Source organism: Myotis daubentonii, chromosome 21 (genome assembly GCF_963259705.1).
Source record: "Myotis daubentonii chromosome 21, mMyoDau2.1, whole genome shotgun sequence".
NCBI lineage: Eukaryota > Metazoa > Chordata > Mammalia > Chiroptera > Vespertilionidae > Myotis > Myotis daubentonii.
The window spans coordinates 13,159,949-13,232,037 of record NC_081860.1 but is presented as its reverse complement, the minus strand read 5'-3'; positions in this window follow the sequence as shown (position 1 = coordinate 13,232,037).

Here is a 72,089-nt window from a genome sequence, read left to right as displayed (position 1 = left end):
CACACACACACACACACACACACACACACACACACACACTTTCTCACAGAATTGAGCTCAGAGAGGGGAGTAAGCTTGGAAACCTTACTAAGCAATGAGAGAGAGAGGAGGAATAACTCATGGAGAATTAGAAGGCGGCCTCCATGCATCTTTCTATTGATTGACTCCTCCATTCAGCAGACTTCGCCCACTCAGCACCTACCCAACCGTCTTTTGAAAACACTCAACAGTTGGCTTCTAGAAAATGGTGCACTCGCTTCAGCTGGAGTGTGATGAGACTGTGTTAATCTGACACCCCGCCCTCCCTTAGCAGATGGGCAGCTACCTCTGCGGTAGGCCAACTGGACGCTCTTTCCTTGGAACTTGAGCTGTGACTAGAGGGGCAGGGGGATAGAACGTGTCTCAGGGCATTCATTCTATTTCTGAATGGAACCATCACGAGTTCTATCTCCGTCACAAAAATGCAGCTGAAATTTTCACTTCAGGCTTCTATTCCAAGAGGAATTTTTTTTTCTTTGTATCACTTAATGAAATTGCCTTTATTTCTTCATTTTTGATTGAGTTTATTGGGGTGTCATTGATTGATAAAGTTATATAGGTTTCAGTTGTACAACTTTACGATTTATCATCTGTATATATTGTATTCTGTGCCCACCACCCAAAGTCAAATCTTCCACCACGTCCTGGCTGGTTTGGCTCAGTTAATTGAGCGTTGTCCTGTGGACTGAAGGGTCCTGGGTTCGATTTCAGTCAAGGGCAAATGCCTGGGTTGCTGGCTTGATCCCTGGTAGGGGATGTGCAAGAGGCCTATCAATGATTCTCTCTCATCATTGATGTTTCTCTCTCTCTCTCCCTCTCCCTTCCTCTCTGAAATCAAGAAAAACATATTTTAAAAAAATCTGCCACCATATATTTGACCCCTTTGCCCTGTGTTAGTCCCTTCCCCCTCTTCCCTATGGTAACCGCCATATTGTTGCTTGTGTCTATGAATTTTTCTTTGTTTTTTCTTTTTGTTCATTGGTTGCTTTTAGTTGTACAGCCCACATATAAGCGGAATCGTATGCTTCTTGACTTTTTCTGTCTGACTTCTTTCGCTTAGCTTGCTATTCGCAAGATCCATCCATGTTGTCGCGGTGGCAGTATTTCATCCGTTCTTATGGCTGAGGAGGGTTCCATCGTATACATGTACCACACCTTCCTTATCCATCATCAGCCTCCAGCCGCGGAAGAGCCCCGAGAAGACCAAGGGCCGGCAGGATTCAGGATCCAGAGCAGGTTCTGGTGCGACTGGGGAGCTGCAGAGAGAGCTCCATGCAGCAGTCCAAGCCCCTGCGCCATGTGCTGTGTCTGAGCGTATTTCTCGGCGTCCCGCCCTCCATCCTCAAGGCCCTCGCCTTCTTCCCAGGTCCCGTCATGCGGCCTTGCTTATGGAAAAATCGTTCCCTTCATTAGCTTTATTCAACCGGGGGCTCTGGGACAGAACGTCCTTTGTTTCATGAGGAATTCAGTAGAGAGAGTGCAAGAGCATTTACATTTTAGAAGGGCCTGGAACACCGGTTTTACTAATTCTGTCCTGTGCGGGTAATGAACGCACTTGGGCCGCCGTAGACCGCGTTTCATCAAGAGTCCTATTGTCGCCCTGGCCGGCTTGGCTCAGTGGATAGAGCATCAGCCTGCAGACTGAAGGGTCCCAGGTTCGATTCCCGGTCAGGGGCACATGCCTGGGTTGTGGGCTCGATCCCCAGTAGTGGGTGTGCAAGGAGGCAGCCGATTAATGATTCTCTCTCATCATTGATGTCTCTATCTCCTTCTCCCTTCCTCTCTGAAATCAATAAAGAAATATATATGTATATATATTTTAAAAAAGAGTCCTATTGTCGCTGTCACCATCTTTGTACAATAATCTGGAGTGTGAAGGAGCGAGAGAAGGGGATTGTGGTGAGCAGGGCCCGGGCTTTGCCTCCAGATAACCAGGCTGTACCCCAGGCTGGCCGTACTTGCCGGGGGACCTCAGGCACTTCACCCAGGTTGTATCTCCGGCTCTGAGCCTCTGCATTCCGATGGGATGCTGCAGGAACCCGTGGTCAGCCGCAAAGAGCACAAGGATCTAAGGTGCTATGGCAAGTTTCCCCATCTTTTTTAAAACCAAAAAATTCCTTTAGATTCGTTCCCATAGTGTCAAGACACCACACAAGCCTGTCAGATCTCATCCAGGAAACAATAGAAAGAATAGAAATCAATAGAAAGAAAGAAAGAAAGAAAGGAAGGAAGGAAGGAAGGAAGGAAGGAAGGAAGGAAGGAAGGAAGGAAGGAAGGAAAAAAGAACAAAAAAAAAAAGAAAGAAAGAAAAAAGAAAGAAAATGAGAGAACTTCTGTAAGCGGTCTTCCCTAAGTCAACATTCCTAGTTTCCTGAACGTGGCTTCATCTTACATTTTTTAATTTATTATTATTATTTTTTTTTGTGAGTGGCCACTATGGTCATTTTCTCCCGAACTTATCATGATGTATCAATTGCTATTTTTAATATATTTGTATTGATTTCAGAGAGGAAGGGAGAGGGGAAGAGAGAGACAAAAACATCAATGATGAGAGAGAATCATGGATCGGCTGCCTCCTGCACACCCCCTACTAGGGATCGAGCCCCCAACCCGGGCATGTGCCCTGACCAGGAATCAAACCGTGACCTCCTGACTCAAAGGTCAACACTCAACCACTGGGCCACACCAGCTGGGCTCTCAGTTGCTGGTTTTAAGTGGAAGGACATAAACACAGTAATATTCCCTATATCTCTGGAGGCTGCACTTCCTGAAACGCAAAATCGCTTCGGCAGAGGGGGGGACAACTGAGAGGACAAGGTCTGCCCTCTCCCCCTTCGGCCGTCTTGCTGTATCTCCATCCCAAACACAGGCTTGTGTGCGGATCTCAGTGTCAGGCCTCCTTCGCGTCTGTAAAACAGAATCTGACTCGATTCAAAGATCTTTCTGCAAAGAGGGAGAACTACTCCCTCCTGTTAATACTTCTCCTGTCTAATCCTTGCAGCCAGGTTGCCAGATTTCTGGCTAGGCTCATTAATTTACTTAATTATTAGATTTTAGAAATAATTGAACCCCCGATTTCAGAAGCCTCGGGGCACAGCTCAATAAAAACTCGCCTTAAAATATCAACGAGCAGCTGCAATAATAACAAAACATAAACTCTATCTGCATAAAACCGCGGGCTTTGCCCACTGCTTCGTCTGGACAGACCTGCCGTAAAATTAGTCGGCCTTCCCCTAGGCCTGGCACGCATGGGTTTAAGAGCCCTATTTGCCTTTGGCATGTGCTGCCTCTAGTGCGTTCAAGAAAAAATTGAGCCCTAGCTGGTTTGGCTCAGTGGCTAGAGCATTGGCCTGCGGACTGAAGGGTCCCAGGTTCGATTCTGGTCAAGGGCACATGCCTGGGTTGCGGGCTCGACCCCCCAGTAGGGGTCTTGCAGGAGGCAGTCAATCCATGATTCTCTCTCCTCATTGATGTTTCTCTCTCTCTCTCTCTCCCTCTCCCTTCCTCTCTGAAGTCAAGAAAAATATATTTTAAAATATTAAACAGATGTATCTTTAAAAAAAAAAGAAATTGAGGACTTGGTGGGTCTGTTTAGACACAGTGCCATTGGAGGTGAGGTCTGGCCGCATCACAGCTTTTGAGTAGGTCCTGCTATTCATCTGGGCAACACAGTCCCCCAATGTTAAGATAAAGTTATTGGCATCGATGACCTCAATGTTTCTTTCCAGCTCAAACATCCTTTGAGTTTCTGAGAAAAAGGAGGCCATGAGGGACTAACAACACCAGCCACACACAGATCTTAGGTCGGACTCACTGCATCCCGGTATGCGATTTGCTATCCGAACTTGAGCATCAGGCCTCCATTCGCCGTTCATATTCGTCTAGAATCCCAGGGCCCCGGGTGATTCGTGGGAGTTTATAAAGCAGCGAGAGGATGTGATCCCTGCCGCGGACGTGCCTACAGGAGAACTTTCGTTTGGCCGGGCCCTCAATTATAATAACAGACTCCCTTTCCACACGCAGACACTTCTCCCAGAAATAATTCGCTGCAGACACAAAGCAATTAGGTGGTTGCAACCTCGTAACATGCGGCTGTTGGTTAATTGCCTCCTGGTCACATGGCGATGTTTGCATCGGCCGCCTTACCACCTGCAAAAGTTTAGCTCGCAAAAAAAAAAAAAAAAAAAAAAAAATAGCAATGAGATTTCGAAAAATATGGCCTGGCAAGTGTAGACGACCTAGTCGGCGTGACCCGAATTTTCTATGGGCGTTCTTAGCAGCACCGAAAACGTTCCCACACGTGGAAATATGAAATGGTGAGCTCTGGGCTGCAGCCCCTTGTGGAGGGAATAATGAGTACCAGGGCCTTCGAGAAACACCGGGCGTCCTGTTTTCTGTCCGACCCTGTTTGGCTCTGTGCTCTCACCGCCGTGCCTCAACCTGAGTGTGTTGCTTTGTCTTTTCTTTTGAGACTTATTTTTAAAAATATATATATTTTATTGATTTTTTACAGAAAGGAAGAGAGAGGAATAGAGAGCTAGAAACATCGATGAGAGAGAAACATTGATCAGCTGCCTCCTGCACAACCCCTACTGGGGATGTGCCTGCAACCAAGGTACATGCCCTTGATTGGAATCGAACCTGGGACCCTCCAGTCCGCAGGCCGACGCTCTATCCACTGAGCCAAACCAGCTAGGGCCCTCGTTCTCCCTTTAAAACTCCTCTGACCCCGGTGCAAGTCAAATCTGAGTTCATTTCACACTGGACCCGTTTCCTATTGCAACAATATAGTCCTGTTTTCAGTTGGTCTCCATCACTTTCGTGTCTGGCTTTGTCTGTCTCTCTTCGGCCATACCTCCCTCCTTCAAGGCCAAAGGGCACATGGTACCCAGAAGGCTGAACCGGTCCCCAGAGAGATGCCCTGGCCAAGAGTCCTTCGGACGGGCATCGTCTCACCCGTGTCTGGTTTTCCAGTTGCTAGCCGCACCTCTGGAATCCGTAAGGACCCAGGATGAGAGTGCCCACATCAGGAAGGAAATCCCCAATTGTTTCCAGAGATTTCCACCGAAGGAGGAAGCTGCCTCTTTGCAAACCACGGGGTCTTCCCAGCCTCTTCCCTGTCGCCTTCCCCTGAGCGGCCGCCTGATCGTGGACTCACCCCCCTTGTCTTATTGTTTAAACTGCTGAGGTGGCCGTTCTCGACACCTTTCTGCTCAGCAGATCTTTGGCGGCTGGCCGTCCACTTTGCCGGACCCGATAGATAACATCAGATTACAGCTTTGCGGCCTTGAGAATGGAGATGCTTATCAGAAACCTGGGCAGCTTTTGTGGGGGCTCCATACATGAACAAGCTAATTTCAAAGGCGGGAGAGGAGGGGGGGGAGGAGGAGGAGGAAGAGAAGGAGCATGAGGAGGAAGAGGAGGAGGAGCAGGAGGAGGAAGAGGAAGAAGAGGAGGAGGAGGGGAGAATAGAGGAGGAGGGGAGAATAGAGGAGGAGGGGAGAATAGAGGAGGAGGCAAAGGGATGAGGAGCAGGAGAGGAAAGAGAATGGAGGAGTAGGAAAAGGCAGGGGAAAGAGAAAGGAAGACAAAAGAAAAGGAAAAAAAAGCTTGACTTTATGGTCGGATCACCCTACTCAGCGAGCCTGGGCTTGCTTTTCATTTTTATCTTTTGGAATTTGGGAAGCTGTCCGTGGCTTCTCCACCTAGACCCATTGTTTTGGTATTCAGGAAGCGATGTGCGGGCGGGAGGGAGGAGGGGAAGGAAAGGGAAAAGGAAAGGCCGAAGAAAGCGCTTTGAATATCAGAGAATGCCAGTATGGGCCGGCCAGATGCAGAGGGAATAGATGAAAACCCAGCTCGGAGCAAGATGCCACAGCTGGCGTGGAAAGTGAGTGCAGGAGAGGTTACCTGGGCAGCTGTCCTGAAACCCCAACCCCCCCACCCCCAACCAGTCCTGTTAACCCTTCACTGACCAGAGCACACGCTCTTTGGCACTCGGCGAATGCTGCTTTCAAACGTCAGCATCCACAAAACACGCTCATTTCTTTCCTAATCTCCAGGTCTCAGGGTCCTCCAAACATATTATGCAATAGATCTCATTAGAAGGACTCCTGAGGGTTACAATTCACAGGTCACTTTTATTTTATTTTATTTATTAATTTCAGAGTGGAAGGAAGAGAGAGAGAGAAACATCAATGATGAGAGAATCGCTGATCGGCTGCCTCCTGCACGCCCCCTACTGGGGATTGAGCCCATAACCCGGGCACGTGCCCTGACCGGGAATCGAACCGTGACCTCCTGGTTCCTAGGTCGATGCTCAACCACTGAGCCACGCCGGCCGGGGCCAATTCACACATCTCTGGGAGAGGATGAAAAGAAGGGTTGAAACATGTAGGTGCACAGTGTTACAGAAGAAGGAATGACCCTGAGAACTGGTTCGCTCAGTAACTGTTTCTTAAAAGGATGACGGCAGAAACATCTTTGCCCAAAGAGAAGTGAGCGCTGTGTGGAGCAGGAGAATCCAGCTGGGCTTTTAGAAAAGGTGGGGTCTAATATCTATTTCTTCTTTTTCCAGCTACGATAACTTTGCGACTTATTATTCACAGAAGGGAAATCACTCAGGCATCATCAAAGCAGTACGTGAAGGTTGATAACATGAGAGTTGAATTCTAGCTCAGGGTAGGTGCCCCCGTGGATGTGGCTCAGTTGGTTGAGTGTCATCCAGTGCACCGAGAGGTCCCCCCTCGGATTGTCTGGCACGACACATGCCCAGGTTTGGGGCTTGATCCCCAGTAGGGGGCCTGCGGAAGGCAGCCAATCGATGTTTCTCTCTCCCTCTCCCTTCATCTCTTCCTATCATCAATTTAAAAAAAAAAAAAGGCAGCCCTAGCTAATTTGGCTCAGTGGATAGATCATCAGCCTGTGGACCAAAGGGTCCTGGGTTCGATTCTGGTCAAGGGCATGTACCTTGGTTGCAGGCTCCTCCCTGTCCAGGCCCTGGTTGGGGTTCGTGCAGGAGGCAACCAATCGATGTGTTTCTCTCACATCGATGTTTCTCTCTGTCTCTCCCTCTGTCTTCCACTCTCCCTAAAAATCAATGGAAAAATATCCTCGGGTGAGGTTGAACAACAAAAAGCAATCAGTAAGTGGTTATATTATGGAGATCATGAATTTTCTCTTTCGGATTAAATAAAAATATCTACTTGGTAACTTGCAGCTTAGGATAAAATTACAGTGACAGCAAAAACCTTCTATATCTGAGACAATTAAGATGGAAGCAAGGAGCATTCTAGAAGTGCCTTTAATGATGTCCCAGATGGCTCTGAGAGAGGACAGGGATGTGTGTAAAGACTTTGAAAAGAATTGCTCCACAGAAACATAAAAGTAGGGAAATATTTCTAAATCAATGCTATGTGTATGTAATACCTTTCATATGTCCTACTATTCCTAATTCACTAAATGCAACGTAGTAAGTAGAGAGTTGACTCTTTTATGGCATATAAATGTTAACATATTCAAGGTAATCTATACCGCATGAAAAAGCTTTTTATTGCAAAAAAATACAGAAATCTGTAATGATTTTAGGACATAATAGAATTATGTTGTTAATAAATTAAAAATGATAGTACATCTAACCGAAGTTGAAAGGCAAAAGGCAGAAGTAGATAGAACAATATGTAAAGGTTTTAATTATGTTAACTAGAATCATGGAAAGATAAACAGAAAATAGGACACCTGAAATCCTCCTCTATCATAATGGGAATCCAATAGATAAATTTCAAGTTGATAAATAAAGATATAGAAGGAAGTATAGCATATCTACACTAATAAAAGGGAAAGATACAAATTGACCATACCTTCATGATTCCCACCAGCCAATCAGGCGTGTGTATGCAAATTAACCCAACAAAGATGGTGTGTTAATTTGCATACACAGGCGCAGAGCAGCAGGGGCAGGGCGTTCCGCACTGTCCCAGCCACTCCAGGCCTCTGGGCAGTGTGGAAAGGCAGAAAGGTGGCTCTGGCCGGAGTGAAGACAGTGCCAGCAGCCAGGGGAAGGAAGGCCCATTCTTGCACGAATCTTCATGCACCAGGCCTCTAGTTATTTAATAATTTAGATACAAAAACCTCTAGAGCTTTAACAAAAATCGGTGGATGGGAGAATATACTGGGGGACTTGTGAAATTAGTCTTGAGTGTTTTCCATTAAAATTAAGACAGTTGAAACTTCCTAGATTATATTCAAACACTAGGGCATATTTGCAGCCCTCACTGTAAGTCTGAGAATGAGGTGTTACTGACATCCTCAGTTTACAGGGAGGAAATGGGGACTGAGAGAAATTTAATGACGGCCTCGGTGTAGCAGTGATAGAAATCAAGCTTTTACAACCAGGATTTCCAAATGCCATTCGCTTTGGGATTCCCCAAATAGGGGTGGATACAAAACATTATTCCAAAATGTTTCAGATCTCCTTTCATTACGTGTAGAAGGTAATGAAATCCAGGCATTGGCAAACCTTTTCCATAAAAGGCCAGGTAGTAAATATGTTTGACTTCGCCTGCCATGTGGTCCCTGTCATAGTCACTCAACCCCGCTGCCATTGTGCAAATGTTGCCATTGACAGTGTGCAAATGGGTGGCTGTGGCCGAATGCATCCTGTGGGTTACAGTGTGCCAACCCTCAGACCAACATATTAACTCTCTCTCTTTCCACTTTCACTTCTGCGGACAGGGATAGGAATATGTATTCACTGAACCTAATCCACAGCCTTCCTCCCACCCTGGACATTAATCTATAATAATAAAAGCATAATATGCTAATTAGACCAGACAGCCAAACGACCTTCCGGACGACCTTCTGGACAAAGCCGGGCCTAGGCAAGCCGCTGCGGCTGCGAGGGCTGAACCTCTAGCATGAATTTCGTGCACCGGCCCTCTCCTGTATACATATAAGCATGCAGGTAGCCCATTAGTATGTCTGATTCCTTCTCCATAACTTGGCTCTGCTCCCTGTAAACTCTGACAATTACAGAGCATTTTTATTGGGGTGGAGCGGTTCTATTGATGTGTTACTAATTTCATCAGAAAAATAATCTTAGTGAAAAAACTAAGTCAGCCCTGACCGGTTTGGCTCAGTGGATAGAGCGTCGGCCTGCGGACTGAAGGGTCCCAGGTTCAATTCCAGTCAAGGGCATGTACCTTGGTTGCGGGCACATCCCCAGTAGGGAGTGTGCAGGAGGCAGCTGATCGATGTTTCTCTCTCATCGATGTTTCTAACTCTCTATCCCTCTCCCTTCCTCTCTGTAAAAAAATAAATAAAATACATTTTTTTTTAAAAAGACAAGACAAGACTAAGTCACTGTTTTCAATGGTCAACCCTCAGTTACACAGACATGGCAAAATTTCATTAGCCTAGGGGCTTGTTGAGTTTGGGTTTTTTTTATAGAAAATATTCTTTTTTAATTTTACTATTTTATTTTTTGTTCATTCTCACCTGAGGATATTTTTTTTCCCCATTGATTATTAGAGAGAGTGGAAGGGAGGGGAAGAGACAGAGAGAAACATCGATGTGAGAGAGACACATTGATTGGTTGCCTCCTGCACATGCCCCCCACCAGGGCCAAGCCTGCAACCCAGTTACGTGCCCTTGACCGGAATCGAACCTGGGACCCTTCAGTCTGCGGGCCAATGCTCTATCCATTGAGCCAAATGACCAGGGCACTGGTTGCGGTACTTAGTGAATATCCTGGAAGGTGGAGATGTCCAAGTTGTATTTATAGGACGTACGTGGGCACAGGCGCTGACAGAGCACCGGGAAGGGGCTGCCTTGTGATTGGCCGATGCAGCCGTGATTCATTTGAGATGACAGAACTGGGACATGTGGAAAACCCAGTGGATTCTATAACGAGCTGCTTGAAATACCATCAAAGCAACGGAGGAAAGGACGTCTAGGATGTGTCAATCAGTGGCCTAAGAACTGAAGAGCAGCCGCTTCAGGGCGCTTCTCGCAGAAGAGTTGGCTCTGTTTTTCCATAGTTTGTTTCCCTGCGTTGAGATTCCAGTTTCTGGGACAGACAATCCTATTCGCGTGGCCACTGCCCGCTCCTCGGGAAGGAAGGACGGACGCCGATGCTTCGCTGCTCTGGGGTGGGATGAAGTGTGGCTGAGAATTTCTTCAAAGAAACATCCAGGTGCTGCTACCAGCCCTTGGGGACAGGGGAGAGGTGGTGGGAAGGCAAAAAATAAATGCTGTCTACAACCATTTGGTGCACTCGGTATCACATTGTTAGAAAGGTGAGCACGGTGTTCATCCCACTAGTGTGTCTGCTCAGGTACAAAGGAGCAATTCGTTGCTTTGATATCATGTAGAGGTTCCTTTCTCCAAGGATAATGTTGATTTTCTTTTTTATTTTCTTTTCTATTTCTACTAGAGGCCTGTTGCACAAAAAGATTCATGCAATAGGCCTTCCCTTCCCCTGGCTGCCGGCACCGGTTTTCCTTTGGCACCTGGGACCCAGGCCTTCGCTCCGGCCGGAGCTGCCTTCAGTCTTTGCTCTGCCACTTTGTACCTATGTATGCAAATTAACCACCATCTTTGTTGGCGGTTAATTTGCATATCTCACTGATTAGCCCATGGGAGGCATGGCGAAGGTACGGTCAATTACCAAGTTTGTCTATTATTAGATAGGATTGATTTCAGAGAGGAAGTGGGAGAGAGAGAAAGAGAGATAGAAACATCAGTGATGAGAAAGAATCATTGGTTGGCTGCACCGAGCTTGCAACCCGGGCATGTGCCTTTGACTGGAATCGAACCTGGGACCCTTCAGTCCCCAGGCCGACGCTCTATCCATTGAGCCACACCAGCTAGGGCTAATGTTGATTTTCTTTAGAGACAAGGCCTACAAGATATTCCACTGAAGAAAACAGTTTTTTGGACCAGTAGTTTGAAAAATGCAATTTTTTTCTAAATCTGCCTAACTTTATTTATTCCATCATTTCACACACTTATTTATCATGACATGTTTCTTCCCAAGTAACTCCTACTAACACATCCTGATGTACTACTATTCTCAGAAATCAAAAGTTTAAAGACCTACCTGGTTGTATGCGCAGGAGTAATCTTCATAATTGATCAAATCTTATGTAGAACTGAACTCTTAGCCTCTTGGTTTATAAGTCCAAATTAAAAATAGTGGTGGAAAAATCAGAAGCAAAAACATGAAATGATTTGGTATTTAACTCATTTTGACATTTTAAAGAGCAGAATTTAGTGATAAGGAAAAAAATAATGTTTCTCTGTTGCAATTCTGAGTAAAGACTTGGGAATTTTGGACTTCTAACTCCATCATTCCAATCTGGAGTTAGGGAGGTTCGAGGAAGCAGAGGGAAAAGGAGAGAGAGGATGGTCTTGTCTACCATCACACAGTCCTTATCAGAGGCTCACAAGCCCACATTCAGACCACCTGACTACAAGTAAATGGAAGGGTTCCAACTCCTGAAGTAACAGAGCATGTGCACATGTGTGGAGTGGTGGGAGTTTGAGGGCGGGTGTAGCAGAAGCATTGCTGGTGGCCAGAGAGATCCTTTGGGAAGTCAGGGAGGATACAAACAGAAAAAGACCCGGAAGAGTCCAGAGCACCCGTTAATCAGTTCTCTGAGCAGAAGGAGCAGAACTTTCTAATTGGTTACTACTTTCTCTTTTTTTTTCCTTTTTTAAATATATTTTTATTGATTTCAGACAGGCAGGGAGAGGGAGAGAGAGATAGAAACATTAATGATGAGAGGGAATCATGGATCGGCTGCCTCCTGCACGCCCCACACTGGGGATCGAGCCCACAACCCGGGCATGTGCCCTGACCAGGAATCAAACCGTGACCTCCTGGTTCATAGGTCGATGCTCAACCACTGAGCCACTAAATACCTCTTGTAGGGAAGGAAAATCCACAGAGAACAAAACTTACCTGCCCTTGTGTTCTCCTAAACGCTACCTGCTGGATGCACAGATCATGCTTTCTACTTCACTTGTGACAGGCAGACGGATGGATGGACAGATGGACAGGAAGGAAGGGAGGAAGGGAGGGAGGGAGGGAGGAAGGAAGGAAGGAAGGAAGGAAGGAAGGAAGGAAGGAAGGAAGGGAGGAAGGAAGGAAGGAAGGAAGGAAAGTGTTCTAACAGAAGAAATGATTCTTTGAAGGAACTCATGATTGCGGGTCAGTGAGCGTGTGTGTAGACTGCACTGTGCTCTAGTGCACGGAGCGGTCAGAAGAACTGAGTTCTATCTTTCGCCCCGCACTTCAAAGCCTTAAACAAGTCCTTTCACCTCAAGCACTGCCTTTTCCAGCTTGAAAAACGCAATCGGGAGGAAAGCTTGCTGCCAGGGTGGAAGCAAGCGAGAATGCGGACGTTCGGGAAAGACCTGAAAGAGTTAAAGGCACGGCCAGGCTTGGGAGAGCTTTGGGCTACATGCTTCCCAGCCTGTGACCTCCAGGCACACACCTGGGCTCGGTCAGGTTACACTCAGCCCATCCCACCCCCAGGCCAGGCCCTGGTCGATGATAGAGGCCGGACCCTCCTTAATTAAGTGCACCGATCACCTAAAGCAACAAGGGGGCATTAGGGAGTATTGGATGTCACTCAGTCTCACTGTAGACTTCCTTCCCCTTTAATTATTTCACAAGAAAAAAACACTAACTGTTAAAAAAAAGAAGTCAAAAGAATAACAAGGCAGAAGGCTCTTCAAGGGCCAGATAGCCATGAAGGTGTAACAGCAGCCACCTGCACTTTGAACTGCCCTGGGTCTGCTGCTCAAGTTGATGGGAGGTGGGATTCAGACAGCGCCAAGTTATCCACTCCCGCTCATGCCTATTGAGAAAATATCAGTGATCAATATCAGTGATCGGTCACCCTCTGGCCTTATGAGGAACGTGTTTAGAAATTCTTATTTGGTTCTTTCTGACTTGAAATTGTTTGGGTGGTGATGGTGGTGGGGGTGTCAAAATGACATGGGTTTGGCCCCCCGTTCAGTCATTTGTGAGTGAAGTGATCTCGGGCATGTTGTTTATCTGTTTGTATCTCAGCTTCTTCATTTGAAAAGGAAAACAGCCCTGGCCGGTGTGGCTCAGTGGCTAGAGCATCGGCCTGCGGACTGAAGGGTCTTGGGATCGATTCCAGTCAAGGGCACCTGCCAGGGTTTTGAGCTCGATCCCCAGCAGGAGACATGCAGGAGGCAGCTGATCAATGATTCTCACATCCTTGATGTTTCTATCTCTCCCTCTCCCTTCCTCTCTGAGATTAATAAAAATATATTTAAAAACACACAAAAACTATATCTCCCATACAGGAATGCTATAGGTATTTTAAGAAGTTACATCTGCCCTAGCTAGTTTGGCTCAGTGGATAGAGCGTTGGCCTTCAGACTGAAGGGTCCCAGGTTTGATTCTGGTCAAGGGCACATGCTTGGGTTGCGGGCTCGATCCCCAGTGGGGTCATGCAGGAGGCAGCCGGTCAATGATTCTCTCTCGTCATTGATGGTTCTATCTCTCTCTACCTCTCCCTTCCTCTCTGAAATCAATAAAGATATATATTTTAAAAATAAAATAAAATAAATTAAAAAATTACATCTATGAGCAGTGCTGGATGCTAACAGGATATGTTGTGGTGGTCACCTCACATTATAGACCTATATTGAATCTTTATGCTGTACACCTGAAACGAATATTATGTTATATGTTAGTTCTATCTCAATTAAAAAAAAATAATGTCTATAAAACCCATAATTCATCACAGTAGGCTTTCAAAAGTAATGGGTGGCTTCTAGCCATAGTGGAAAAGCAACTGTTAACAAGGCTGCTAGGTCTCACATCCTCCACAAGAAGAATAAATCTGAATTAAAAATTGAGTGTGCACTAGCCAATTTGGCTCAGTGGATAGAGCGTCAGCCTGTGGACTGAAGGGTCCCTGGTTCGATTCTGGTCAAGGGCACATGCCTGGGTTACAGGCTTGATCCCCGATAGGGGGTCATGCAGAAGACAGCCCATCAGTGATTCTCTCTCATCATTGATGTTTCTATCTCTCTCTCTCCCTCTTCCTTCCTCTCTGAAATCAATAAAAATATGTTTCAAATAACCATTATTTAAGAAATAAATAAAAAATAAAAAAATTGAGTGCTAGGATTGAGAACACCAAGCTCAGATGGTCGGAGGCTAAATGTTTTCTGGAAGTTGCGGGTGTTCCCCAGGGGGAGCGATTTCACGGGCGGGCCAGGACAGCATGCCAACCACTCTGCAGGAGATGGAGGGCTTGTTACCTCAAAAATTAATGCTGTAGCTTGCAATTAAACTCACCGCACGGAAAGCAAACCTGACTTGAAGTCTCCCTCGGCGTAGAAGTCCCACTTGCAGGGAGCAGGTCCTTTCTGTGACACCCTAAACTTCAGCGGCATCATTAAGACTCATCTCAGGATTAACCTTGACACGCGTCAAGACAGGCCTTCGTTCATTCCTATTCCTTCTTACCTCTGACCTGGGATGGTGCTGAGGCGTGGCCCTGGGATGCAGCCAGGAGGCCAGGTGTCTGCCACCCACTTTGTAAACACATCCTTTCTCAGGCTGGAACTTCCCCTCAAGAGTGAGCCGCTGAGCTGCTGGCTCACTGCAGGCCTTGTCTTGATCATTGAAAAAATGATTCAGCCCTAACCAGTGTGGCTCAGTGGATAGAGCATCGGCCTGTGGACTGAACGGTCCCAGGTTCGATTCCGGTCAAGGGCGTGTACCTGGGTTGCGGGCACATCCCCAGTAGGGGGTGTGCAGGAGGCAGCTGATCGATGTTTCTCTCTCATGGATGTTTCTAACTCTCCATCCCTCTCCCTTCCTCTCTGAAATCAATAGAAATGTTTTCTTATTTTTTTTTTGTTTTTTAAATGGAAGTCAGCTTTTGTTAAGCGACCCAGGGAGGGGGTAGGGACACATGGCAGGCTCCCTGCTAAGCTGTGGAGCACCGACATTTGCTTCTTGCTCTGACCTTGGGCTCTAGGTCTTGGTTTAATTTCTATGGTGCAGTTCACACAGCGTTCTGTAGGAGAGAGAAGCGGGAAGGTCCATCCACCTAACAGGGCTGGTTGAGAAAGAAACGAATTGTCATTTAAGTGTCTCCCTTTATTTCGTAATATCCCAACTATAATCTCCTGGAAAACATGGGCTCCCCAGCGCCACTGTGCAGGCAGAAGACTGTCAAGTCGGTGGGCTGTCCAGGTCCCTGGGAGACACATATTTTATACTTTACTTTCTCTTTTCTTCATCCATCTATTACGTTACTTAACAAATATTGCAACAGAGACTGGAAAGCCTTGCTCTTCCGTTTCTCTTTTGTTCTTGTTAATCCTCACTTGAGGATATTTTCCCATTGGTTTTTAAAGAGAGTGGAAGGGAAGGGGAGAGACACAGAGAGAGAAACAGCAATTTGAGAGGCAAACATCGATTTGGTTGCCTCCTGCACGTGCCTGACCAGGCCAGGGATCCAGCCTGCAGCACAGACACATGCCCTTGACCATAATCAAACCCAGGACCCTTCAGTCCACGGGCCGATGCTCTATCCACTGAGCCAGACCCGCTAGGTTTAGGATAATAAATTGTTTCGGATCAATTAACACCAGTAAACATTCGCAGGGAGAGTGGTGAGCCATCTTCAAACCAGAGCTTACCCATGTCCTGGCTGATGGGCTAGAAACACCGCATTTAAGACCCAGCGTCGTCGTGGGGCTGGGCTCCCGAATTGAGCAGCATCAGCAAAAAAGAAACTCATCTTTATCTGGAATTAACTACAAATTCAATTAGAATAAAAACCTCCGCCAACCTCGCGGAAGAGGTTTTACGCAGAGAAAGCCAGATGTTCCGACAGCGTTGCGAGCACTTTGCCTGGCCGTCTGAGGAATTTTCCATCTTGCAAGCCCATCACTGGCGCGCGTTACACAGCTCCGGCTTCCCGAACTCACTGAGCGCCTTCCATTTCCCCTGCTCCTTTAATTAGATTTACTCCTTCAACCGAAGTGCTGTTGGGTTGAAAGAATGCGGAGGAGGAGGGGAGGGACTCTACTTAATATTGGGCTTGCAGGTTTAGAGAAGGTTGAAGGATAAAGGGGGGGAGGTCTATGGAGGGGTTCGTTCCCAGGGGCAGCTCTCCTTGTTGCTGGTGAGTTTACTCCATTGGGAAAAGCAGGAATAACATTAAGCCCCTGAGGTTGTGCTGTGATCAGACCTTAGTTCTGTTTTCAGCTTTGAACATCTTATAGGACAATGGAGCATAAATGGAAAATAGGAGAGATTTAGAACAGAGCAGACATTATGTAGCTTTTTCTTAAAATATATTTCGGAGAGAAAGGGAGAGGGAGAGAGAGATAGAAACATCCATGATGAGAGAGAATCATGGATCGGCTGCCTCCTGCACAATCCCCACTGGGGACCGAGCCTGCAACCCGGGCATGTGCCCTTGACGGGAATCAAACTTGGATCCCTCAGTCCACAGGCCTATGCTCTCTCTATCCACTGAGCCAAACCAGCCCAGGGCATGTAGCATTTTTTTTTTTTTTACATGAGGACAATTAATGTGTGAAAAGACACCAGGATCACTCGTCCCACACGTGAGAAATAAAGTTCTAGCACCGAAGGGGCCCAGAGTGGCTCAGGTGACCTCTGCTCAGATTCTGGAGATGTCGTGCGTTGGTATTTTTGAAGCCTGCTTTAATTCGTTTAACCAGACTAGAGAGAGAGCCTGAGAGACAGAGGTCAGCTTTTGCAAGAGAGAAGCAGTGGATGATAAAGGCTAACGTGTGAGGGACCACTCTTTTACAGTTGTCTTTGTCACTAGCACAAACCCGCCGCCCGTGGCTCTGTTCCCGCCTCTCTCCCTGCAGCCCTGTTCAAATGCGTCATATCTTCCTTCAACCTTTTCTCGTTCGGATGATGAGAGTCTCCTGAGAGGCATTGTTTGTCCTCTAAACACGGCTTTGGACTCATTCATCCTCAAAACTGCGGTAGGGAGTGAGTTTCCCGAAATGCACATCTGGCTCTGGAAGCCTTTTGTTTAAAACGGCGATGGTTCCCCATCTTAGGAGAATTCTCCCGGCTCCTTATTTTATTTAAATATATTTTTATTGATTTCAGAGAGGAAGGGAGAGGGATAGAGAAATAGAAACATCAATGATGAGAGAGAATCATTAATCGGCTGCCTCCTGCATGCCCCCCACTGGGGATCGAGCCTGCAACCCAGGCATGTGCCCTTGGCTGGAATCAAACCTGGGACCCTTCAGTCCGCAGGCAGATGCTCTATCCACTGAGCCAAACCAGCTAGGGCAACGGCTCCTTATTTTTGACAAGGTTTCCTCTTCTTTCCCAGATCATTTCCTGCTGCCCGTTGCCACTTGCCTTGAATGTGGTCAACCCTTCAATGACTTGTTTAATGCCCCCTATGTGCCTCCAGGCACTGATACAGGTATTGGGGAGAGAGCAATACACAAGAGAGGTAAAGCCTCTGACCCCTTATTGGCTGGTCTTCTAGTCGGGAGGAGGGGCTATAAGCACATCAGCCAATAGGCACATATTCGATCGTTAAGAAAAGTAAGGAAGGGAAAGAAGAGGTGGAGTGATGCTTAGGTAGGCTTGTCAGAGAAGCTCTCCCTGCAGAGGTAACACTGGAGTTGACGAAAGCAATGAGCAGCAGCAAGAGGGTGGGTACCGCCCTAACTGGTTTGGCTCAGTGGATAGAGCGTCGGCCTGTGGACTGAAAGGTCCCAGGTTCGATTCCGGTCAAGGGCATGTACCTTGAGGGCGGGCACATCCCCAGTAGGGGGTGTGCAGGAGGCAGCTGATGGACGTTTCTCTCTCATTGATGTTTCTAACTCTCTATCCCTCTCCCTTCCTCTCTGTAAAAAATTATAAAATATATGAAAAAAAAGAGGGTGGGTACCATCCTTAGGTCGTTCATCCAAATGCAACCTGGGGACAACCTTAGGTCAGAACGTTGGGGGTGGAAAGCCAGCCATTCATACTTTTGGGGTCTTTTATATGTGTTTTTTTCAGCCATGAATACTTTTGAAAATCACTCTAGGTTACTCGAATGCTTAGTTAAGAAATGAGGCTTTCTGCTTTGACTTGAGTGACAGGGGAAGTCATTGGCTAGAGAAGTGACAGGAACTTACGTATGCAGTCCGTCTCCCTCTGGTTTCCGAGCACAGAAGAGACTGTGGATGGCAAGAATGGAAGCAGGGAGAGCAAACAAGAGGCTACTGCGCTTGACACGAGGAGAAAAATGGGGGGAACCGGGCTAGGAGGGTTGTATTAGGCTTGATGACAAACTCTATGGTCACGAGTGAGTTATATGTCGCAGGTGGAGGCCATAGGATCTCACCATAATTAAGCATAATATTCCTGCTCTTCTATGCATTTTTATTTTTTTATAGATATTTTATTGATTTTTTTACCGAGAGGAAGGGAGAGAGATAGAGAGCTAGAAACATCGATGAGAGAGAAACATTGATCAGCTGCCTCCTGCACACTCCCCACTGGGGATGTGCCCGCAACCAAGGTACATGCCCTTGACCGGAATCGAACCTGGGACCCTTCAGTCCGCAGGCCGACGCTCTATCCACTGAGCCAAGCCGGTCAGGGCTCTATGCATTTTTAAATAAATTTGGTCAGAACAGTTCCTCGCATACCTCTCCACGGGGAGTTTGTTACGTGTCTGGTCCTATAGGCATATGAGTTTGCCGCCGTCTCCAGGTTCCCCTGAAGCCACCTTCACATCTCTAGTGGGTCAAGAACCATGTTCCCATTATTATTTTCATGAGTGTCTTTCCAGATGATACTTGACTCATCTTCATATCCGCGGGGTTTAGTCCAGAGCCTTGCAATTAGTGGGTGTTAGGTCATTGGTGAATGAGTGATGGCTGCGTTGATTTGTCCCAGGTTACATGAGACTCAAGTGTCATAATATATATATATTACTTTAAGTTCAGAGTAATAGAGCTGTTGGATTATAAGTCTTGCAGGACATTTTTTTTTAATTAAACTTTTAATTTTGAGATCATGTTGGATTTACATGCAGTTGTCAGAAATAAGAGGGAGTGGTACTTTACCCAGTTTCCCCCAAGAGTAACATCTTACAAATACAGGAGTGCACTGTAACAGGATATCGACATTGATGCACAGGCAAGAATATTTCTATCATAAGGAACCTTCCTATTACCCTTTTATAGCCTCACCCAGTTCCCTCCCACCCTTACATCCTCCTTAACCCTTGGTCTGTCTCCATTTCTATAATTTTGTCTTTTCAATAATGTTATGCGAATCGAGTCGGATGGCATGGAACATGTTGAAATGGACTGCTGTCACCATTATTCTCTGCGGAGTCTCCAAGTTCACTTTCCTTTGTTGTTGCCGCTCTTTATGTTCCCAAAGATTTAAGGCTCCTTCCCAACGCAGGATGACAAAATGATCCCATGCACATGTAGCCCAGGATGTTTTAACGTGTGGCCAAGCAACTGGGCGATAGGGAAAAGGTCATGCAACCAGTGGGCTGGTTTGTCATGATGGCATGGATGAATTATTTTAAATGATTTTCCACACTAAATTTTCCAGATGCTTTGGCCCCGGGCCAAGATAATTAATATTGCTAATCCACGGGCTAGAATTAAGTTGGCAAGTTAATTCACAGAACTGAGCATCGGAACTCCATGTTGGGTGGTGGGTAAGCCACGTGTGCTACGTTTCAATGACGTGAGCCTATCTCATCGCTGACCCAGACCCAAAATTCGCTGAGGTGCTTGAGATGGTTCCTCATTTTACATCATTGGAAAGTAAGTCTAAGAAGAAAAGATACCATGCCTTTTGTTTGTTTTCTTCCCTAGAGAGATCTCTCTATAGTCGTGACAAATTTGAAGCTTAATACGTTTGCCCTTTAGAAGTTTTCAGAAAAAAAATTTAAAGGACGGATGCTCATTTTAAGTGGAAAAGACAAATATATATATATATGTGTGTGTGTGTGTGTGTGTGTGTGTGTGTGTGTGTGTGTGTGTATATGTACATATGTGTGTGTATATATATAGTGTGTGTGTATGTGTGTGTATATATATAGTGTGTGTGTGTGTGTGTGTGTATATATATATATATATATATATATATATATATATATATATATATATTTCTTTTTCTCAAAAAATTAAAAGCCCAGCCAGTGTTTCCCAGTGGTGAGCATCAACCTATGAACCAGGAGGTCAAGGTTCAATTCCTGGTCCGGGCACATGCCCAGGTTGTGGGTTCCATCCCCAGTGTGGGGCATGCAGGGGGCAGCCGGTCCATGATTCTCTCTCATCCTTGATGTTTCTCTCTCTCTCTCTCTGCCTCTCCTTTCCTCTCTGATATCAACAAAAATATATTTAAAAAAATTTAAACTCGATGCACAGGTTTTGCGCAAGCTTTCAAAATACTCATACCGGCAATGCCCAAGAAATGACCGAGGTGACTGGTCATTGTGTTGCTTTTGCTTCTAAATATAATGCTGCTTACAATGCATATGCTACGCTTTTACTTTAAGGGCATAGATCACGCTGAGTATGTTTTCTGAGCTGGTTTTCAGCTAGACAAGATGCAGGCCCATGCCCACCTACACAGCGCAGAGGGAGAGTCTAGACATCCAAAGTAAGCAACTAAAACTGGGTTAGGAACTCGACTTTCGGGCACCGATTGTACCGTCTCCATCCCCTCCCACAGACCCAGTGACAAAACTACAGTTTTTGTTGACACCGGTGACCCAAACATCACAGATTTAGCTCCTGCTTCTGTTTACAGAGAAATAAACCGGTAATTAATTATATATACTAGTATATCAGGACATGAGCATTGACCTGGCAATAATGTATAGGCAGTGAACTCTCTATGTGCACAGGTAGGTTGTGCAAAATATGTCTTGCTAAATAAATACTTAAAATACCTCCTCCTGTAGCCTGTAAACTGTTTGGACTGAAGCTGCAGAACTTTTGAAAGAGAGGGAGTTGCGATAGAGTCTCGTCTTCATCTGACCTGCAAAATACTCTCTCCGTGTATAGCAAGACATACAAGATGGGTTCTTTAAGGGAAAAGCAGCAAAATGAACGCTCTACATTGCCATTGAACTACAGCATGTTAGCAGAAAGAGGATCCTGGCAAGATCATAAAACGTACTTTCATCTTGAGAGCAGGGACGTGGAACAGGGGATCTAGGCATAAATTAACCGCCAGCAATAGGACCACCTCAGAGAGAGGACTGGAGGCGACAGGACGCAAGGGACCCAAATGCTTTCACAACCCCATGCTCTCCTCCACGTGGGTCGCCCTCCCTGGGAACGTGTCCGGGGTGATTTCCAGAGGCGAACAAAACACAATCCGGGTCTGAGAGAGTTTTCCGTGTGGCTCCAATCCATGCAGAGCCACGATTTCCAATGAGAACCCAGGTGGCAAGGAGGGTGTGGGGAGGCAACCCTTTGTGCTTCTTAGGACAGAGACGCTCAAAACCGGTCAGGGGGGCCGAGCTGGGGGTTCAGCTGATTTGGGTGGGGGTCAGAAAGTTCGCCGTTTCCCTGGGGGATAAGTCTGTATATACCTGCCTATCCCCCGTTTTCTCCCTGGCATGAGCCTGTGCGGTTTCCTGCACAGAATGGCATCACAAACATAGCGATTCCTCGTCCACCAGGGGGAGCAGTTCACCAGCACAAAACTTCCTTCCCCGGAGAAGTCCCTAAGGCGCCTCCTCCTCTAAGGGCTCTGGTTTCTATGGGCTCTGGAAGGGTGGCACTCCTATGCCTACTACTGACTCCTGCGCCTGACCCCACGCCGATGGGACGCCTGCCGTTGAGTCGGGAGCACATATACACACAGCAGATTTTGTGGTTGGGCTGGAAAAGGAGTCCTATCCTTGCTAGAAATTCCTCCTTTTATTATAAGAAATCATTCACGCAGTCCTTGCTCCGACCCCAGCTTTTAGGAACAACACCAACAGATCGAGCAAAGCACATGTCCGCCCAGGGCAGGGGTGAAGGGAGGACTGTGATCTTGCGTCTGGTGCGTGGGGGTGAGGCGCTCCCAGGCCTGGGAGCCCGGCTGCTGATACCACCACCTCTTCCTCCGCCAGCCCTTTCCCTTTCCTCCGGCCGGGTTCCTGGGGCTGGGAAGGAAAACAGCTGTGAGGGAAAGGCTCCTGGAGATGATAAGCCCTTTGTGTGCAGGCTCAGACTTCGCCACCCGCCTGTCCAAACAAAACAGCTGTGGCCTCCAGCGGACCCGGGTGTGGGCAGGCAACGCCAAGCGGCCGGCTGATGAACAAAGACAGCCTGAGCGGATGCAGGCCCCCAAGGTGTTTTGCAAATGGCATCGAAGTCCCTGGAAGAAAGGGCCCCAGGGCAGCCAGGTTGCACTTATTATTCCCCCCCCCCCAAATATGTTTTTATTGATCTTTAGAGAGAGAAGGGAGAGGGATAGAGAGATAGAAGCATAGGTGGGAGAGAAGCATCATCAATCAGCTGCCTGTTAGGGATCCAGCCTGCAACCTGGGCAGGTGCCCTGACCCGGAATTGAACCTTGACCTCCTGGTTCATAGGTTGACACTCAACCACTGAGCCACACCAGCTGGGCCCAAGTTGCATTTTTTTAAATATATTGTATTGATTTTTTTACAGAGAGGAAGGGAGAGGGATAGTTAGAAACATCCATGAGACAAACATTGATCAGCTGCCTCCTGCATGCCCCCTACTGAGGATGTGTCAGCAACCAAGGTACATGCCCTTGACCGGAATTGAACCTGGGACCCCTGAGTCCACAGGCTGATGCTCTATCCACTGAGCCAAACCGGTTGAGGCCCAAGTTGCATTTTTAATGATGATCGGCTCCTAAACCCCTTTCCAGACATTCCAGTTCCTTGCTCTTCTCATTTCTAACAGTCCCCTTGCTCCTTACCATGTAGACTCTGCATCAACAGTCTTGACATCACCTGGGAACCTGTTAGAAACACAGACCAGCAGGCCACACTCAGATCTCCTGAGTCAGCATCCATCTGTGAGTGTGTGCAGCAAGTTCAAACGCAACTCCGTAGGTTTGCTGCTCTTAGGACCCAGATAAGGTACACAGACGGACAGCCGTCCAGAATATTCCATGGCCTATGGGACATGCAACCAACTCTTGAAGCAGCAGCACGAAAGGAAAGAGTTCAGTCTTTTAAGCATAAAAGATGAAAATTTAGTCCGACCGGCATGGCTCAATGGTTGAGAGTCGACGTGTAAACCAGGAGGTCATGGTTCGATTCCCAGTCGGGGCACATGCCCGGGTTGTGGGCTCCATCCCCAGTAGAGGACATGCAGGAGGCAGCCGACCCATGATTCTCTCTCATCATTGATGTTTCTATTTCTCTCCCTTTCCTTTCCTCTCTGAAATCAATAAAGATATTAAAATATATATATTAAAGATAAAAATTTAGCTTTCAATCTCAGCTCTGTCCTTCCCATCTCTTCCTTCTTCATTGGTACCACCACATAGGTGTTAACTCCATGGTGAAGGTTAAATGAACACCCAGTACAAATCCCTTCAGAGCCGAGTTTCCAACCTGTGCATATTATCCAGTGATTTGATTACTGACTTTTCCTCTTCAACTTTATTCCTAGTTTTTCTGCTTTCTTGTTTTCTTACTTTTAAATAAAACCTGGGAAAAGAAAGAGTGGACCTCAAATCAGCCCCTATGGTTACTTACGAGTTACTTTGTTGAATGGTTTTTGAAGAGGAGAAAATTGAAGGAACTAAAATAACCCATTGGATTTTTGTTTTGTTTTCTTTTTAATCCTCACCTGAAGGTATTTTCCCATTGATTTTTAGAGAGTGGAAGTGAGGGGGTGAGACACAGAGAGAGAAACATCGATGTGAGAGAGACACATGAATTAGTTGCCTCCCACAGGTGCCCCGGCCAGGGCTGGGGATCGAGCCTGCAAGCAAAATACCTGCCCTTGATCAGAATCGAACCTGGGACCCTTCAGTCTACAGGCCAATGCTCTATCCACTGAGACACTCCAGCTAGGGCTCCTTTGGGGTTTTGATGAAATCCTAGGACTTATCCTTAACACAGTCCTATCAAGGATAACCAAGGTCATCGGATTAATTCTAGAGAAGGAACTAGAAAATATCCCACTAAAAATAAATGAGGAAGGAAACACGCTAACTTCCAGCAAACCCTTCTCTTACTGCCACCTGGATCACTGTCACAGCTGGATGGAGTTAGTGACAGGGAGCTGTGCTGCATTAGAACCTACGGTGTGTGTGTCTTTGAAGAATTAGACTCACTGAGCAGTGTTCTACGTCGCTCATTGTCTTTCTGGCTCTTTACATTATTCTTTGGCAAATGCTGTATTGATATAATAGTCTGAATTTGGGCACCAGTTCCTTAGAATTTAAAACTCACCTGGATATCAGCTGCTGGATCACCAAACTGGATGTGATCTCTTTGGAAGGAAATCAGGTCTGGAGAAATTATGATAAGGGCTTTCTTTTATACATACTAGAGACCCGGGGCATGAAATTCATGCATGAGTAGGGTCCCTAGGCCTGTCTGGCAATCAGGGCCGATCTGTGGGGTGACCAGAAGGGTGATCGGGGGGGACCCCCCCCACTGGCATCCACCTTGGCTGGACTGGGGCCCGCGGGCTGGGGGCAGCTTCTGCGTTGAACATCTACCCCCTGATGGTCAGTGTGTGTCATAGCAACCGGTTCCACCCGTCGTTCCTCTATTCAGTCGATTTATATATTAGGCTTTTATTATATAGGATATGTATGTGTATTGTATGAGTGTGTGTGTGTGTGTGTGTGTGTGTGTGTGTGTGTGTGTATATATATATTATTGATTTCAGAGAGGAAGGGAGAGGGAGAGAGAAATGGGAACATCAATAATGAGGGAGGATCATGCATCAGCTGCCCCCTGCATGCCCCACACTGGGGATTGAGCCCACACCCCGGGCATGTTCCCTGACTGGGAATCGAACCGTGACCTCCTGGTTCATAGGTCGGCGTTCAACCACTGAGCCTCGCCAGCCAGCCAGGGTTTTCCCTTCTAACAGAGTAGAGGTGAATGTCTGCTCTCCAAAGGGAAGGCTGGTCTGACTACGATGTCCCAGCTGTGCCCAGGCCTGACCAAGACACCCCGCTCCTTCCTGGAGAGAAGAGCTCGCCCTGCCCTCAGTCAGGCCCTGGGGGAGGTGGGGAGAGGGACAGGTGGCTACTGAATGGGAACACTTGTGGGGGGGCAGGGTGACTAAGGCAAGGAGCTCCCTTCCTGAGAGTGGTAGGCAGCTTCCCCCAGCGTCTCCTTCCCTGCCCATCCAGGTGGCCTTGCCCACAGTGTTTCCCTTCTGGGGTCTCCCCCTCAGCTTTCAAAGGGAACAGCCCCGTTCCGAGGAACGAACTGAACCGAAGCAAAGCCTTGTTACTCCAGACCCACTTCAAAGCGGCCCGTGGACGTAATAAAACAGAAACGAGCTGCTTATTCCCTCCCCGTTTCTAGAGCGAGCATGTTGCTTTCTCTTGCGGGCCAGATCATTTCATCCGCATTGCCTTTATACCCCAGGGTGCCGCATCCAATCTGTTTGAACTTCAAACACCCAGCAGAAGTTCAGACAGATTAAAGGTGATGTCTGCCCCGCCCGATTTCCATGACGAGCCTCTGTGTGAGGGGTGATGAGGGAATGTGGGGTCATCCTAAGAAGGTCTGAGGTGATCGATGGTCATCTTGACCAGAAATGAAGGTCACAGGCAGGGACAGGGAGGTGATTCCCATCCTATTTCAGACTTGTGACCATCGCCCATAAGGGTGAGGCCCTGGGGCCTGGTAGTGTTACTAGGAAACCCCCAGTTGGGCTGGGGCCACCTGTCGCCGTGTCCAATAGCGAAGACAGGGTTGAATCCTATAAGGCGCTGATTGAGAAGGCCAGCCAACCAAGAAGACAGGGTGCTTACCAGCATTCAAATCCTGTCTTACAGCAAGGTGCAGGGGACAGGATTATAAAGGGGAAGGGGCTAGGGTGAGGCTGGGTATGGACGTTAGCTATTGTCCTTAGTCATTAGGTGATGAGATGGTGTTGATGAGATGATGTTTTGACTCCTGGTGGGTTGGTCTGACCATGCGTATCAGTTCTGCTTGCTGGATTCGCTGCCGAGTCTCCTCCTTAATCGCTTCCCACAGGCCTTGAAAAGGAAACTAAGAAAAACTTAACCCCCAATCCTATATAATAAAAGACTAATATGCAAATTGACTGAATGGCGGAACGACCGGTCGCTATGATGCACACTGACCACCAGGGGGCAGACGCTCAACACAGGACCTGCCCCCTGGTGGTCCATGCACTCCCACAGGGGGAGCACTGCTCAGCCAGAAGCCCTGAGCCAGGTTCATGGCTGGTGAGTGCACCGGCCGTGGCGGGAGCCTCTCCTGCCTCTGCAGCAGTGCTAAGGATGTCCAGGAGCAGGCCTAAGCTGTCAGTCAGACATCCCCCAAAGGTTCCTGACCTGGGAGAGGGCACATGCTGGGCTGAAGGACCATCCCCCCCCCCCAGTGTACGAATTTCGTGCACCGGGCCTCTAGCTTATATATAAGAAACTTAAACCCCTATTCACAGAAGTTTATGTGTTCCAAGTTTTAAAGCGATATGATTATTTTTTCAGATTAATTTAGGTGCTGTATCTATCAGACAACAGGTCCACCTATCAGTAGGAGAAGCGAAGACGCTGGGGTTAGTGTGGCCTGGCCTGTGTGTGTGTGTGTGGGGGGGGGGGGGGAGTCTGGAAGAAGCACTTCTGTGTCAGGGCGCTCACGATGATTTAGAGGCAAGAACTCTGTGAGAGGCAGGCTTTCTGCTCTCCAGAACACAGATCTTTCCATTCCTCCCGGCTTTCTTAATTTTTACAACCGTCATCCAGGAAGAAAAAGTCCTCTCCTCTCTTGTCAAGCATTAATGTACACGCGGAATAATTAGCATGAGTTATCGCCGCTCTTGCTGTAAGCCATGTAGCCACATTCGCCCATATCAAAGCGCCCCGCAAGATGAAAACAACCTCAGACATGTAGGAGTGAAACGCTGCCAACATCTTTCATTCTTTCACTCCATCCCTGGACCGGATTCCTTTGCTTTTTTACTGGAATGGCGAAGAAATATGGAAAGTCTGAATATAGTTCATAACTGGCTTTAATTGGTGTCCTCTCTGACCTTCTGGGGGAGGGAGGGCGGAAAAGGAATCCAAACTTTGAGAGGGCTTTCAGAGGAAGCTCTTCTGTTAACCCTCTCGTTGCTCCCAATCTGCAAGGGACAGGGAGGAATCAGAAGAAAGAGTGAGTCTCGGGATCAACTTCAAAGTTAAGAAGTGGCCTTTTGTTGTTGAGCGCCCTGGCTTTTTATCCCAATGTCTGTGCCCAGCATCTGCCATCAAAAGGCAAGAGAAAGACTTGAGGAAAAGGAAGGGTTCTCGGGAGGAGACAAAACTTGGATTCTTAGGAAGTTTCTTATCAGAGCCGAATTTTCTGATTCCGGGATAAGTATTTCCCCGATGTCACTCTCATTCCGAAATCTTCACGTAGTAATGGACCCACAGGAAGTGTCGCTGGGTGAATTATTCTAAACCGCGAGCTGCTTCTAAAGTAATCGTACATGTGGTATCTTGGCTGTGAGTTAGGTAACTACCACATGTTTAATAAATTCTTCAAAGGAGCAGTTGCCTTGCTCTTCTCAGTCTCTTACTTTTCAGTTTGGGGTGTTTAATAAAAAAAAAAATAGATTTTTCTTGATTTCAGAGAGGAAGGGAGAAGGAGAGAGAGATAGAAACATCAATGATGAGAGAGAATCATCGCTTGGCTGCCTCCTACAGGTCCCTATGAACCGACCTAGGAACCAGGAGGTCACGGTTCGATTCCCGGTCAGGGCACATGCCCGGGTTGCGGGCTCGATCCCCAGTAGGGGGCGTGCAGGAGGCAGCCGATCCATGATTCTCTCTCATCATAGATGTTTCTATCTCTCTCTCCCTCTCCCTTCCTCTCTCTGAAATCAATAAAAATATGTTAAAAAAAATGTCAACCCTGGTCGGAAATCACTGCTTTGCCAAAACAGTCGGTGACAACGTGTCTAACAAATCTCGCGTTTTAATTTTCTTATTTCACGTCTTGCCGTTGTCGAGCCTAAGTCTGTGATCCGTCTCAGAGGGAAATGCTTTGCTTTTGATGGGGTCACTCCGCTCCTCAGGGACATCTCCCAACGGCTTCTGGTGCAGTGGCTGCCGGGTTTCCGGCGGGTGACGGGGCAGCGTCACTCCGAGTTGTCCCATCTGGGAAACAATGATAGAAAGTAAAAGCGATTCAGCAAAACAATAGGCTGCGCGTTCCAACTGTGTGCAGAGGCTACAGGAAGCAAAACCATTCAGAATTAGTAATTCAACCAGTACACGAGGTTCCATAAGCATCAACTACGAATCATGACTTGTGGAAGTTAAAGCACGCCCTTCACCACTATCGGGAATGAACTTGAAAGCCTGGCTGGTGTGGTTCAGTGGTTGGGCATCGACCTATGAACCAAGAGGTCACCGGTTCGATTCCTGGTCAGGGCACATGCCTGTGTTTCAGGCTCAATGACCCCAGTAGGTGGGGCAGGGGGTGAGCATGAGGCAGCCCATCGATGATGCTGTTTCTCATCGATATTTCTATCTCTCTATCCCTCTTCCTCTTTCTCTAAAAAATCAATTTAAAAGAAAAGAATGAACTTGAAAACTGGAAACAAGCATATAAGAGCTACCTCAAGAAATACCTTTGGCCCAATGGATACATTTTTTTGTTGTTTTTTTGTCAACTCTCACCAGAGGATATTTTTCCATTAATGTCTAGAGCAGTGGTTCTCCACCTTCCTCATGCCGCGACCCTTTCATACAGCTCCTCATGTGGTGGTGACCCCCAATTTCATTGTTACAGATTGAACATAATGAAAGCATAGTGATTCATCACAAAAGCAATATGTAATTATATACGTGTTTTCTGATGGTCCCCTGGGAAAGGGTCGTTCGACCCCCAAAGGAGTCGCGACCACAGGTTGAGAACCGCTGATCTAAAGAGAGTGGAAGGGAGAGGTAGAGACAGAGAGAAACATGGATGTGAGAGAGACACATCGATTGGTTGCCTCCCACATGAACCCTGACCAGGGCCGGGGATTGAGCCTGCCACCGAGGCACGTGCCCTTGACCGGAATCGAACCCGGGAGCCTTCAGCCTGCAGGCCGACGCTCTATCCACTGAGCCACACCAGCTAGGGCTGGACACATATTTTAAAGCTCAGCCTCAAAAGGAAAATCGCCCTCTGTTTTGCAAGCAACCGTGGTAAAGAGACATGTGTACAATCTAATTAGAAGCGTGTTTGCAAAAATGACCGCTCACTCCCAGACGGAACCCAGGGATAAAGGGGCCAGGGGGATCCGTTTTCCTGGCTCACATGTCTTCTGGGAGACAGTGGAGTCGGGAAATAAAAGTGAAGATGGGGTGGCCCAGAGGTTGGCTTAACAAGAATAACAGAAAGCGATCGGGAGTCGGAGTCAGCAGTAGACCGGGTTCATTCAACCGTGCCTGGGCCGCGGCCTGGCCTAGCGCAGGGTACGCCGTGGTGTTTAATAAATGATCCAGCAAGTAGGGCAGGAGCTGGGAACAGGACACCGGCCTCGCATCTCTGTGTGTCTTAAGCTGGATCGCATGACGGTCGCCTTCCTAAACGGTGTGCGCGGGGCGTCACGGGATACGGTGATGTGTAAGAGAAGGGAACGGAGGCCCAGATTCTATCGCTCCGGGCAACAAAGGCGTCTTTCTGCAGCCCGCTGAAAGGGTCTGTGGACACAGTTTCCTTGTGCCACAATCACTGAACCCCATTCTCTCCGAGGGGCGATACGCCTTGCCCCCGGCTACCCTGTGAGCAACTTCTCTCCTTTCACTCCGGGTAGGTGACCTATTTTACAGCGCTTGCAGCGAGCGCTGCCCCAGTTCCCTCCCACGTGCATTCTAACCGGGGCCAGGCCATCCGTTTGGGGGATCAAAGGGCTCAGGCCACACACCAGGATGCTTTGTGGAGGGGGGGGTGGCCGCTTAGAAAAGGCTGGGAGTGATGTCTTTTTGCTCGAGGTTGAACCTGTGCTTAAATAAACCCATTCATTAAAAAAAAAAAAAAAAAAAAAAAGATGTGAAAAGAAAAGAAAACTCTCTCTACCTGCAGGCCTTGATTTTGGGGTTCAGTTTGACAGCCTCCTGGAGGCAGGGCCGCTAGCCTAAAACCTAGGGAAATCAAGGCCTGAACACTTGTTCAGGTCTGTTCTGACTTCCTGTCCGAAGAGCCGCAATCTATAACCAGGCCAGGCCTGGGCCCCTGTGAAGGCCGACATCACCTACCACCTGTCCTTTCTTTAATTATTTTTAAAATATATATTTTATTGATTTTTTACAGAGAGGAAGGGAGAGGGATAGAGAGTTAGAAACATCGATGAGAGAGAAACATCGATCAGCTGCCTCCTGCACACCCCCCCTACTGGGGATGTGCCCGCAACCAAGATACATGCCCTTGACCGGAATCGAACCTGGGACCCTTCAGTCCGCAGGCCGACGCTCTATCCACTGAGCCAAACCGGTTAGGGCCTGTCCTTTCTTTATAACGTCTGGCCGCTTCTACCTGTTCAAACAAACTAGCTTAGCTTCTGTGGCAAAGAACTGAGAGCATTTCTCGGTCAAACAATGTTTCTTCTGATGAGTCCTTTTTATAGAGCTGCTTAGATTCCAAATCCAAGTTTGGAACCAAACTACCAGCCCTGCCCAGTTTGGCTCAGTGGATAGAGCATCAGCCCGTGGACTGAAGGGTCCCGGGTGCGATTCCAGTCCAGGGCACGTACCTCTTTGCAGGCTCCGTCCCCAGCCCAGGTTGGAGCGAGCGCGGGAGGCAGTGAATGGATGTGTCTCTCGCACATCGATGTTTCTCTCCCTCTGTGTCTCTCCCCCTCTCTTCCACTCTGTCTAAAAACAAAAAAATCAGTGGAAAAAAATATCCATGGGTGAGGATTAACACACACACAAATAAAAATAAAACAACAACAAAGAGTCTGCTGCTGGGAAAATAATTTAAACAAATTAACAAGAAGAATTTTAGTTCATTTCTATCACAACTAGAGGCCTGGTGCACAAAATACATGCAGGGTAGGGTCCCTAGGCCTCCCCACCTCCTCCTTCCCTGCTCCCTTAGCGCCCTGCCGCCACCGCTGGTCACCCGCCATGTTCCATGTCTCCCCCTGGTGGTCGGCGCACGTCATAGCAAGCGATCAAATTCCTGCTCTCCTGGTCAAACTCCCGAGTGGACAATTTGCATATTAGCCTTTTATATAGATAGATGACAGTAGCTCCAAATCTGTCTCTATCACAGTCTTATTCTATTCTTTCCTACTGTAGGATAAGTCTGCTTTCGGGAAATAACAGTCCTCCTGTTGGCAGCTATCTCGCCCGCGTTTGTCGTAGATCAAAAGGGGGAGCCAGGTGAGAGCTGACAGTGAGACAAATCCATCATTTCTCCTGCATAAAGCAACCCAAGTATAGTTCTGTGGCTCTAGGAGCCGTCTGTAAGATTTATGCTCTCTCAAACCACCATCTCAAAGCAAGAGAATTTGTTGTTGATACACCAGCGAACTCCCCTTCTTATTCCAGTTGAATCCGTCAGCCCGGATGTATTGATTTCTGTCTCCTGGCCTCAGCAGGTCCTTCCTTTCCTTTGTGAAGTAATCCCCCTTGCCACGTGTAGTAAAAATGGAATTCATCTTGTTCCTGCCTTGGATCCGCTGGACTTGGAATTGAACTCGGCGGGAACACGAGCGTCCCCGAGAGCCCCGGTGTGAACTTCTGTTTCTGGGCTGGGAACCGCATCAGTCGCCTCTGGAGCTCATAAAATGATTTAAGGGTTCGCGGAGCCTCTTCTGCTCCTCTTTAAACTAATCTCAGAACAATACTCCATCGCAAGGTCATTGTCAACAGCTTGCACCGTCCAGGCCTGGCCAGCTGCAGCCTCTTCGCTTTCATGTGCTGCCCGGGGCTCAGCCTTGGAATTCAGTCTGGCCTCGCGGTTCAGCTGACTTCATAATTCAAATATAACGGCTGATGCGCGTTCACGGAACATCAGGAAAACTGCAACGGGTTATTCTGGTTGCATTTTAAAAAAACATTTTTTTTAAATATGCTTTTATTGATTTCAGAGAGGAAGGGAGAGGGGGAGAGAGAGAGAGAAACATCCATGATGAGAGGGAATCATGGACCGGCTGCCTCCTGCATGCCCCACACGGGGGATTGAGCCTGTGCCCCGGGCATGTGCCCTTGACCGGACTCGAACCCGGGACTCTTCGGTCCACAGGCCGATGCTCTATCCACTGAGCCAAACCAGCCAGGGCTAGCAAAGGTATTTTATAGTTGAAGAATGTTAGCATGACGACTAGGAAAATGCCCATTTCTCATCCTCTGTCATCCAGGACTCTGTTTTCAGGTTTCGTCTGGAGATAAAGGTTCAGAGAGTGTTTTGTCTATTTATTTTGGATGAGCCAACAGCGGGTTTGTGACATAGTAGGTGAAAATGGGAGCCGGGAGTCTGTTTTTGTCATCTCAGAGTTACTCTTGAGCCATGAATAGCCACCCCTGCCTCTTCTCCCAGAGCTGTGAGGCATGAGAGTGTGTCCAGCCATCACTGGGCTCGAGTACACAGAGGGGACCCTGTGAAGCCATAGCCCCAACCCCGGGGAGTTCATGTCATCCTCACAGGTCAGAAACTGGCACCCCAAGGTTGGCCACAGGTGAGCTGACAGCACCTCTCATCTCTTACCTCCCCACCCCCCCGTGGCCTTCAAAGCACATGGTGGCCTGGCCGGCGTGGCTCAGTGGCTGAGTGTTGACCTAGAAACCAGGAGGTCACGGTTCAATTCCCGATCAGGGCACATGCCCGGGTTGCGGGCTCCATCCCCAGTAGGGGGCGTCCAGGAGGCAGCTGATCTATGATTCTCTCTCATCATTGATATCTCCCTGTCTTTTCCTCCCTGAAATCAATAAAAACATATATAAAAAAGAAAGAAAAGGAAATGCAATTTAGCAGGATCCCTCCTCTCGGGCCCTTCTGACGGCAAGCTTGCTACCTGTGTCCTGTGTGCAAATTCCGCTGCTTAACAGAACTAAGAGGCTCCTGAGAGCACCGGATGGTCCCATCAGGGAAGTTGAAAGACTGGGTCTCCTTTGGGGTTTCTAGCGCCCATTGCAACGTTCCCTACTCATCCCTTCGTTATATGCTGAGCTGTCATCCTGTATCACCTCCTACATGGGATCTGTGTGGACTCTGGGAGAGGTCATGTGATTTGAATTTACTTATTCGCTGTTACATGTTATAGGGCAGCGATCGCCAATCGGTGGTCCGCAGACCACTGGTGGTCCCAGAGGTCCAAAAGGTTGGCGACCGCTGTTACAGGGTGTTTCTCTCTTTGGGAACCTAAGCTTTGATAGATAGATAGATAGATAGATAGATAGATAGATAGATAGATAGATAGATAGATAGATGTTTTATTATTATTGATTTCAGAGAGGAAGGGAGAGGGAGAGAGAGATAGAAACACCATTGATGAGAGAGAATCATGAATCAGCTGCCTCCTGCACGCCCCCCACTGGGGATCGAGCCCGCAACCCGGGCATGTGCTCCTGACCAGGAATTGAACTGTGACCTCTCGGTTCATAGGTTGATGCTCAACCACTGAGCCACACTGGCCGGGAACCTAAGCTTTTTTTTTTTTTTTAAATATATTTTATTGATTTTTTACAGAGAGGAAGGGAGAGAGATAGAGAGCTAGAAACATCGATGAGAGAGAAACATCGATCAGCTGCCTCCTGCACATCTACTGGGGCTGTGCCCGCAACTCAGGTACATGCCCTTGACCGGAATCGAACCTGGGACCTTTCAGTCCGCAGGCCGACGCTCTATCCACTGAGCCAAACCGGTTTCGGCGAACCTAAGCTTTTGATGGTGTCTTTGAATTTGCCTTTATCAAGAAAAAAAAAATGCTGCTTAAGGCGCTTTAGATCTCACGGTTTTAAGATGAATTCATGAGACAACTATGCAGCTTGAGGTTTAGAAAAATATTCGCAGCTGGGAAATCACACCTAAGGGAAGAGGGAGAAGTCCCACGGCTCACGTCAGACTGGCTTGGATGCGACTCCGGCGGGGATGGGACGGGGACCCGAGCCCACGGGGACTGGCTCTGACTAACCCAGTGTGTCTTCCCATCTCCGGCTTCTGGGTTTGTGACTCTTGTGGGAATTGTTCAACCCGTAAAAAGCGCCCTTTTTCTGTCCCTTGGAATAGCCTCATGGAATAAACACTTATAAATATGTAAGTTCCCAAAGACCAGATGTGACATCAGCCGCGTTACCTGCCTCTGAGTGCTTTCTCATCTGCGTAGTGGTCATGTGACCTCTTGGAGTCTTTCTCCCCCTCACGCTGAAGGCCGAACTCTTGTCGTTTGATTCTTTTACACCAGTGGCTCTCAACCTTCTGGCCCTTTAAATACAGCTCCTCATGTTGTGGTGACCCCCAACCAGAAAATTATTTTCGTGGCTACTTCATCACTGTCATGTTGCTACTGTGATGAATCGTCACGTAAATATCCGATATGCAGGATGGTCTTAGGCAACCCCTGTGAAAGGGTCATTGGACCGCCAAAGGGGTCGCGACCCACAGGATGAGAACCGCTGGTTTGACCCTGATAACTTAACTCCAACTCTGTTTTTAAGAATTTAGTATCTCTTCTCATTCCATACTAACTATGCACATACGCACAGTTAGAATATATGCAGGGTGGACAGAAGTAAGTTTACAGTTGTGACTATACGAAACACAGTTTATTCTTATACTATTGTTTTCTTAAATATCTTTTTGTTGATTTCAGAGAGGACGGTAGAGGAGAGAGAGGTAGAAACATCAATGATGAGAGAGAATCATGGATCAGATGCCTCCTGCACGCCCCCTACTGGGGATCGAGCCTGCAATCTGGGCATGTGCCCTGACTGGGAATCGAACCGTGACATCTTGGTTCATATGTTGACGCTCAACCACTGAGCCCTGCCAGTTCAGGCTCTTGTGTTATTATTGATCAATTATTGTATTATTTGTTCATATTATACCTTTACACCTACTTTCCCCATCCCTGTATGGAATGAATGAATCAATGAATGAATGCAACTATACGAATACGCACAGTTATATTGTTATAATCTAACAATACCACCCTAAGAGGAAGACACGTAAGATATAAGGCATTTCCATCATTCAATAAGAAAGTTATACTTTATTTCTCTGGAGTCATGATTTGACTTCAACTATAAATAATATTTGGAACAATGTAGACGCATAGAATAGGGTTATGCTACGTTCATGTCCCCTTGTCCCCTGATACCCAAAGAGCTGAGAAATGGAGGTTAAGACAGGAGTGTGTCACCCCATCAAGACTACTGACTGTTTCACCCACACAACTCTAGGTGCACGGCCAACACCCAGAGCAGGACAGAAAGAAGCGACAGTGGCCGAGAGACGTGAAAAGTCCATTCTAACTTCAGGACTTGGGATTTTAAAAATATTCATACTTTGCAAGAATAAACAATGAGGTAATGGTCCGTCAGGTCCTCTGCGGCCAATTTGGACTTGAAACAGTGGTGGGTCACTCTCAAATATGTGAAGTTCACATGCCGTTTGGATCCTGATCAAGGCACTCAAGTAGATGAAGCTTTTCAAACCTCTGGAGATTGGGAATGTGAGCTGGAAGTCTCATGGGCCCTTCTGGTGCTTTTGAATCTTGTGGTTCCGGTAGAAATGAAAAATGAAGTTTAAGTTAAACGCTTTATATGACTTAAAAGGAGACGGATGGGCATTCAAATATGGACTTAATCGGACAAATACTCATTAAGCATGCCGCTTCCCAAAGTTCACAATCCCTTTTGTAAAATAGTCTTTATAATCTGTGTTAATTTAATTTTGTGTTGTTGATGTTGTCATTAATCCTCACCCGAGGATATTTTTCCATTGATTTTTAGGGAGAGTGGAAGAGAGAAGAGAAGACAGAGAGAAACTTCGATGTGAGAGAAACACATCGATTGGTTGCCTCCTGCAGGAGCCCCCACCAGGGCCCGGGCCAGGGAGGAGCCTGCAACTGAGGTACATACCCTTGACTGGAATCGAACCAGGGACCCTTTGGCCCACAGGCTGACACTCTATCCACTGAGCCAAACCACCTAGGGCTGTATTCATTTATTTTTAATCGATCCATTCTTTTGGATAGTAAACTGTACTGAAAATTATACAATTGACCAAGTACTCTCTCCCTAACATTGTCCAGTGGATCCCTAGTTTTAGAAGTGGTTTAAAATGCACCTTCACCGTGTTATTTTTTTCTTCTTCCTGGATTTAGAAACAGAAATCACACTTTCCCCAATTCTTTATACTTATTTAAAGTGCTGAGTCCAATTGGGCGGGACATCGCACCTCTTTCGGTTTAGGTACATTAAGGTTGGGTCTGCACAACTGGAGAGGAAAGGGAGCAAGACTGAAAACTAGGGTTCACCTGATTTTGGGGAAATGTGGATGTCAAGTCAGCCAGGCAATGGTGGGGATGGCACCTCCAGGCCCCTGCAATGGGTCTTGGTGGTGAAGACGAACGCTGGCGAGTCAAGTTCACTAAAATCTTTTTGGTGTGGCAGGAATTAGCTGAAATGGCTAACATGTATCATATCACACTTCCCACCATGTAAATCACAAGGGAAGTGTAATTGGTTCTCAAGGACACAGGGCTAATCAATTCCAAAAGGGATATTAAGATGTTCTCACCCAGGTCCCCGCCTGTCCTAAGTTCGAAAACAGACGCCCTAACCATGGAGTTCATTACTCTTTCCACGACATTATGGCTTTATTTAAAGCAGAAGGAGTTCAGGGAGGAACGGTGAGATACCCACAACGACAACCAATAAACGGGGAAGTACTTTGTGTTACTTGTCCTACTAAGTTCCTTGCACATAGTAGGTGAGCAGTGGTAAGGCCTTATTGAATTTCATGCTTTTATATTCTGAAACTAACAGGCTGCTGCCTTAACACATTTTGATAAATTGTATTCATCTTATTCCAAACTTTTATTATTATCATCACTAGAGGCCCGGTGCACAAAATTAGTGCATGGGTAGGGTCCCTAGGCCTGGCCGGCAATCAGGGCTGATCAGGGCCTTCTGGCTGCCAGCCAGGGCCTTCCTTCATTCCACACTGCCCCATGGTGGTCAGCATATGTCATAGCGAGCGATTGAACTCCCGGTTGAGCTCCTGAGGGGACACTTTGCATATTAGCCTTTTATATAGAGAGATACTTGCTTACTTAGAGTGTGTATGGGTGTTTGTGTGTGGGTGTATGTGTGTGCCTGTTTCTGGCTTCCTTCTTTTTTAAAAATCCTCATGACTATTATTTATTTGTTTTTTCTCCAATGTATTTGGTGGGCAAAATCTTCAGTGAAGGCCAATTACTGCAACATAGACCAACATTCACTCTTGACAAGTTAAAACTATTTTCCTTCCATGTCTTATCGCTAGGTGAGGAATGCAGTCAGTGGAATTCTGGAAACACTTGTTTGTTTATGTTTTCCTCCCAAAATGCCTATAGACAGTTGAGTAGCCTTGTGTGCACCCCCAATGGGTTGTGACCCACTCCACAGCCACAACACAGAGAGCTTGGCAGTGAGGCGAGCAGGGCCAAGACCCCAGGGTGACAGGAAGGCCCATAACGGGCACTTAAATGCTCTTAAAGGAGACTCTCATTTAAAACAACGAATCGCGCCCAGCCGGCATGGCTCAGTGGTTGAGCGTCAACCTATGAACCTTTTGATTCCTGGTCAGGGCACATGCCCGGGCTGCGGGCTCGATCCCCAGTGTGGGGCATGCAGGAGGCAGCTGATCCATGATTCTCTCTCTTCATTGATGTTTCTGTCTCTATCCCTCTCTTCCATTCTCTCTGAAATCAATAAAAATATATTTAAAATAATACTAATAATAAAAAACAAATCGCTCCCTATTGGACAACCTGGACATAGCGGCCAGTGTATGTATGTATATATATATATATATATATATATATATATAATTTTATACACCACTCCCTTCTTTCTTTCTTTTTTAAATATATTTTATTGATTTTTTACAGAGAGGAAGGGAGAGAGACAGAGAGTTAGAAACATCGATGAGAGAGAAACATCAATCAGCTGCCTCCTGCACATCTCCTCCTGGGGATGTGCCCGCAACCCAGGTACATGCCCTTGACCGGAATCGAACCTGGAACCCTTCAGTCCACAGGCCGACGCTCTATCCACTGAGCCAAACCGGTTTCAGCAACCCACTCCCTTCCTTCTAGCAGTTTTCCAGGATGCTAAAAATAACCTTACCCTCACCCGAGCTGACCTGGCCTCTGATTTTTTTTTTTTCGTTCTTTCTGCTTCCCAGTCTTCTCACTGCTCTAAACTCCCTGACTCTCGTGCCAGAATGTTCTAGAGAATGTGCGGTGTTTATTTGAACTAAGCCCATGACCTTTTCAAGGATTCTCATCAGGAGCTGCACATTACACGGAGTACCTTTCAACGCGTGATGAACAGATGGGATCAAATTCCGGGGCCTTATGGGGTGAAGCCACATTTCCCCGCAGCAGCTCATCAACGTCGAAGGAGACGCTGCGCAGAACAGACAGTGTCCACATGGGTTTATGGAGACGCATCGTGACAGGGCAGCGTTTGGTCACAAGGGTGACGTGTGAACCTCAGAGGATTTGGACCCCGAGTTGGGACACTCTGCCAAGAATGTGCATTCCTTTCCGAAGCCTCCAGATGTCTCGTGTCCGCGGAACTGGGCTTTTAGAAATTGTTTATTTGTTGGTTTATGGCGGGACGAAGAGGAGTACATCGCCTTCTTGAACCTGAATCAAGTCTCTTCCAGAGTCTGAGAAACATACCATGACTTCTTCACACACCCTTTTTTTTGTTTGTTTCTTGCTTGTTGGTGGACTGTTTTTTGACTGAATCAAAAAATGGTATTAAAAAAATTATTTTTAAGAAAAATGGCGGGTGTGGCTTGGTGGTTGAGCGTCAGCCTATGAACCAGGAGGTCATGGTTTGATTCCTGGTCAGGGCACATGCCCGGGGAGTGGGCTCAACCCGCACTGTGTGGATGCAGGAGGCAGCCAGTCACTGATTCTCTCTCACCATTGATGTTTCAATCTCTCTCGCCCTCTCCCTCCTGTCTGAAATCAATAAAAAAATATATTTTTTAAAAGAAACCTTAATGATCCCACATATGGGTCTTGACATAGGCACTTTCAGAAAACAAAATGTCAGCAGGCCACGGATTACCGTATAGCTGTTCCAGTCACATCCACCTGGAACAGAGGTTGTGTGGTCCCTCACTAAGCATCACCTTAGCTCATCCTTTCAACAAGGCAGTGTATTTAGTTGTGAGCCTGTCTCTATTTCTTCTACACACAAGCCAGCTTCTTCCCCATAAAGACTGGATGAGATAATTCATGAAGAAGTGTTATTTAAACCGCCATCATTCATCTCTCTCTCTCTCTCCCTTCCTCTCTGAAATCAAGAAAAATGTTTAAAAAAATAAATAAATAAAATAAATAAACCACCAATGTCATGCCAGTATTAGATGTGGTCGGAGCCCGTGATGTATTAAAGCAGTGGTTCTCAACCTCCCTAATGCCGCAACCCTTTAATACAGTTCCTCATGTTGTGGTGACCCCCAACCATAAAATTATTTTCATTGCTACTTCATAACTGTAATGTTGCTACTGTTATAAATCGTAATGTAAATATCTTATATGTAGGATGTATTTTCATTGTTACAAATTGAACATAATGAAAGCATAGTGATTAATCACAAAAACAATGTGTAGTCATATATGTGTTTTCCAATGGTTTTAGGTGACCCCTGTGAAAGGGTCATTCAATCCCCAAAGGGGTTGCAACCCACAGGTTGAGAGCCGCTGTATTAAAGGCTCTGGTTCTTAGAGATCAATGGGCCGACTCAGGGAGCTGGGTGCAGCGTCTGGCTCTCCCACTGTGCAGCCCACGCTGACGTCAGCAACAGAGATGGTGTGGGGCGAGGGATTTGGGGTGGTGGGTAGGAAAGAGCTAAGAGCACACGTGTGTTCATTCTTGGGGGATCGCCATTCCGCATCTCTGATTAGGAAAGAATAAGGAGCCTTTTACTGGCTTCCTGGCTTTGGGGGACCCTAGAAGTCAAGGTCGCAACGGACTGAGGCTCAATCTGGTCGAGGGGACAAAGGGAAAGTGCCCTCCCCTGGAGGGGGTTGTAACTGGGAAGGAGAATGCAAGCATCCTGGCGGAGGAAGTCAACTGAAGGCTTTTCCCAAACTCGAACTCTGGGACCAATCACAGTGGCGACTGCAACAGAAGGTTTCAGAGAGTTCTCAAGGAGCAGGGATGACTGGACAGTAGTGGAGGGGAGGTGGATTGCATTGTTTCTTTTCATTTTTTTTTTTAATCTTTATTGTTGAAAGATTCATAGGTTCATAGGTTGACGCTCAACCACCAAGCCACACCGGCTGGGTAGCAATGGCGGTTTGCATAACACTTCTACATGCATTATCTCATCCAGTCTTCATGGGGAAGAAGCTGGCTTGTGTGTAGAAAAAATAGAGGTGCTTGCAACTAAATACACAGCCTTGTTGAGAGGACGAGCTAAGGTGATGTTTAGTGAGGGACCACACATACTCCGCAGATCTCTCTTCCGTTCTCCCCGGAATGTGCCCATTGCTTTATATACTGCCAGGGAGTTGCCACACTATTTGTTTTTCCCCCATAACCTCTTCCAGCCCGCTCCCACCCCTCTCCCCCCAGGCCCTCACCACCCCATTGTCCGTGTCCACGGGGTGATGCATATGTGCATACAAGTTCACTGGTTGATCTCTTCCCACCCACCCTCCCTGCCTTCCCTCTGAGGTTCAACAGTCTGTTCATGCTTCTATGTCTCTGGGTCTGTTTTTGATCATCCGTTTATTTGGTTCGTTAGAGTCCACATATGAGTGAGATCATGTGATCATTCATGAACAAGTCAGGGCTCTGGTGATCAGCAAACAACCAGGTTTGCATAAGGCAGGGGGATGGTTAGGCAAGGGTTAGTCAGAACTTAAGAAAGGCATCCTCGCCCTCACCGGTTTGGCTCAATGGATAGAGCATCATCGGCCTGCAGACTGAAGGGTTTGCAGGCTCAATTCCAGTCAAGGGCATGTACCGTGGTTGCGGGCACATCCCCAGTAGGGGGTGTGCAAGAGGCGGCTGATCGATGTTTCTAACTATCCCTCTCCCTTCCTCTCTGTAAAAAAAAATCAATAAAATATATTTTTTTTAAAAAAATAGAAGGCATCCTTGGCCTCGAAGACCCACAAAGTTGGACTTGTGCCTTAATTATAGAGCGTAGGTCCTTCGAGAAGGATGCGTGTAGGCAAGTGAGACTCTGGTGTCATCTGTCAGCTGACAAGAGAAGAAAGTGCTGGTCTGAGAGACGGGAAGGCTGCGTTTGGGTGGCGCTGAGAGCCTCAGCTTGTTCGTCAGAGCAGTGGCTACCCTGGGATCAGGCTGTCTGAAGACATGAAGCAAGTGCTCTCAAATTTATGGGATACCCATCATCCCTGAAGCGCTCCAAATCGGCCCTGGGAGAGAAGGGTCTCGGGTTCGATTCCTGGTCAAGGGCACATACCTTGGTTGCAGGTTCCATCCCGGCCCCAGTCAGGCTCGAGTGGGAGGCAACCAATAGATGTGTCTCTCTCATGTCGGTGTTTTGTTTTATCTCTCTCTCTCCCTCCCTCCGCCCATCCCTCCCTCCAACCATCCCTCCCTCCCTCCCTTTTCCTTTCCCTCCCTTCCACTCTGTCTAAAAACTCAATGGAAAAAAAATATCCTGGGGTGAGGATTTAAGAAAAGGGATCTACACACTACTAGAAGGTACCTATATGTACAGAAGTCTACTGAGAATTCCTGCTGTTGTCTTTTCACTTTTCTTTTCTTTTTTAAATATATTTTATTGATTTTTTACAGAGAGGAAGGGAGAGGGATAGAGAGTTAGAAACATCGATGAGAGAGAATCATCGATCAGCTGCCTCCTGCACACCCCCTACTGGGGATGTGCCCGCAATCAAAGTCCATGCCCTTGACTGGAATCAAACCTGGGACCTTTGAGTCCGCAGGCTGACACTCTAGCCACTGAGCCAAACCAGTCAGGGCTTTTCACTTTTCCTTATGGCCTGTGCTGGGACCTCGCCCCAGGTCCAAAAGTCATGGGAGAGACCAGCCAGAGCAGAACTGGCCAGAACCTGGGCTCCGGACCCCACAGAGCTGGTCAGGGAGGTGCTGATCTCTGAGAGGCGGGAGAGGAGTTGGCTGATGGCTGTCGCAGCCGGAAGGCTAAGTAGGGCTTCGGGGTGCCTAGAAGCAGCATCCGGGGAGGTTAGCAGAGCCCAAGGAACTCCAGTCTTGAGCACTAGAATTCTGGGAAATCATCTCTATAAGAATTACTCCAGGGAACTCAGAACTGGGAACCATATAGGAAAGCAAGACAGTGAGGTGCCGGTGGCCTCATGGGCACCAGGACATACATTGAGCTCGGCTCAGAGCTCAAGGCTGGCCCTGGAGCCTGGGCTCGGGAAATGGGCCACAGGTCTTGCCGGGCAGCTGAGGGGCAGGGGGCAGGGGGCAAGGGTGTCTGCTTGGCTGATGAGCTCTGGTCTCTGCTCCCTGAGTTCCCCCGGCCAAGGTCAGGGCCAGGCCTGGAGGCGGGGGTCAAGTGATTCCAGCTTCTCAGTTAGAAGGAGATAGAGGCAGGGAGCCAGGGGGTCCTCACCGAAGGATTTAAAAAGAAACACACACTAAACAAGCCCAGCCCGGCTTTCTCCCCCAGCTGTAGTTTTGTGATGTGAACGTGTCCTAAGGGCATGTTCAGGGGAAAAAGAGTGAATACACTTTTCCAGGTCGACCAGCCAGTTGGCCCCAACACGATGGCCAAAGTGGGTTTGTATAAACTCCAACCTCATTTACTGCGGAAAACGGTCAAAGGGATTCCACGTCCTGTCTTTTCCTTTCTGCATGTTATGCTCTAGATCAGCGGTTCTCAACCTGTGGGTCGCGACCCCTTTGGGGGTCGAACGACCCTTTCACAGGGGTTGCCTAAATACATCCTGCGTATCAGATATTTACATGACGATTCATCACAGTAGCAACATGACAGTTATGAGGTAGCCACGAAAATAATTTTATGGTTGGGGGTCACCACAACATGAGGAACTGTATTAAAGGGTCGCGGCATTAGGAAGGTTGAGAACCACTGTTCTAGAACCTCTGTTATTATGTGGGACACCTAGTCTATTCTAAGTACATATTGATGTATATTAAAGCTATAGCTATGATAGGTGTATTTTTGAGGAGATAGATTTTAAAAATCACTACTTCTCCATTCTTAGGTTAAAGTGCGTACTTATTTAAAGCCTTTTATTTCTATGTAAGTCCTCATAAAACTTTATTATCCTCATTTTCTTACTTTAAAATAGAAAACGTGAAATATTTGAAAGCTATATTGCTGCCATATACACCACGCACACACACACACACACACACACACACACACACACACCAATAAAACACCCCAAAAGGAATTTGGAAAGTGTGTCCACCAACATATTGCTGAGTTAGCATCAACATAACCAACTACACACCCTCCTTTTGTATCGGCAAGTGGCATTCATTCTTAAAGTGATAATGGGCCTAAATTTGGAGAGAACAGGCCCTTACGTTCCAATTTATTTGTTTCACAATCACAGCCTCCCGACGGAAGGGAAAATTACACCGCGGTTTGTAACGAAAGCGGCCTCCACTCAGAAACAAAACGCCACATGCAAACTTGGAGAACTTCAGATAATCAAGGATCTTAGATGAATCCCCTCCGTGGCTGGGCGGTTTTTGTTGTCGTGAATTTGCCGGAGAATTTCCTATGAAAGCCTCTAACTAGTAGCTGATTATCTCAGTGTCTCCGGTTCCTTTTAGAACCCACATCTGTTGTGGCGGGGCGTTGGGCGTTTCCACGGAGGGGAGCGTGGCTGTGGTGATGACGGAAATACAGCAGGTCCCAGCCGGTGTGGCTCAGTGGATAGAGCGCCGGTTTGTGGACCAAAGGGTCCCGGGTTCGATTCCGGTCAAGGGCACGTGCCTCGGTTGCAGGCTCCTCCCCGGCCTGGGCCCTGGTCGGGCTCCTGCAGGAGGCAGCCAATCCATGTGTCTCTCTCACCGCAATATTTCTCTCTCTTTCCCCCCTCCCCCTCTAAAAATCCATGGAAAGATATCCTCGGGTGAGGATTAAAATGAAAGAGAAAGAAATGCAGCGGGACCCCAATATCTTCATGCAGATGAGGAGAAACCCACCAGCTGTTGAGTCACAGATGCTGGGGTGCTGTCCACACCCAGCACAGAGCAGGGTGCCCCGTGGCCTCCGTTTCCTGGGCTCCACACCCCACTGCTCTCCTTAGCTAACTGACTGGAGACTGTGGGCTCCCTCTCTTCCCTCGCTCGCTCTCCGTTTTAATTGTTGTTCCTCTGTTTTGCCTGAAAGCTGCAGCACCTCACTGCGCGTTACTGCCGGTTCAGCCAAACCCTGTCCACCACGAACTCATCGCCGGCTGCTGTTCTGCGCTGGCCTTGTTTCTACCCCAGATGCGCCAGGAGGCCCAGAACAGGCCTTCCGAGGGCCCTTTGAAATATATTTATTTTTTTAAATTGATTTCCAAAAGGAAGGGAGAGGGAGAGAGAGATAGAAATATCAATGATGAGGGAGAATCATGGATCGGCTGCCTCCTGCACGCCCCCCACTGGGGCTCGAGGGTCCGCAACCCAGGACGCGTGCCCTTGACCGGAATCGAACCAGGACCCTTCAGTTCGCAGGCCGACGCTCTATCCACTGAGCCACACCGGCCGGGCCTCTAGGGCCCTTTTAAAAAGTTTGCTGGTCACATGGGGATGACCCTTTGAATTAACTTCATCCTGATTCGACCGCTCTGTGTTTGAGTCATATTTAAATTTTCTAACTAGAAGTGTTTCTAAACGTTTGAGAAATTGTTCTAAAGTCCTGAAGTTGCATCCTATTCGAATCTCTCCCCCTGCCCCCCGCCTCGCGCACGTAGAGCGGGTTTTGACTTTAACTCCTCTTTTCTGTGCATTTCACGTTGAACTTGTCCGAGGAGCCTCCCGCGGCTCCCAGCTAAAGCGATAAGCCAGAAAAAAGAAAAAATAAGAGAAAAAGTCTCCGGTCCATGGGGCTGGGGACCAGTGTCCCCTCTCACCCCGGTGCCCGAGTATTCAACGTGCATTAAGTGCAGCCATCAGGGGAACCACAGCCGTTAGAAACGAACGGCTATTTGCCTTCGAGAAGGCCTGTTTGGTCCCCGTTTCACTCTGATGTTTTATTCTCATTCCGCGCAACAGTAATTGGGTCTTAAACATGATGAAGTATCTGCAAGCCGCCTCGGCGACTGAGCTGCCTATAGCAGGTTTTTAACTCGAGTTAAAGAAGGTTAATCAAAGCTAATGAATCTGTTTTATCCGATGCCACCCAGTTTATAAAATAAAAAAAAAAAAAAATCTGCCAGGAGGTGGATGAACCCAAATCCAGGTTGTCCGGCCGTCAAAACGCAAATACATCTTGAGCAGAATAATGTTGCAAGTGTCCCCGATGGCCCAGGAATGGCTGGCCGGCCGGCGCCTGCAAACTCAGTCGTTTTTTCTTATCTTTCTGCAGCTCGGCCTTCTGCTGTGAAAAAAAAGGGGGGGCGGGGGGAGCCATCTGAAAATTCAGAGGAGCCAGTGCAACCCACACTGCAGGCTTCAGCGTGAGAACATCAAGAGACTGTTGCATTCACAAGTTCAGAATAGCCCGGGCTCTGCCTGAAAGGGCATGAGGAGGCTCTAATAAGGCTAATTCATTAGAACAGGCGTTTGTTACTAAAACACACCGCGCGGGGCCCCAGCCAGGCAGCGCGGCAATTAAAGTTGCCTCCCTGCGCCACGCAGGCCCCTGCCGCCGGCCCGCGCCCACGGGCTCTGTCCGTGTCGTCTTCTGCTCAGACGTGGCCTTGAGGAGGCAGGTTCATCACCTGTCGGGTGGCGGAGGAGCTGGGGGGTGAGGGGTCTCTGGCCGTGACACCGTTTTGTCCACTTTCAAGGAGAATAAAAACATCCCCAAATGGCCTGGGAGAGTTCTTTCGGGAGAGGCAGGCGCTGACAGGGTTTGCCCAGGGATACATACACCTCGCTGCCTGGGAGATGGTCCCTGGTTGCTTTTGCAAAAAAATCACAGCCAGAGCTCGGCCTGCAAGTGTCTACATTCACAGGGTGGCGCGTCTTTTCATCTGAATCCCAGCACTTCCAGAACACACACACACACACACACACACATTCACACACACACACACACACACTCAGATTCACACACACTCACATTCACACACTCACATTCACACACTCACACACATTCACACACTCACACACTCACACACACATTCACACACACACACCACACACACTCACATTCACACACACACACATTCACACACTCACACACTCACATTCACACACTCGCACATACCACAGACACACTCACACACTCACACTCACACAATCATACACACACATTCACTCACACACACACTCTCTCACATACTCACCCACACACACACACTCACACACACATACACATTCACACTCACACTCTCACACACTCACACACTCTCACACACACACACATACTCACTCACACACACACACTCACACTCACTCACACACATACTCAAACACACGTTCACTCACACACACACATACTCATACACACACACACACTCAAACACACGTTCACTCACACACACACATACTCATACACACACACACACACACACACTCACACACTCAGGTCTGCAGTGACATCTCTCCCCACCTCTGGTGGTGGCCGTGCTTTGGAATGAAATTCACAGGAACTGGGGTTGTCACCAGCCTGGAAAGGCCCTGCCAGTGAGAAGGAGAGAAGGGGGGGCCGGGAGGACCTTTGTGGCTCCAGCTCCCTCCTGCTCTCTTTTTAAACGTACATAATATTTGCACTTTGGGGGAAGGGTGTGAAATAGGGACCCACAGACATAGGACGCTAGGCAGACCCCCCAAAAGCCAGGGGGATGGAGGGAAGAAAAAAAACAACCCCTGACTGAGCCCAGCCCTGGTCCGGAGGCCCTAACATCCCAGGTTTCAAAAGCATCTTTTTCATGTTCACAAGCCACAACCCCCTTGATGAAAACGTGTTGCGAAATCCGGGGCCTGGTCGGCCTCAGCTAATTAGAAAAAATGGGCTTTCCCCCCTCCCCCCTTTTCCTTTCTTTCTTTAGCACCTTTTCTCTCCAGCCCTTAGTCTCAGGGGGGGGATCCAGGCTCTTGGCCGGGCTGTTTTGAAAACATGCCTTTGAATGCCTCTCCCTAATTCACCGCTTTTGTTTTTCCGCCTTTGTGTTTGCCAGTTTGACCATATAACGTTATACATCTGGTGGAGAGCTTGTTGGGGGCTTTTTCTCTCCCAGGGATCCCATGCAAGCCCCTACAGGACCCTCCTCGTCTTCAGTTTGAGCGATCCTGGAACATAAAGGGGTAAAGGAGCGAGAGGAGGCTGGCGGGGAGGGAGCCAGCCCCCCGCCCCCCCACAAAGGAGCTGAGAGGAGGCCTGGGGAGGTGCGGGGGAGAGAGACACAGAGAGAAATGAGTGAAACATTAAAAAAAAAGTTGAAAAGAATTCCTTCCCTCTCCTCTTTTCTTCTCCCTGTTGCGACCGGACCCCGCGTCAGCCGGCGACAAGGCCTCGGTGGGAACATGACGGGCCCGCAGAATAGATAACTCATTGGAATTCTGGCAACATGTTCGTAAATAAAACAAAAGTGGAGAGGCGGGCGGGGGGTGTGGGGAGAGGGCGGGTGTTCTAGGGAAGCATAGGGCTGAGTGGCCACCAGGGGACATTTCCAGGGCCGGTTCCCTGCCTCCCTCCCGCGGGGAACCCTCCGCTGGTCACAGGGGAGGGAAGGGTAGTTTTGCCCAGGCCTGCTCCCCAGCGCGCTTGCAGCTGGAGATGTTCATTATTGCAGCCAGGAGGCTGCTGCTGCCCACGCCCTCCCAGCCGGACACAGGGCTGCAATAATCCTCCCCGTGTCCCCCAGCCCCGTGCAGGCTGCACGCCTCGGAAAGGGGTCTGTGAACATTGGAGCCGACCTGGGGCCCGGCTGCTTGCCCCCCAGGGTTTCTCAAGAAGAGCCGCCCGCAGATTGAGTCTGCATTTCTCTGTCCCAGGCCCAGACCTCCCAGGCGCACCTTTGGCAAAACAGCTTGCGTGTGTTTCCTGGGAGGGATGGCGGTGATGTCCGTTTCCTGGTGTCAGAAGCTCAGGGGCTCATCAATGCACAGGGATGAGCATCTTCCCTACCCGTTCTGGCCTCAGTTTCCCCATCTGTGAAATGGACGCGCATAACACCAAAGTCAGAATTCCTAGTTTCCATACACTTGGAGCTATTTCCTAGACTGTTTTTATTTTATATATTTTATACACACAATTATATACGCACATATATTCATTCACATCATGTATACAGCGTTATAGCATATATACACTGAGTGGCCAGATTATTACGACCGGCCAGGTTATTATGACCACCCCATCAGTACAATGAAGTGAATTAGTTATGCAAATAATAATAATAATAATAATAAAACCTTGAGAATATTTGCTTAGGAAGTTTTCAATATTCAGTATTTTTGGAAGTGTCAATGAAGTACTGATGGGGTGGTCATAATCATCTGGCCACTCAGTGTATATGTGAATTTGTTTTATATGTGATCTGTGAAATATCACATATGAAATAAGCCCGTTACAAAAACCCTTTATAAATAGATATAGAATATCTTGATTGGGGGTGCAGTAAAACCTAGACTAAGTAGGAAGACACTCTATGTATAGCTGGTATTTAAAGCTCATATCAGCACCCCACCTCTTTTTTTTTTTTCTTTTTACTGCTGAACAATTTTAAAAGCAATACTAGGTGTGAAAGCAAAACAAACTCATTTCAGTGCAAAGCTTAGGAGTTATGCGTTTTTCCCTGAACTCAACGGGGGGTGGAGGAGTCAGGGGGTGGGGGTGGGGTAGGTAGGGAATTGGTTTTAAATATAGAAAATGGAAAATATAAACCCCAGGCCTCCACTGCTCACAGTGTAGACTTTATTCGAGGTGGGAAGTAACTTTATTTCGTTTTCAAAAAAAAGCCCAGAAATCTACACGGTGAGAGATCTTACTGAAAATACCTTTTTTCTTTTTCTCCTATATTTGTAACTCAAGTTACCTACTGATGACCCGCTTGGTAAGAGTTTCTTTAGCTGGAAATCTCTATCCTGGTCTGTCCTCCATCAGTCCAGCCACGTGACCCATAAGGCAGATCTGGGAGTTAACACCATTAAATTAGCAAGTGTTGGGGCGGGGAAATGGGAACATCTTTTCTGAAAAGATTTTTACCTAAGACGCGTCGCTGTTCCAATCAGACACACGATTACACGATGGGCTAATTTTGCAAGAATCTGTTTTTTTCCTAAACGTGGATCAAGCCGGTAGAAAACGCCTGCTATTCAACATGGAGATAGGCTGTCATTCCCTGGGAAAAAGGAACTCACCTTGGGGAAATACGTTGCTTTAACAGAAAACGACCGTTTATTTATTCTTGACTGGGGGTGAAATAAAACCTAGAATAAGTAGGAAGACACTCTATATATAGCTGGTATTTAAAGCTCATATCAGCACCCCACCTCTTTTTTTTTTTTTTTTTTTTTTTACTGCTGAACAATTTTAAAGTTCCTTGCAAGGTTGTTGTCTGTCTTTTTTTCGTGTGGCTTTTTTCTTCTGTTTGCTTTTGTTTAAACTGGTCTCAGAACATGGAGAAGGAAGACCATCCTCAAACAGAAACAACAACGACAAAAAAACAAAAACAAAAAACACGGACTTTAAAATCCTTAAATGAATTCCTGAGCTTCAAAAATGTAAAACTGTCCCGGCAGGAATGTCACAAAGTGTTAAGGACAAAGTGTATCCGGAAAGCACTCTCCCGTAACATCCACATAACGCACAAAGAACGAACCGCCCTGATTTATAGGACGATATCTGTACCTATTCATTTCCAAGTGCCCTTAATCATCTGATACCATTTTTCCAAACGATTTCTTCCTCCCAGACCCCCTAACCCACCCACCTGATCTCCCAGGCCAGGAGTTTAAATTTGTAGGAAAAAAAAAAATGCTCTTTACGTCATTGTGTAAACTGACATTCTTTCCAGTTATAAACGAGTTTTAAAAAGTTTGAAATTCAAGGTGAATCTGGTGGCAGGTAGCAGCAGCAGCAAAAAGTTTAAAAAAAAGACGAATAACAGTTGCCCACTTAAGAAAACAGCATTCTGTTGATCGACCAACACCCTTTAAATTTTAGCTATTAACAACTCTTACAGAAACAGGAACTGCCAATAACAAACTCGATTTCCAATGTCCCCGCGGTCATAATAATCCCCTACTGTGACTGCACGCCCAGCTGGCCCTCGGAGAAATCTCTCTGTGGTTTTAGAAGCAGGAAAGACCTATCTTTCTTTGGGCGGGGGGAGGCGAAAAAACATACAAAAGTGGGGAGGGGTTAGGGGTAGGGCAGCCGAGTTCAGGACCTGGAGAGGAAACACATGCAAGTTTACTGGGCACGTCTCTTGTTGCAATAAAGCTGTTAGGCTGGGCATGAAGACGGCTATCAGATGGGTCTTTTGACACGACTTGAGCCTTTCACTAAGTAAGACAAGCCTGAAGGATTAGGTTGTCAACTTCAGCCGTCATCTTTGGGGGGCGGGGGGAGGGGGAGCTGGGGGGAAGCTGTCTCTTCTTCTCTTTCTTATTTCTTTATTCATGTATGAGTTGGGGTCTTACCTCGCCAGACCCCCCACCCCCACCCCCCCCCCGCCTCCGGGGACAGCAGGATAAGGTAGTTGATGGGAGACAACGCCAGCCCCACATGGTTCACCCATGTCCTGCCTTTTGAAGACCAGTGAGTCGACCAAGCTGTGCGCCTAATCAGCCCGGGCAAGTATGAATTTATCTAAAGAGGATTTCACGTGGAACCCCCAGCGCCGGCCGCCACACGGATGACTGCACCCTTTCAGACTCCGCGTGGGCCTGCTCCCAGTCAACTGTCAGGGCGCAGAAAGGCCTGACTTCAGCAAACGCGGCCGAGCCCAAGTCTAAGGATCCCAGAAGGCCCGAGCTTTCGCCTGGTGGGAGCTGACAGGAAATATTGATACGTATCAAGTATCGCCCCTGATGGCCAAAGGAAGGCTGATTCCTGTCGGCACCGTCTCTATTTACAAAACTGTCTAGGGCTTTGAAAGCCGGGTCGTGGTGGGGGCGGTGGGGGGCGGGGGGCAAGGGAGTTGCCAACCCCAGCCCTTCGCTGGGAATTTTTCCAGCTTTCCTGGGACCAGAATTTCTCGAAAATAGGAATCCGGCTACATCTAGCTTTCTTTTTCTTTTCTTTTTACATTTTAGCTTGCTTTTTAGTTTTCTCCAATATATTTTTATTGATTTCAGACAGGAAGGGAGCAGAAGAGAGAGGTAGAAACATCCATGATGAGAGAGAATCATGGATCGGCGGCCTCCTGCACGCCTCCTACTGAGGATCGAGCCCGCAACCCGGGCCTGTGCCCTGACCAGGGATCGAACCGTGACCTCCTGGTTCCTAGGTCGACGCTCAACCACTGAGCCACGCTGGCCAGGCTCAGCTTTCTTTATAGAACCACAGATGTCTTGGAATCGGAATTTGCAAACTCTTTGAATGTCGAGCCGACAGGTGGACCTTGCCGTGATCCCGAATGTGTGTCTTAAATTTATGAACTTAGAGAACGTGCCGCGGATTAGGTTTTGGTGTGTTAATGTTGTCAAGTAGCTTGGGCATATCTGGCTATCAGGTCTCAAAGCCAGTGCTCCGAGCAGGTCCTATGAATCAGAGCTCCCTTTGTGCAAAATAATCTCCATAATCCTCCTGATTCATCACTTTCAGTGCTTTAACCACCTGGGGGGGGAGGGGGAATCATACTTTCCCGACATGGCAAAATTTGATTGGGAACTTGGGGCTGTTACTGTAGCATAATGGCTGGATTGGAGGGTTTAATTTTAAAGGAAAAACAAAACAAAACAAAACAAAACAAAACAAAAAACCACCCCGCCTGGCCAGTGTGGCTCAGTGGTTGAGCATCCACCTGTGAACCAGGAGGTCACGGTTCGATTCCCGGTCAGGGCACAGGCCCGGGTTGCGGGCTGGATCCCCAGTGTGGGGCCTGCAGGAGGCAGCTGATCCATGATTCTCTCTCATCATTGAGGTTTCTACCCTTCTTTCTCCCTCTCTCTTCCATTCTGAAATCAACAAAAATATATTTTGTAAAAAGAGCACCTTATTCACTTTTCAGAATTCTCTAAATCTTCTCCATCAGCGATGTTGCCCCTGAAATGATACCCTTGACGATGCTGGAGGTGTCGGTGGTAATGAAATACCTGTTGGCGGGACCGGAAAGGGAAGAGAAATTGATAACAGCGCGATAAACAAGAGAACGGCTGGGGAAAACCTCCTTGCTCCGGGAGCGAGATTGCTTCCAGTTAAACAAAGAAATTTAGGGTTGGCTGCTTTTCATGGAGATCGCCTACACATGGCCTTTGAAATGTGTCACCGAAGATGGTTTTGCTCTAAGGTAGAATTCGCCACGTGATGGCTTTTCCGCCGCAAATCTCTGGCTTTTTTTTCCTTTTTCCTTTTTCTTTTTTGGCCTGCAGCCCAATAGGAATGTAGGATCACTAGCACAATAGTTAAACATCCGAGTCTTTTTGAAGTGCCTTCAGTGTTACAATGATGTGATGGTTGATTGCCTAGCCGTTTGAGAAAGGGACTTCATTCTGCCCCCTAGTGGCCGAGATTAAAGTTTAATGACTGCTTCATAATACATAAAGCCTTCCTCCCCCCCCCCCCCCGTGCCCCCTCCCCTACCCCCCCCCCATATTTTAAGGCCATATCATAGTGTGGGAAGTACTAATGCATTTCTTGATAATCAGTAAAATGTCTGTTTTAAACAGGAAGGCTCTTACACGGAATGGACTGTTAATACAAGCCAGAGAGAGGATCATTTCATATGTGTTTTAGACACTTTGCCGGGCTTTGCTAAACAGTATGCGCTATTACTATAAACAGACGTTGTTCCCAATACGGCATTCCTCCTGGAACAATTCCGGGACTTCTTAATGGAAGCTCTCAACCCGAGGAGTGTGTAGCACTGCCCAAGTTATGGACAGAAATATATATGTCCATATACAATCTATAAAACACATGTTTACGTTCACATATGTACGTATCTATTCAAAGAAAGCCTCGCCTACCGCCCGATAGTGTGAATCTCTGCATTTCGCCTCAAATGCCTGTTTTTGTCCAACGGGCCCTAAAAGCCGTCCTCGCTAATTACAGCCCTGGCCACCCCCCCCCGCCCGGTCACATTTCCTTTGTGTTCAAGTTCATAAAGAAAGCCACCCACACCCCAAAGTTAGAGAGAGGGTTGTGATGTCCGTGAGATTTTTGATGTGGGCAACACTGGCCGCGTACAGCCCTTTTCTGAGCTGCCATCAAAGTAGAGAGGATTCGTTGGGTTTTTGTTTTGTTTTTTTTAATCCTGCGTCGTTTGTTTATTTGTTTTTCATCTCTAGCGCGGGGCTCACATCAGGCAAGCAGATGAAGACGCCCAAGTGAAATCAGGCACCCACAAGCTAGGTGCCATGCAATGGGTGTGAGGGGTCGCACACCCCTGGAAGTTCAGGGTGGGGCCAGATGAAGAAACTCAAGGAGGAAGATGAGGAGGAGGGGGAGGAGGGGGAGGAGGAGGGGGGGGAGGAGGAGGAGTCTGTGGTGAGTGGACGGGACAGCTGGCCCGTGTGTAATGTGTCACTTCACTTCTGGGCCACTATTGTGCGGCTGGTGTTGGAATGCAGGGGAGGCGCTGGTTTGCTGAATAAGGAGCCGTGTAAATTCCAGCTGTCAACGTGTGATCACTCCTTCGGACAAAGAGCGAGGGTCTCTCCTTACCCGTATTCGATTTCCCGCCCCAGCCACACGTGTTCCTGGGCCCCGTGGTCAACAGGCTGTGTCTGCTAGCCTCTGCCAACCCTCCTCGTAGGCTTGTTCTGCAGTATCTGGCTTCCAAAGGTGTTTGGAATTCAAATGACCGGAAGTTAGAATTCGTTAAAGAGGGATGCTAGCCCTGGCCGGTTTGGCCCAGTGGATAGAGAGCGTCAGCCTGTGGACTGAAGGGTCCCAGGTTTGATTCGGGTCAAGGGCACATGCCTGGGTTGTGGGCTCGATTCCCAGTAGGGGGCATGCAGGGGGCAGCCAATCCATGATTCTCTCTCATCGTTGATGTTTCTATCTCTCTCTCCCTCTCCCTTCCTCTCTGAAAAATCAATAAAAATATGCTTTAAAAAAAAGGAGGATGCTAGGGCTATAGTAATATCACATGATCAACAGTATTTTTAAAATTTATTTTTATGTTTTTAAAAATCTTTATTGTTGAAAGAATTCCATGGGTCCCCCTTTTCCGCCCCCGTGACCTCTCCCAGCCGGCTCCCGTCCGTCCCTCCCCTCCCCAAGCCCACACCACCCCATGATCAATAGTATTTCTAAAGGAGAGTCTTGGCTGTTGTGTTATTTAATTCAGGGCAAAAAGGAAACACTTTACTCCAAAAGAGTAGCCCCCCAAAATGAATATCCTAGGTCAGCGGTCGGCAAACCGCAGCTCGCGAGCCACATGCGGCTCTTTGGCCCCTTGAGTGTGGCTCTTCCACAAAATACCACATGCGGGTGCGCACGTACAGTGCGAAGTTGACTTAAAACTTTAGAGTTTATTAAGTTAATTTTAGGGAACGCTGTGGAGTGAAAGAAGATGTAGTGTCAAGGATGGAGAAATGTATGTTGAGATGGTTTGGACATACAGAGAGGATGAATGAAAGGAGATAGAGAAACAAGTAAACAAGCGAGTGTGGATGGGAGAGTTGGAAGGGGTCGACCTCAGCACACGTACCTCCATCAGATTGAGGACGGTTTTAGCAAAGGCAGCTTAGGAGCACCCTAATTAAGTTCATAACAATGTATCTACCTGTCTAGTTTCAGTTTAAAAAATGTGGCTCTCAAAAGAAATCTCGATCGCTGTACTGTTGATAGTTGGCTCTGTTGGCTAATGAGTTTGCCGACCACTGGCCTAGGTGGCTTTTCGGTGAAGCAAGTCATCTGAGCTGCCGCCATCTCAAGGGAATTCCTTCCTTTAAGCAGGACTCGGGGAGCCACGTGACCCCCACAGGGCTAGAGGAACTTTCCCTTCCTAGCTAGCTCCCACCCTCTCTGTGTGGTTTGAAAGAGGCGGCTGATGTTTCTGAGGTGGTCACTGTGGTTCTGGGAAGCTCTGTACCACGGCCAGGGCAGGAGGAGGGGGGCAGAACAGCATCTCCTCCCAGTGAGACCAACCCCACCGCAGCTGGCGTCTACGGGAGTTTCATTGGAGAAAGAAAATATCATCCCTGTCCTCACAGGCAAGAAATTACTCCGATCTAGGAGATCTCAGACGGCGATTTTTTAATTTTCAGTTCTTTCAATGGGAATCCGGGAACATTGTGTGGCGTGGGGCGCATCTCCTTGTAGAGTTGCATCTGTGAAAGCAACCCCACATGCTTGTCTAGTGGCTGTGATGAGGCAGGCCCTGGACCGCTGGCTAAAGACAGCAAATGGGACTTTAATAATGGGACTTAAAAAAAAAATACAGATTTGGATAATTTGGCCGGCGTGGCTCTGTTGTTGAACATTAACCTATGAACCCGGAGGTCGTGGTTCGATTCTTGGTCGGGGCACATGCCTGGGATGCGGGCTCGATCCCCAGTGTGGGGTGTGAAGGAGGTAGTCAATACATGATTCTCTCTCATCATGGATGTTTCTCTCTCTGCCCCTCTCCCTTCCTCTCTGAAATCAATAAAAATATGTTTTTAAAAAATATGGATTAAAATGTACAGATTATACATGTATCTCGTGAAACTGTTGAACATGACGATGACTTCTGCCAGGATATTTTCTAGAAGTACATGGTTATACATCCACATGGACTAGAGAGATTTCAGGTGTGAGGGTTGCCTAGACAAAAGCTATTTGGGCCCTAACTGGTTTGGCTCAGTGGATAGAGCGTCGGCCTGTGGACTCAACGGTCCTGGGTTCGATTCCGGTCAAGGGCATGTGCCTTGGTTGCGGGCACATCCCCAGTAGGGAGTGTGCAGGAGGCAGCTGATCGATGCTTCTCTCTCATCGATGTTTCTGACTCTCTATCCCTCTCCCTTCCTCTCTGTAAAAAATCAATAAGATATATTTTTTTAAAAAAGCTATTTGGACCTAAAGAAATCATAATCTTTTTAAACCCCCATTAATTGGCTACCCAAGAAAATCAACTGCCATGTAGCAATGCTTTGGTGACATGGCACTATGTTGGTTTTAAAAGATCTGAAAGGTGGCCTCATTTTGAAGTCATTCTTTGGTTCGTAAAACATCCCCACCACCATCACCTTCATTCACTATTGAATAGTTTCTTTTCTTTCTTTAATACTTTTTTATTGATTTCAGAGAGGAAAGGAGAGGGAGATAGAAACATCAATGATGAGAGAGAATCATGGATCAGCTGCCTCCTGCACGCCCCACACTGGGGATGGAGCCCGCAACCCAGACATGTGCCCTGACTTGGAATTCAACTGTGACCTTTTGGTTCATAGGTTGACGCTCAACCACTGAGCCACACCGGCCTGGCTTGAATGGTTTCTTACTGAGTAAGTGATGCTATTCTCAACATAAGTAAGGACACAAGCAGTGATTTCCTCACCTTGACTGGGGTTAGGGTGGGTGAAGGAGGCCTATTGACACTTTAAATAAAGACAAGATAAGTAGCCCTAGCCGGTTTGGCTCAGTGGATAGAGCATGGGTCTGCGGGATTGATGGGTCCTGGGTTCGATTCCAGTCAAGGGTACAGGCCTGGGTTGCGGGCTTGATCCCCAGAGGGGGGCGTGCAGGAGGCAGCTGATCCATGATTCTCTCTCATCACGGATGTTTCTCTCTCTCCCTTTCCCTTCCTCTTTGAAATCAATAAAAATATATTTAAAAGAAAAAAAAAAAAAAGGACAGGATAAGTAAGGGTGGTTCTCTCCAGCCATGAGAGAGCCTTCGGCACAAGAGAACTCAGCTAGGACAATCTTGTCTTTATTTTAAACGTTGCTGTTTAGGTCAGGATGGATTTTGCATTAATTTTTACACTTTAGTATAACCGCATGCAAATATCACTCATCAGAGCGCTGGGGTTTTCCAGGGGCCTGGCGGCCCCGCCCTGTTCCCAGCCCTGCCCGCGGAGCAGGGAGAGATGCTGGCAGACTTGTCTTGTTTCTGTCAGTTTAGCTTTTTAAGATGCCATGGAAATCGATTTTAGCCAAAACATCCTTCCACGGAGTCATGACAAGCACATTGCGACGCAGCGACTTCCCCCACCATCTCCGCGTGGTGTTTTTCTAAGGGGCTCCCGACGCGCCAATCAAAACCATTGCACGTGCACCGTCTTGTCTCTCTCTAGGAACCAGTTTATCTCAGGATCAGGAGGGAGGAAAAGCTATTTTCCCAGATGCTGTCTGTCTGATGTCTTTACTCGAAGACAATCCAAGTCCACTGGTCCCATGGCTTCCCGGGCAGTTTCTCATCAGGGCGGGGCCGTCCGGCTGGCTGGTCTACCTCCATCCTCCATCAGCCACTCGCTTCTCCCCAATGCCGCTCTGAGGGCGGCGGATTTCTGATTCCCGGGCACGGGGCAGCATATGTTCTGCAACTCCAGATCCTCACGTCCGCTGTGGCCACCCCTGCCAGGAATGCGTGATGGGCCTGCTGCAAAATTCGCCCTCGGTTCAGCCAACCTGGATGGAGAAGAACCCATTTACAGCGCACGAAAGCGCAGCCCTACGCTGCTATACACCCCTGGCGTGTTTGACCTCAAGGAAAAAGAAATAAAAGGTCACCATAGAATTTTTTTACCCCCTGTAGATTGTGACCTGACGTAGATGACTGGAAAAGACAAAGAGACGAGAGAGGGAGAGGGAGAGAGAGAGAGAGAGAGAGAGAGAGAGAGAGAGAGAGAGAGAGAGAGAGAGAGAATATACATCTCTATTTGTACCATTTAGCTCCACAGAAGGCAATGCACAGACCAGACCACCTCTTGAGTCAGGAGAATACTCCCAGCAGCCAGGGTGTTATAAATTACAGCCTGTCAGTATTACAATGTATATTAATAGTCACACCTCTTTTTAATGAGTTTGGCATTGGCAGCGGAGAGGAAATACAAGTCATCATGGCTCTGCTCATGCAAACCCCGACAAAGGAATCCGCCATAAATCTTCCTCGAACAGCACTCACCATAAATATGTATCACATACGGCATCTGTTTTACATTCTGCATATAAATCAGCCTCACGCTGAATAGCAATGAATCAGCTCCTCAATGCCTGATTTGATAACAAATCGACTCGGATCTGAGGAGAGAGAATTTACAGCCCTCACCCTTCAGACAGAGAGTCAATACTTACGCTGAGCGCCAAGTTCACTTTCCCTCAACAAGACGATTGCCAGGATGGGCGAGGGGGGGGGGCACAGGGTGGGGGGACAGGGCGGGGCAGCTGGGGGGGGTAGCCATTTGCAGGATGCTCAGTTCTGGGTCTGAAGGCCTCTCTGTCACATTTCTCTGCAGGTGAGCCGCTTCCTCTTGGCTCTGTAGGGACCCTTTCTGCATGCCCCAGGGACACCGCGACACCTTGGTCATGCAATGCATGGTGGGAGGAACCCAGTGCCCCCGCCGCCCCCCCCCCCAGGCTGGGTAGGGCTTCCTCCAGCGGTCCCCTCACCTGTCCCAGCCCAGCCTGGGGGCCTCCGATGGCTGGGGGGGGGGTGGGGAGGAAAGAAGGCACTGACCCCTTTCTTGACAGACCGCTGATAATAACTTCCTGGAAAGACCTTTGGGTCCATGGCATATATGGTGTCTTTCCAGTATCGGTGTGTTGATGGGATTGGGTCACAGGGTGGCGGGGGTGGGGGCGGGGACTGGAATGGCTCTTTATTGTCAGGGCCCTGCCTGATAGGGACAGGTCCAGCCCGCACAGGGATGTGACGTGTGGAAAGACGACACGGGCGGGGCAGGCAGGCCTGTGTCTTTGCCAAGATGAAGGCGGGTGTTCTGGCTGATGTGAGTCGCCAAAGCGGGGAGCAGGTACCAGAGGTGCTATTGGGTATGACTGGGGAAGGATGGGTGCTTTTTGCAAAGCCCTGAAGGCCATGGTTTATTGGTTCCTTTTCTCTCTTTTTCTTTTTTTTTTCAAATATGCTTTTATTGATTGCAGAGAGGAAGGGAGAGAGAGAAACATCAATGATGAGAATCATTGATCAGCTGCCTCCCACACGCCCTCAACTGGGGATCCGGCCTGCAACCTGGCCTTGTGCCCCGACGGGGAATGGAACCAGGACTTCCCAGTTCATAGGTTGATGCTCAACCACTGAGCCACACCAGCTAGCCGGGTCAGCTCGCTTTAAGTGAACACCTGGTTCATAGAAATCAACCCTACACATTTGAGTATGAGCTCGGATTGTCTGGAACTAGAGAGGCTCCCACTGATCAGTGTGGTTTGGAAAGCGAGGAAGTGGCCGGGACCACATATTACCAGACGGGCTCTGTGACAAATTGAATTTTCCGATGGTGGCTGCAACCATCTCTCATCCCGGACCACACATTGAGGAACTCTGCAAATTAACTCAAGGTATTTTATTGGGATCCAACTTTGATATGCTCATTTGTTTCAGATTGTAAATGCAATGCATGCTCATTACAGGACATTTGAAGGGGGAAAAAGTTTTTTTAAAAAGGACGTAAGACCAAATAAGACCAAGTTAGCAATCCTGTTGCATATTTCTATTTCCAAATGTGTTTAACTACAGAGTTCACATGCAAAATTGTAAGTGACCAATGATGCTAAGGCTATGTCTTCCCGTGAAAACAGAGTGCAAATTAAGGTAATTATTGCAAAAAATGTAGGCCCCAAACCTGCTTACCTAGACAATCCCTATAATGAAGGAAAGGTGTTTGGGTAATTGCCTCAGTTTACCCCTTCAGTTGTTTGAGGGAACGAGGGATCAGAAATTGGGCGGTGTAAGTTTCCTTTTCTGGCTGTGTACCATGCTTCCTCAGATGGTGTTTCCCAACGTATTTTTTTGCTCAGTGAAAAGCCATCACCAGCTCAAAGTAAAAGAATCTTTCCTTTTGCCCATGTGCCCAAATAACAGGTTACCAATCAATTCTATCCATTCGGTTTTCTAAAATAATTAAAAAGCAACCAAACCATTGAACAAATTGCAAAGATGTATCTCAAGGCATAGCACGTTCCCTGGAATATTTCTCAGGAATACAATGGAGTCTGCCCTGCATATTGTGCTGACCGCTCCCCGGTCAGACGTACAAGGTCAAGGGCATGAGCCAGTCTTGGACACTTTCTGTTTGTCTCCATAGTCAGTGTGTATTGTTGGGTGGGAGGCAAGCGGTGGTGTGAGGAAGGGATAACGAGAAGCTGCAGTCCGACAATTTAGAGGAGATGGCAAACACTTTCCCAAACTTAACGGAGATGCAGCCCTTTAAAAGATTTGGGTGCTTCTAATTTTACCCTCTGCAACTTATATTAAAAGACGTTGAATACGTTCTCCAGTAGAGCTCATTATTATTTTTTAAATATATTTTTATTGATTTCAGAGGGGAAGGGAGAGGGAGAGAGAGAAAGAAACATCAATGATGAGAGAGAATCTTTGATCGGCTGCCTTCTGCACACCCCACACTGGGGATACAGTGTCTCTCTCACATCGATGTTTCTCTCTCTCTCTGTCTCTCCCCATCTCTTCTATTTTCTCTAAAAATCAACGGAAAAATATCCTCGGGTGAGGATTAGCGACAACAGCAGCAAAGACTCCTCTGGCTCTTCTCGGAGGGAGTGTGTGTCCTGGGGAGGTGAGCGTGGAATGCGAGGTAGTCAGTGTCCACTGGGAGTCCAGCTTCCCTCAGATCCTCTCCCTCTCACTCCTGTGGCTGTCACAGCAGTAACTGCGGGTGATCACAAAACAGCGGGGGGTGTACTTCCTGGTCTCAGCCGAGTAATGAGCACCTAAGAGATACTTAGAGCTTCTGCCTGCTGACTCAGACCGCGGAATTCCTCTCTCCATGTGGGTGGCTCCTCTTCTCCTTAAATCAACCCAAACCATTTCCCTAAGTGTTTCCATCCTTCAGTGAAACAAACCAATTATTAAACTTGGGATTGTACTCAGTAACTTAGGGTACCTCATAATTTTATTTTTACTTTTTATTTTTTTAATATATTTTTATTGATTTCAGAGAGGAAAGGAGAGGGGAAGAGAGAAACATCAGTGATGAGAGAGAATCATGGATCGGCTGCCTCCTGCACGCCCCCTACTGGGGATCCAGCCTGCAACCCAGGCATGTGCCCTGACCAGGAATTGAACCTGGGACCCTTCTATCCATGCTCTATCCACTCCAGCGGTCGCCAACCAGTTCCCAAAGGCTGGCAACCACTGCTAACTAAGCCATACCGGCTAGGGCAATGGTCGGCAAACTGTGGCCCCTTGAGTGTGGCTCTTCCACAAAATACCACATGCGGGCACGGACGTACAGTGCGATTGAAACTTTGTAGCCACACTCAAGGGGCCAAAGAGCCGCATGTGGCTCGAGAGCCGCAGTTTGCCGACCACGGGGCTAGGGCAATAATTTTATTATGTAGCTTTAGGACAGTGGTTCTCAACCTTGGCTGCACATTAGAATCACCTGGGAATCTTTTTAAAATTCTGATTTCTGGGCCTCATCCTCCGGAAATTCTGTTTCTTAGTTATGGGGTGGGGCCACAACATGAGTAACAAAGAAACAGAATTTCCCGAGGATGAGGCCCAGAAATCAGGATTTTAAAAAGATCCCCAGGTGATTCTCATGTGCAGCCAAGGTGGAGAGCCACTGCTTTAGGAGAAGTCACAACTCTTAAATGGCATGACTTGTTTATGTAGCGAAGAGAAACACTCTCCCACAACCTTACCAAGGGTAATTGTTTAACTAGGTAGCATGGGAAGGGAAAGAAAAAAAAAATCTCACCAAGAATAGGTATCACATATGAAAATCAGTAGAAAAATAGGAAATCATCTCAGGAGTAGAAATCGCGATAATAATCATCATCACAGCAGGTCAGACGCCGAGAGCTGTCCATTCCCCTCCCTTTGCGCCACCTTGCAGGATATCCGGCCTCGCTGCACAAACAAAATGTGGAAATGAATCAGTCGATAAAGGAGTTTCTCCCATTAAAACGTGGCTGACTGTGTCCCTTGTCGGGGAAGTTCAGCAGTAAGATGGGTGGCTCATCCTCTGCAGGGACCTCAGTGGCTGCCCTCGCCCACCACAGTGGGATGCAGACTTTTGTCTGCGTGATAAGGAAGGTCCAACTAAAGGTGCAACTTTCGTTGGACAGTCCATGTTTCTAACTCTTCTATCCCTCTCCCCTTCCTCTCTGTAAAAAATCAATAACATGTATTTAAAATAAATAAATAGCCCTGACTGGTTTGGCTCAGTGGATAGAGCGTCGGCCTGCGGACTCAAGGGTCCCGGGTTCGATTCTGGCCAAGGGCATGTACCTTGGTTGCGGGCACATCCCCAGTCGGGGGCGTGCAGGAGGCAGCTGATCGATGCTTCTCTCTCATCGATGTTTCTAACTCTCTATCCCTCTCCCTTCCTCTCTGTAAAAAATCAATAAAATATATTTAAAAAATAAAATAAAATAAATAAAATAAAATGCACCATATCGGCCGTCCAAGGCATCCTGCTCAGGCCCCCACCGTAGGTGCAGCAGGCCCCCCAAACGGCTGACCTCCTCCCTTGACCCTCGCAGAGCAGTCGGGAGCCCGATGACTCTGTTTTCTCGGGTTTGGGAACCGCACTGGCCAGGGATCCGGCCCAATCCTGGGCGGCGCCGGGAACGCTCCCCAGTTCTGCCCCGAATCCGGCTGAGACCACCAGACGCGTCTCATGTGAGGGCGGCCCGTTCCCACCCTCTGACCCGAATCGTTGGAGGTGAACATTCTGGGGAACAAGAAAGCAGGTCCCAGAGGCTGTGAGGCGGGGCCGTGCCCCCGCTGGGCGAGGAGACCATACAGCCCTGCTCTCTCCCCTCGGAGCATTTGTAGTTTTAAACACCACAACCACCGCTCTCCTGCTGGGAAGCCAAAGGGGCGGGCGTGGAAAGAGCCAGAAGGTTCCCCATTCCATCCTCCAGGCTAGAGAGCCTCCCTCTTGGAAAAAAAAAAGCTCGAAAATAAATAAATAAAAGGGGGAAGGGGGTGGTGGCGCGGGGAGGGAACTCCAAATGGAACTGCTCTTCAAACACACAAATGATCGTGTGTGAACAGTTGGAATTAAACAGCTGTCTCGTGGTTATGTGATCATAACAGATGCTGTGTGCACACGTCTCCTGCGAGCTTTGCTTTTCCTTACTGCTGTTTGTGCAGCTCAATGGGCTGGATTCAGCTCCGGGGATACAGGTTTTTATGATCCGTCTGGGCGGCCCAGGCAGCTTCATCATCTCTTGAAAAGGAAAGGGGGTGAGCGCGAGGGAGAGATAGAGGGGAGGCGGAGGGCGGGCGCCCTCTCTCTCTCTCCCATGGCTAAACCGGGATGATGTCATATTGATGAAATTCCAACACACGGGGGTTTACGACCACGTTGCCATTACAGTGGTCCCAGGTTCTATTCTGGTTCTGTTTTTTTCTTTCCATTTTTTTTTTTTTTTTTGGTCGTGCAGGCTGCCGTGCCTCTAGAGCAGTGATGCAGCTGGAATAGAAAGGATAAGACATATAGAAAGGTTTTTTGATGACTCACAGATTACAATGTAGTCATGATCTCTATTTTGTCTTTCTTTTTTTAAAAAAATATATTTTTTATTGCGGAAACCGGTGTAGCTCAGTGGATAGAGCGTCGGCCTGCGGACTGAAGGGTCCCAGGTTCGATTCCGGTCAAGGGCATGTACCTTGGTTGCGGGGACATCCCCAGTAGGGGGTGTGCAGGAGGCAGCTGATCGATGTTTCTCATCGATGTTTCTAACTCTCTATCTCTCTCCCTTCTTCTCTGTAAAAAATCAATAAAATATATTTTTAAAAAAATAAAATAAAATATATTTTTATTGATTTCAGAGAGGAAGGGAGAGGGAGAGAGCGAGAGAAACATCAATGATGAGAATCATCGATCAGCTGCCTCCTGAACGCCTCCTATTGGGGATTGAGCCCGCAACCCAGGCCTGTGTCCTGAACCGGAGTCGAACCTGGGACCCTTCAGTCCGCAGGCCGATGCTCTATCCACTGAGCCACACTGGCTAGGGGTCTATTTTGTCTTTCTTCCTCCCTTGCCCGTCAGAGGTAAAATGTGCTGGCTAGCTGATCTTGATTTTTCCTAGAAATTTTATTTCCTCCTCGAAGTGGGAATCACCCTATCTGTCAGCTGAGTGATATGGGGAACTGTCTCTGTTTTCTTTGGAAGTCCAAATCTGGAAGCCATTTTGGCCTGAACTGTGTGACTTGTTCAAAACCAAAATATCCTCTTGGCTCAGATCCTTCACAGCATTGCCTCGATCCATAGCACACTTGGCCTACCAACAGATTACATGTCTCTGACTTACATTTTCCAAACTTCAAAAAAAAAGGGGGTGGGGGATGTACATGGCAAAAAGAATGTAGAATGTTTCTGGCCCCGGCCGGTGTGGCTCAGTGGATAGAGCGTTGGCCTGCAGGCTGAAGGGTCCCAGGTTCACATGCCCAGGTTGTAGGTTCGATCCCTAGTAGGGGGCATGCAGGAGGCAGCTGATCAATGATTCTCTCTCATCATTGATGTTTCTATCTCTCCCTCTCCCTTCCTTTCTGAAATCAATATAAATGCATTCTCTCTCCCTCTCCCTTCCTCTCAGAAATCAACACACACACACACACACACACACACATATATATATTTTAAAAAGCCTTCTTCTTTTAGACAGTATAGAGTTGGGCAAAACTAGGTTTACAGTGTTCCTACGGAAACTAATACAAGAATAATACAAGAATAAACTGTTTTATGTGCTCACAGCCACAAACCTACTTTTGCCCCTCTCTCTCTGCATGTAGGCTGTCTGCTATGGCAGTCTTCCTCATGGCAAAGAAAAAAAGAAAGAAAAGAAAATTTAAGCTCAGCACGACCATGCCATGATCACGTAATCGTATAACACAGCCCCTCCAAAGAGAAAAAAGGGAGTCGTATCAGACGACTCAGCCGAAACTCCATGAAGAATCGCTGAGTCACGGTGCAGGGAACGTCACCCTTTTTGGAAAAGCGAGTGAACACACACACAGGCACCCGCTCTGTGCACCCCCAGGACCACAGGGGTCTGTGTGTGTGAGCACGTGTGTGCTTGGAGACACAGGGGAGGGTTATTCCGATTATTAATTCATACCCTTCCCTGTGCAGAAGCAGATGTGAGCAGAGAGAGAAGATGTGGGCAGAGAGAGAAGAGAAAGCAGTGACTCAACACGCTGGAAAGGAAAGGAAAAACCAAGGAGAACGGCCCCGCACGGGCCCTGTGTCCTGGCCTCGCTTTTGTCCTGTAGTGAGAGCGGAGGAGAGACGCAGCTCTCCTGCGACGCACTGATCCGTGCACCTGCTCCTTAGATATTTTTTCTCTCTGGTTCTGGCAGCCGAGCACATGCCACACATGGACCTGGCAGGAGAATGTTCTCGGGCCTCCAAGTTACCGCGGCTGTCGTTTCTTCCTCCTCCTCGGCGCCCCCCGGAGCCGCTGTGAAGTGGGCACTTGGAGCCCCCCTCAGGGGCCACTTGGGCACCCGCTGAAAACCCCTCCTGAGCGCTTTCGCCGGGATCAGTTTCATGCCCGTGGCCCTGCCCCGATTCCCAGTTATTTCGTGCCAGTGACTCCGCCAGGCAAAACGCGGATCTTATCCAAGGCCTGTGGCCTGGCGTGCGATACAGCAAATCTATGTAAAAACACACCCCTCCTCTGAAGGCTCTTCCTGGAGGCGCTCACCTCCCACAAGAAAGCGCCTAAGGCCGCCCTGGCTGGTGTGGCTCAATGGATAGAGCGTCGGCCTGCAGACCAAAGGGTCCTGGGTTCCATTCCCATCAAGGGCATGTACCTTGCTTGCAGGCTCCTGCCTAGCCCAGGTCCTAGCCAGGGCACGTACAGGAGGCAACCCGTCGATGTGTTTCTCTCACATCGGTATTTCTCTCTGTCTTTCCCTCTCCCTTCTGCTCTCTCTAAAAATCAATGGAAAAATATCCTCGGGTGAGAATTAAAAAATAATACATAAATAAGTAAATAATGCATCTAAGGCCACAGCTCTCCCATCCTCCGTACTCAATACTTGGTGTCTCCTTATCTTTTTCTGAGAGATGAAGCATCCTTGTCAGTCTGAAGGAGTTAAGTATTAATCTGCAGGAAAGAGAAGGGGTCCCTGAATTCGGAAAGCCTCCGAAAAAATCTCTACCCACCTATCATGTTGCTAAGGAGCCCAAATGGGGATTCTCAGGGGAGGGGCGGGCTTGGGGAGTCGGGTCGGGGCAGGGGAGGGCAACGAAAGGGCCTTTCAACTTGCACTCTGATGGCATCGCAGGGTGAGAGATGGATTTCTCCTTTCTTGGCTCATCGGCCAGTTTGTGGAAATTGTTCTCGATTTCACTAAAGCTGGTCTGTCAATGAGAGTGTTCATTTTCATCTTTTCCCATGACTTCATGGGCGTGACGACGACTGTGCAGATGACATTTTAAACCAAAGCCCTGCCAGGTCTGTGTGGCTCCAGTGGTTGAGCGTCCACCTATGGTCACAGTTCGATTCCCGGTCAGGGCACATGCCCAGGTTGCAGGCTTGATCCCCAGTAGGGGGCGTGCAGGAACAGTTGATCCATGATTGTTTCGACCATCATTGATGTTTCTATCTCTGTCTCCCTCTCCCTTCCTCTCTGGCATCAATAAAAATATATTTAAAAAAATAAAGAGCCCTAGCTGGTTTGGCTCAGCGGATAGAGCTTCGGACTTCAGACCGAAGGGTCCTGGGTTCGATTCCCGTCAAGGGCACGTACCTCGGTTTCAGGCTCCTCCCTGGCTGGGCCCTGGTCGGGGCACATGCAGTAGGCAACCAATCAATGTGTCTCTCTCACATCGATATTTCTCTCTGTCTCTCCCTCTCTCTTCCACTCTCTCTAAAAATCAATGAAAAAAAATATCCTCGGGTGAGGATTAACAACAACAATAATAATAATAATAAAGAAATAAAAGGGCTGACCTTTGAAAGCAGAAGGCACCTTTGTCATCCATTGCGATTTTGAAGGAAAAAGATGACCCAGGGCAGATGTAGATGAGTTCTTAATATTTAACATTAAGTGAAAGAGGAGAGATTCCCAATGGATGGCATCTATTTTCCAGGTGACATTCGAAGCAAAGGCAGCGTAGAGTAAACTGGAAGTTTCAGGAGACGCGAGGCATGGACTTTGTAAATTTTCTCGAAGATCCAACTTAGTAGGGCAACTCAGTTGAGTTGCAGGGCAGGGGTAAGAGTCTGTTGGAGGCTTGGCATTTTATTCTTAAAGCAAACCCAAGGTTAGCGAGGGTCGGACCACACTGGCCAAGTTCAGGGGCTGGCACGGGTATGGAGAAGCCAGATGGTTGCCTTAGTCCAAGGTTGGGGTTTGCAAGGCAAGTCCCAAGAGGCACTGGAGAGTGTGAACCTGCTACAGAAACGTGGAGGGAAATAACTTTAATGGTCACCATTATCATCATCAATGTGCTCCAATCACAGCAGTTCATTTAATGCCTCATTTGCATAGGGTTCTTTTTATGTGCAAGGATTGATATATGTGTGTAGATTGTCTTTGTTGTTTGTCGAAACTGTTTTAACTTTCATGGTTCATAGGATGTGATTCTGTACATATAACATTGTTCCTCATTTAAGTCCATTTCCCAAATATGTATTATTTTTTTTCCTCTGAAGAAAACTAGTCCTATTTTTTGCTTGTAGATCATTTCATCATCTCGAATGTTCCCAGCTTGGTGCGTGTGGGGTGGCCCTTAACAAACTGCGTGAGGGTTAATTCGTATTTCCCGTGGCTCCTCTGCTCTTGAGAGCATTTTCCCAGGAGGCTATATCCCAGGCCCATATGCCTACATGGAAACAAATGCCATTATTGGTACCCAAATGCACTCAATGCTGCGCCGTTCGATTTTATGTTTACATGAAGAGCCAAATTTTGCAGTAAGCTTGGGCGAGAACCTAACAGTTCCTTTTAGCATTAGTCTGTGGGAAAAACTATCCAAGTTTTAAACTGTGATTTACACCCACGTTGCCATATAGAGGCAGGAGGTAAACTGAAAGGGATGAGGCATAATTCCTGGCCCTTGATTGTCTGATTCCTGGCCCTTCACTGTGTTATTCCAACAGAGCTCTTCCATGGGATCATGGATATCTTTACATACACACACACACACACACACACACACACACACACACATATATATACTAGAGGCCCGGTGAAGAAAATTTGTGCACGGGGGAGGGGGTGTCCCTCAGCCTGGCCTGCACCGTCTCCAATCCAAGACCACTTGCGGGACCGGACCTAAACCAGCAGTTGGACCTCCCTCTCACAATCCGGGCCTGCTGGCTCCTAACCGCTCACCTGTCTGCTGGCCTGATCCCACTAACTGCTCTCCCCTGCTGGCCTGATTCCCCCTAACTGCCCTCTCCTGCTGGCCTGATCACCCTAACCACCTCTGCCTTGGCCCTACCACCATGGCTTTGTCTGGAAGGTCATCCAGAAGATGTCTGATCTAATTTGCATATTGCCCTTTTATTAGTATAGATACATTGATTTCAGAGAGGAAAGGAGAGGGAAGAGAGATAGAAACATCAATGATGAGAGAGAATTATGAATTGGTTGCCCCCTGCATGCCCCACATTAGGGACCAAGCCTACAATCTGGGCATGTGTCCTGACCACGAATATAACTGTGACCTCCTGGTTCATAGGTCGATGCTCAACCACTGAGCCACTGTGATCAGGCACATCTTTACTTTTTAACTACCCCTGTGCCACCCCTCATTCATTCCTGGGAACTGCAAGAATGGCCAAGATCTTTTCCTGGTTTGTTTGGTTATGGATTCTGTCAATGGGTTATGATTATGTTCCAAACTATTTCTGTAAGAACTTGGATTTCCAATGTTATTTTGATTTTGAATTTGCAGACTATGTGCTTAATTGATGGTCATTTGCAAACTTTCACAACGAAGTCTTGGTTTCAAGCTCAGCTGACTTGTCACCACACTGTCAGAGCAGAGGGTAGGACATGGTCCCGTGACCTAGCTCCAAAGCCTCCAGACAGAGGTGCAGTCACTTCAATGCGGGGCCGACCCAAGCCACAGATTGCCCTTTTCTTAAGCCCATAAAAAAGTAAATGAGTTCGGCCAGCATGGCTCAGTGATTGAGTCTCAACTTATGAGCCAGGAGGTCACGGCTCAATTCGCCAATTCCCTGTCATAGCACATGCCCCTGTTGCAGCTCAATTCCCACTGTGGGGTCTGCAGCAGGCAGCCAATCTATGGTTCTCTCTCATCATTGATGTTTCCCTCTCCCTTCCTCTCTGAAATCAATAAAATATATTTTACAATAAAAAGTAAAGGAAATACATATGTGTATATACGTGTGTGTGTTTATGAAGACATGCACATAATGTGTATAAATATATTTCTATATGTATCTATACATACATATAAATTATACACACATTTAAAATGCCTCCCGATTTACCATTTGATTAAAATCCAGGGCCACTTCTATCTCCACATCTGCAGTTCTTGTCCCCAAAGCCAATGAGAAGTAGCAGCAATAATAACCATTTCTTTAAAGGAAATACAGTGCCTTTTGCTATTCATTCGAAAATGCTTCATTAGGTGGCCATTGAGGTACAGCTGCAAACTCATGAACGTCTTTTTCTACTGTATTTTCCAACAGATGGATCCTCGCACGTTGGAGAGATGTCGCCGATTCCCGCCACTGCCCCAGAGGATCAGGGGACTTGTGGTCCCTGCTACTTGGCTCCCAGACCAGGCTCCCCGGACCCCATGGAGTGTGGGAAGCGAAGGATTTCTCTATTTGCCTTTGTCTTTAAGAAAGTGAGTGATTGCCTCGCTCCTCACCTACTCCCTCCATGGAGAATTTACTGGCCCAAATTTTTTAAAAAAGCTCCTGCCACACTCCCATTTGCTGTAAGTGCAATTAGTTGCAGGTACCAAATTTGGAGCAAAGAGGCCTCTGGTGGCCTGTTGTGCCTGCAGTTATCCAACTGTGGCTCCAGTTTTTCAGTGCACAACTGATTGCACCCACGAAAAGAAAGGCGAGACTCTGGAAATGGGTCCCTTTAAGACAGTTGGGGGACTGCCTGCCTCCGGTCGGCAAATTGCAATCTTTTATGGAGGCACCGCCATCGCGCTGGCTGGTGTGCAAGCCTGGAATCCGGGTTAGGCATCTTGGGTGAGGGAGAGGCCCCTGGAGGGCAGGTGCGGAGCCCCCGCGCCCTCTGCCCCGCCCCTGGTTCACCTTGAGCCACCGCTGGCCGGTGCATTCGTATCCAGCATCCCTGACTCCACCTCCTGCTTAGTTCGCCAGTCATTCTCCGAAAGGGTTGGGAGAGAGACGCTCGCTCGGTCACACTGTCCATATAACACATTGAACCAACTCTAAATTCGCTTTAAAGAGACAGCTGCAAAGATTGACTTTCGCAAAGTGATGCAGCCAAAGACATCCGTTTGCTCCCGACTGTTATTAACTGTGTCGCGGAGTCCGTAGGAAAGGGGTTTTGAAGGAAATTCCAGGGTGAATCCACTAATTCAATAACCCGATAACATAAATCCAAGTCACGGCTCCGCACACCAGGCCCGAAAATACGCCCTCTACTTTTCACCCCTCTTCTCTTTCGCAAACAGACAGAGCGTGTGTGGGGAAGAGGCTCCTGATGAAATAATAAAACCCAATTCTCATCAAGAAGAAGAAAAAAAAAAGGCATCATTCTAGGAGGGTGGTAATTTACTTTATATGACCTCCCATTGATTATTCCGGGGCTGCTACACAAATATCACAGGCGCTATTGATCGTCAAACCTACCCAATAGGTCTCTAATAGCTTTTACTGGGCAAAAATAATGGTGCTGGAACTGTGGTCAAACACACATAAACCAAGGCGGAAGTATTCATATGTGGCGTTATCCCCCATCTGTCTGCGAGGTATGGAAAGGACCCTGCATGGGGAAGGCACTATGGCCAGCCCACAAAAGCTCAATAATCCAAGCCAACAATCCCAGCCAGTTACGCTGAAAAAAAAAATTGATTACTGTAACTAAAAGCTAGAGTGGGAGAGCGGAGGCCGCCGCTGGCTTAGTCCAAGTGAAATGATCACGAGAGAAAGCCTCACGGAGGAGGGTTCCCGCTGCCGTGGCTGCGTGGCCACACAAATTGGATCTCCCCGTGGTGCCGGCAGCCACGGAACTTCCCCGAGTCCAGCGCGTTCTCTCCAGCCCAGATGGAGATCATAAAAGGGCAGGGTG